At 40.7% G+C, this 71,786-nt stretch overlaps 3 protein-coding genes across 4 annotated transcripts; all 3 read right to left on the bottom strand.

Moving 5' to 3' along the window:
• Nucleotides 1-6,878: 6,878 nt before the first annotated feature.
• Nucleotides 6,879-16,859, bottom strand: LOC143120704 (uncharacterized). Its single transcript, XM_076281392.1, has 3 exons — nucleotides 16,703-16,859; nucleotides 14,997-15,251; nucleotides 6,879-8,603 (listed from the first exon to the last, which is right to left on the bottom strand). Exons 2-3 carry the CDS (start codon nucleotides 15,202-15,204, stop codon nucleotides 7,417-7,419), a joined length of 1,395 nt encoding a protein of 464 aa, XP_076137507.1. The 5' UTR covers nucleotides 15,205-15,251; nucleotides 16,703-16,859; the 3' UTR covers nucleotides 6,879-7,416.
• Nucleotides 16,860-27,844: 10,985 nt separating this feature from the next.
• On the bottom strand, nucleotides 27,845-33,814 carry LOC143120736 (uncharacterized). 2 transcript variants are annotated; one of them, XM_076281396.1, is made up of 3 exons: nucleotides 33,655-33,814; nucleotides 31,697-31,951; nucleotides 27,845-29,209 (listed from the first exon to the last, which is right to left on the bottom strand). In XM_076281396.1, the coding sequence occupies exons 2-3, from the start codon at nucleotides 31,902-31,904 to the stop codon at nucleotides 28,242-28,244; spliced, it is 1,176 nt and encodes a 391-aa protein (XP_076137511.1). In that variant the 5' UTR covers nucleotides 31,905-31,951; nucleotides 33,655-33,814; the 3' UTR covers nucleotides 27,845-28,241. The 2 variants fall into 2 exon arrangements, with proteins under 2 accessions (XP_076137511.1, XP_076137509.1); XM_076281394.1 differs by having other exon boundaries at nucleotides 33,650-33,814.
• Nucleotides 33,815-39,776: 5,962 nt separating this feature from the next.
• LOC143120412 (uncharacterized) lies at nucleotides 39,777-43,841 on the bottom strand. Its single transcript, XM_076281372.1, has 2 exons — nucleotides 43,515-43,841; nucleotides 39,777-42,528 (listed from the first exon to the last, which is right to left on the bottom strand). The coding sequence occupies exons 1-2, from the start codon at nucleotides 43,789-43,791 to the stop codon at nucleotides 40,730-40,732; spliced, it is 2,076 nt and encodes a 691-aa protein (XP_076137487.1). The 5' UTR covers nucleotides 43,792-43,841; the 3' UTR covers nucleotides 39,777-40,729.
• Nucleotides 43,842-71,786: the final 27,945 nt, after the last annotated feature.

Below are 71,786 nucleotides of genomic sequence, written 5' to 3' on the forward strand. Positions count from 1 at the left end.
GTTGGAGAAGCTTCCTCATGAGACAATGTGCTGTGTATTGGGGGGGGGGGGCAGTGTACTGCAAGTATGGTGAAGGGACTTACTATTGCAAGCAGAGTACTGTATGTATGATGTATGTGAGTGATGACAGTGAAGATGTGTGTGTGGGCAGGAGGGGAGTGGAGCAGTGACTGTGTGTGTGTGTGTGTGTAGTGTGTGTGTGGGTAGGTGGGGGCAGTGTGCAGAGGATGTGTGTTGGAGAAGATCCTGAAGACAATGTGCTGTGTATGTAGGGGGGGGGGCAGTGTGCAGCAAGTATGTGAGGTGATGACAGTGATGATGTACCGTAAAACTTCAAATAATCGTTTTTCCCTAAGAGACGCCTGTCTCTTTTAAACGCCTGGCGTGGCTACAGATTTGGGTTAAAGGCCGGTCTCCAGTAGAGGCCTGGTCTGTTTTTTAGTTTCGGGTTGTATTTAATCTTCTAAAACCCGTCAGATCGTCTGTTTAAAGATTCGCAATGACACGAAACCGTTAGGCTAAAGGAGGTTACAGCCGTGTGAATTAGATGTTGCACGTCGTTGCAAGCCGTCGCAAAGCATTCACCATGTCTGGTCACAGTTGCAAGGTTTTAGAATGTTGCATCAAGTTGCTGCTCATCTCGTCGCGAATCTTGGGTGTGATTTGGGGCTTAAGTATGGCGCAGACTGCGCACGTTATGATTAGATGGCATTAAAAGACTGCTGTGGGGAAAAGCTAGAGTTCCAAATTGTATAACTTTTTTTTCAATATGAACTATGCCTATATGTACGACTTCGTCATCGTTCAATTCATCCCTTGTGTTTAAAATTTGCGGATAGGCCGATGGTAAGCTTGTTTTTATGCTGGCAACAAAACCAGAACGGTTCGCGAACGTTATTCTTTATTCTAAATGCCATGCCGATAAAGAGAAAGAAGTCAGAAAAGGAATTTACCTTAGACTAGGCTATATCAGAGCCCGTCTACGGACATTCTCTGGCTATATACTGAAATAGGTTAATGATGTAAAGTCAAGTGCGCTTCTATGGGACTGGTGTGTGCGCGCACAGTTTTTATTGATGAGTCGGAGTGGCAAGTGCTGCGCATAGTTGCAGTGGAATGTGGCTGCCCAGGGCATTATAAAACTTCTCACTCTTAGACCTACTCATACACGGCGCTGAAATGGCGTATTTAGCTGTCTAAATTCGAATCATATGCTGGGGGAGAAATCGTCGGACATCCATGATTATTTTGTTATGCAGCACCCCTGGTCAAAAATATGTTCCTGCGCGCCTGGAAGTAGGCTATGATTTGAATGTAGACTGTTGACTGTCAAATTTTGCAAATACAAAACAGGAGAAACAATATGGTTCATGCTCTCTCATGCTGTTTCATTCGTGCGGAAAAGGAGGGAGAATGAAACATTAAGCACATTCCGCTTTTGCATAAATAATTCCTGAACAGTTTTGGTCAGGGCTGATAAAGCAACTGTATTTGACAAAGGACCGATATAGGCTATTTGCTAGTGACAAAATGTGAGCTTTCAGTGTGATCTCTTTGTAAATTAGGCTACGTTTAATTAAAACGTGTTTTATCTGTTCTGGCTATCCCCGCTATTTGGATCTTACTGTAGCCTACTGTATCTCACTCAATGAACAACATCTCAACACTAAATGAATGATAATCCGTAATTGTCATCAGATAGCCTAGTCATATAGGTAGACATTCAGTGTGTTTGAAATAATTAATTCGATAATATTTTCCATCTTTGCAGAGGAAAAGTTTTGTGTAAAGGGATTTAAAGGCCTGTCTCATATAGACACCTGTCTCTAATACTAGCCGGTGCGGTTTGGCGATTTGGGAAAATAAAAGCCCGGGCTATTATTTGGAGTTTTACGGTAAGTGTGTGTGTTTTTTTGTGTGTGTGTTGGGGATGGGGGTTGGGTGGGGGGTGGGCAGAAAGGCTAGGCAATCAAGGACATGGGTAGATAGATGGAGGAGAAATCAAAAATAATAAATAAAAAGTTCTATGGAGATGTGCAAAAGTTGGAGAAAGTCAGATATGTGTGTCTGTGTGTGTGTGTGTTTTGACGTGTGATGAAATAAGAAAATAAATAAAAGGTCTGTAGCATAGGGAGAGGGATGTAAAAGTGCTAAAAATCATGTAGGTGTGTGTGTGTGTGGGGGGGTCATGAGTGCTGAGGAGTGAATGAGTGCAAAGTCAGTATAGTGTGAGTTCAGAGTTGGGAAATGTTTGAGAGTGCTGAGGAGTGAATGTGTGCAAAGTCAGTATAGTGTGAGTTCAGAGTTTGGATGGCCTGGGGATAAAAACTTCTCCTGAGTCTCTCAATTCTGGCTTTGTGACTACATAGGCAAAATGGAATGCAATTCAATTCATGTTTATTCTATTTTTTAACCAAAATTATTCAAATTGATTTTAGGATTGCATTGTCACTTTGCAGATTAAAATACAATTTGTTGGAAATTATTGCAAATTGCAATATTAAATTACATAATGAATTGTCTTTTTGAATTGCATTTTGCATTCTCATTTGAATTAAGCCAGTGTTTTTCAACCACTGTGCCGGGGCACACTAGTGTGCCGTGAGATCATCAGGTGTGCCGCAGAAAATTACCCAAATGTCACTCACTTGTCCAGAAAAGCAACTGTTGCATCAAATAATTTATAACCACATGCTCTCATTGATTGTATGATTGCAATATTTGTGGTATGCAGGCATTGTACAACGGGGGCCCCATATCCAGTATTCACAGAATCATCACATATCCAGTTCATAACAACAATTAAATTAGATATAGTCACCTACAAATGAACCCGAGGGCGCTTGTTTTATTGAGCAGGTCTTGCATAGAAGCCATAATATGGCCATGTATTATTTGAAATTTTAGGCTATGTTATGTTCTTCACACAGGATGTGTGCCATGGGACATTTTAAGTGTCAAAAGTGTGCTGTGGCACAAAAAGGGGTTGAAAAACACTGAATTAAGCTACACATATGCTTCCATAATGTTGTCTCTGTGAGGACTTTTAAAATATCAGTGTCGCTATATGCTTCATTAAACTACACTCAGCAGCGCGAACCATTCGAGTGGGATTTTATCTTACGAACGGAACATGCAAAAATGCTAATCGAACGCATACGACATGAGTGTCTACCACCCTCCATTGGCTCTCACTCATAACTGTCTGTAGACTCTGCTGATTCTTTATAAAGGTTTGAATACTAAGTTGTGTTGAGATCAGCGCAGAGGTCACTCCCGTAAGTTACCTGGGATGTTTGGCTCGCGGATAGGTTACTGTTTGTTTCAAAACACATAGCCTACTTTCCTCCAACAACTTCGTTGCTCCGTCTATTCAGGTCTGCTGATTTCCTTTTTGTGGCTGATTAGAAGGAAACCCGTGTTTGTCTCCGCAAAATGTCTTAGGCCAACATTTACAAATGTTCTCCCTTGGTGGACTGGACTGCGTGTGAATTTTCCTGCTCGAGATCTGAGCTACGCGCGTGAGGAATGATCCACAACAATAGGCGCGTTCGACGTGATGCAGATCTGCGCAGATCTAACTTGATGTGATGCATGCTGGGATGGACGCAATGCATGCTGGTTAGAAATACTGTCCCGACTTCCATTTTTATTATTATTACATACCAAAATAGATTTTAACAAAACGGGTAGGCCTACAAAAATATCAACACAAAGAGGACATAATATCAAACATTTAGGCTACATAATAGTTCTGTCAGCATTTCATCTCTTGAGTCCAATAACAGTGAACAAGTAGAATGACTTCATTTTTGAAAGCTGCAAAACAAGTCTGCATTTTTATTTAAAAAAATAACTTTCTTTTTTTGAAAAGTGACATTGCACAACCACACAGCTCTACACATATTTTTTAGTTCTACCCAAAAAAACCTTGAGTAGATACATTCATGACAGACAGTTTCAAGGGCACAACCACAAAAACACACACGTCAGATGTATCGCCTCTGTATCTTTTGAGCAGAGAGTTAGTGATATTTAGTAGCCTACATAGTTATTGTAATAAGACCAAATCATATCCCAGTGCATATTGTCAAAGATGCCACCCAAATAACTTTTACAACGAGGTGTGACAGGGTGAAGCCCTATCTGTCTTAACCATTTATTGTTACATTTTCTATGTTTTATGCACCATTCAGTAAAATATCTGTCTGTAGAGTTGATTACTCATGAGTTCTAGAACCTAGCAATCTAAAAAAAAGTCCATCAGGTAGTGCAGCAAAGACTACTGTATTCTCAGAGATGTCTTGAGAGAGCAAATTTGTTTAAAAATTCATTGTAAGTCAGATATTGGCCTTCTACATTGATTACTTGAGAAATAAAAACAATGTTGTTTAGCCACTTTTCATTAAATATTGATATTTTTATATATTATTCAATATTTTTTTTTGATATCTGACAGGTTTGTTGTTCCATATTAAGTGTTTGTGATGAGAAGTTCTGCTTGTAGGTGAGAAGCCACAAGAGCTGGCTGAGTAATGGGATAAGCAACCACTTACATCTGGAGATAGTTAGCCTATTTATAATTCTTGTAGAGTTCACCAAAATCATAGAAATTATCATTACAATACACTTGTTTCCTATAATCCAAGATAGATTTTCTTCGAGTTGTTAGGCTTTTGAGCACTTATTTTTACAAATGACATGGAAAACAAATCATTTCATCCACATATCCTTACGCAAAATGCACAACAACGCTACTAAGTTCGCTTAAAACCGTGAGACTCAAGCAAGCCTCACGGGCCGTTACGGCCTTAAAGTGACAGCTAAAGTTAGCTTCCTACGATTAACAGCACCGCTGCTGGAAACATTTCTAGGAGAAACACTGTTATTGTTTGGATAAGAAGCTAAGTCCAGCCAGCACAGAAAACTCAGGGGTAAAACCAATGGAAAAGATGTATCCTATATAAGACCATTGTATGTTAAAGCGTAACTCTCCAAAATGCAACCTAGGGTGTTTTTGTAAATGTACCGGAGTCAAACTTCTGTATATCTGCATATTGATAGTGAGTGGATCTTGTGAATGTACCCGAGTCAAACTTTCGTTTATCTGCATACTGATAGTGAGTGGATCTTGTGAATGTACCCGAGTCAAACTTTTGTTTATCTGCATACTGATAGTGAGTGGATCTTGTGAATGTACCCGAGTCAAACTTTTGTTTATCTGCATACTGATAGTGAGTGGATCTTGTGAATGTACCCGAGTCAAACTTTCGTTTATCTGCATACTGATAGTGAGTGGATCTTGGGGCAGCCTGATGTTTCCTGCAGTTCTCTTGCAGTCAACTTCTCGGGGCAGCCATGGCCTACTGGTTAGGGCTTCAGGCTTGTAACCGAAGGGTTGCTGGTTCGATCCCAGACCCAGTAGGAAAAATGTGCACTGCTCTTCAATCCCCACAGCCACGGCTGAAGCACCCTCGAGCAAGCACCTAACCCCTAACTGCTCCCCGAGCGCTGCTGTTGTTGCAGGCAGCTCACTGCGCCGGGATTAGTGTGTGCTTCACCTCACTGTGTGTTGAATGTGTTTTACTAATTCACGCATTTGGACCAAATTTCCCTCATGGGATCAAGAGTATATATACTTATATACTCTGAGTTAGTGTGTGCTTCACCTCACTGTGTGTTGTGTATGTTTCACTAATTCACGGATTGGGATAAAAGCAGAGACCAAATTTCCCTCACGGGATCAAAAGAGTATATATACTTATACTTACTTATTTTTACAACTAGTTTCCCCCCAAATTAGGTGTCTTTCAGATCTAGCAGTGACCACGCAGTGGGTATTCTACAAGGCCTTTGCCAACTCTGAGGAACAAAGAGTATGCCTGCTCCAAAAAGGACGCAGACACCACCCCCCCCTCCACCCAGATAGACTTACAGTGCCTATAAAAAGTATTCAGCCCCATGCTAAAGTTGACTAAAAAGAGGAATAAAGAAAGAATCATCTTTTGTAGATGGATCTTAATGCCTTAAAGGAACCGTATGTAAGAAATGTAATTCAATTAATCATAAAATGGCCCTGATTTGTCACTAGACATTAGGAAATCATGCTAATTTCAAATACTTATATCACTGACAAAAGTAGTCCGGCCAGGATATCGTCATTTAAAAAAATGAAGTTGCAGCCCTCAACTGATGTTGATGTTTACATATTTGTGTTTTAGCCTGATCCGCCACCCTCCACCTATCTAGTAATCACAAAGTCAGTAGTGTTTCGGCATCTGGGTTGCCAGCTCTGCTCTAATTACAATATCTGCGGTGTACACCGCTCTACAGTATTTTGAAAGTGATTGTAGTACCAGTTTTGGCCAAAATCCTACATACGGTTCCTTTAACTAAAACAAAGAGGAAAAATCCAACCATTAATGACACCAATTTTCTTTGTTAATGAATAATGTATCGTAAATAAATAAATGTTCTTCATTAAAATACAGGGTGCATAAGTATTCATACCCCTATGTTAAACCTATGTTGAATTCCCATAGAGGCAGGCAGATTTTTTTTTTTTAAAGGCCAGTTATTTCATGGATCCAGGATACTATGCATCCTGATAAAGTTCCCTTGGCCTTTGGAATTAAAATAGCCCCACATCATCACATACTCTTCCCCATACCTAGAGGTTGGCATGGTGTGTAGTTCAGTTAGCCTATTAGCTGGTTTGATTTGCATTGAGCTCAATGAGCATCAAACCAGCTAATAGGCTAACTGAAACGCCTTCAACGAAAACAGTATCCTTGAAAAATTCCAATCAGGTTTTAGATCGAATCACTTATTTTAAAAGAGCTGAGATAATAGGTGACAGCAAAAATTAACTGCAACGATAGTTTATATTTAATTTACTTACTTTTTTATTATGTCAATGTTTGTTTGTTTTGTCAATATGTTCAATGTAAGAATGTCTCCTTGACAACAACAGTTTGTTATATCCATGTTGAACTGATATAATGATAAAGAAAATAATAATATAAACAAAATGAACTGCAACGGACATTGTTTTATTGCATTTTAAACGGCTACTCTAGTATTAGAGTAATCTGAACATAAACTAATACATACTCAATACATCTCTGCATGTGAACGAGTCAAGCTCTATTTACACGCGGCTTCTCTCGCACCTGCCCCAGGAATCATCAAAAGCTCGGCGCCATCGTCTCATTTGTCTACTTACAACCAGAGGAAGAGAACAATGGGAGAGGGAGGCGAGGGACGATAAGCAAGGAGACAAAACCTTTTCCACACATTTACGGCGGCTTCTATGCATAAGCATATTACAATGAAGATCTGTGATTGTTCTAAATGATTTTCCATGCTGAGAACATTTATGATACTTCTCCAGTGATGCCGCCTCTCCAGTGTGTATTAGTTTCTTTTCAGGCTTTTCGTCCCTTTGTGATCACGCATGTGGCGTGAAAGACTTGACATGTGTGAAAAACCTTTTCCACACCGGGAACATTCATGAGGCTTCCCTACAGTCTGTGTAGCCATCATTGTTTTATAAGACTCCTCTCCTTTGTGATCACGCATGTGGCGTGAAAGACTTGACATGTGAGAAAAACCTTTTCCACAAAGGGAACATTTATGAGGCTTCTCTACAGTTGGTGTACGCATTAATGTTTCACTAGGGATCTCTCCTTTGTGTTCAAGCATGTGACGTGAAAGACTTGACTTGTGTGAAAAACCTTTTCGACAGCAGGGACATTCATGAGTCTTCTCTTTTGTATGTAATTCCATATGGTATCTAAGCGCTAAGAGTTCTGAAAAACGTTTTCCACATTGGGAACATTTATGAGGCTTCCCTACAGTCTTTGTTTCTAGCACTTGTGTTTTGCGACTGGGCTCCTCTCCATCGTGTTCATGCATGTGGCGTGAAAGACTTGACTTGTGAGCAAAACATTTTCGACAGCGGGTACATTCATGACCCTTCTCTTTTGCATGTAATTCCTTATGGTATCTAAGCGCTAGGAATTCTGAAAAACCTTTCCCACACTGGTAACATTTATAAGGCTCGTCTTCAGTCTGTGTTTGAAGCACTTGTGTTACACGACTCTGCTCCTCTCCATCGTGTTCATGCATGTGGCGTGAAAGACTTGACATGTGTGAAAAACTTTTTCGACAGCGGAAACATTTATGAGGCTTTCCTGTAGTCTGTGTAAACATTAATGTTTCACGAGGCTTCTCCGTTTTGTGTTCATGCATGTGGCGTGAAAGACTTGACAAGTGTGAAAAACCTTTTCCACACTGGGAACATTTATGAGGCTTCCCTACAGTCTCTTCTTCAAGCACTTGTGTTTCACGACTCAGCTCCTCTCCTTTGTGATCACGCATGTGGCGTGAAAGACTTGACGCGTGTGAGAAACCTCTTCCACAATGGAAACAGTTATGAGGCTTCCCTACAGTGTGTGCATAGCGTGTCTGGGCTTTCTCAAGTTCAGTAAGGGATCTGAAACTCTTCCTGCCAACTGTGCGTTGGTGCAGTCTTCCTTCGAGTTGCAGGTTGAGTTCATCATTCTGTCCTTGGATCCTCTGTTGCGAGTGGTCTGATGCACCTGGAAGAGTTACCATAGAGACTTAGAATGATACAGATGTTCTAGAAGAGATACCGCATCCATTTAGAATGACAGATAGATATTCCACATGAAACAATTAAATATTAATGAGGAAATATTTCACTTGAAATAGAAACACTTCTGCATTTGAATTCTATGTAAACCAATCACTACTTATGACTAACACATTACAAAGGGCTTAAAATGAATTTTCAAAAATGGGGGTCCCCCCCTTCAGTGCTTCACATAGGGGGGATTAATACAGTTGGGGGGAGATATACATAATATATATATATATATATATAAACTGACCAATACTTAACATCGTCTTTACTTAGGTTGATTTTGACATTTTCTAATAGGTGTAAGTGTTTGTGACAACACGTCATGATAAATTTGATAATGTTTGTTCACTGTTTTGGCGTGAAGCATCTTTCATGTAATGACATGGCACACTACAAAGTGAAAGTAGCCTAGGCCTACTGTGCGCGCTGTGTCTGTAGCTGTCTGTGCACGTCCACAACCAATTACGCTCCTCAAATGGAGAATACATCCATGTTCCCTCGCGTCTCTATGTAATCCTTCTGTGTTTGCAAAATTCCTGATTGCTAAACTTTTGTTTTCCTTTCCTGTTGGTTAGCAGTTGATGTAAAAGCACCTATAGCATAATTTGACTTCAGCGGTCACAAGTTCTGCTGCGAGATATATAGAAAGTGCACCTGCAAAGTGGTTCTGTGCGCATCAGGGATGGAAATTAAATATTTTTTCTACCTGCCACTGTGGCTGGTGGATTCCAAAATCTACCAGCCACTCAACTTTTTTACCAGCCACTAGAGAAACGGCATGAAAATGTGATATCATGATTATAGTAGGCTACGCAAAATGATCACGGTAATCGGCATTATTGCAATATGACTAAAATGTGCTGAGTTTTCCTCCAAGCACAGTAGCAACAAAACTAAAGGTCAACAGAACCACATTCATATGCTATAGTGTCTTGTCATAAAAGTGGTGTGGCTCCTTTAAGACTCCGTTTGTGTGAGTTCTGGAGCATCCTATAATCCAGGGATTCCCAAACTGTGGTACGCGTACCCCCGGTGGTACGCGAGCTGCTTCTAGGGGGTACGCGAGATGAAAAGGGCTATGGCGGACAGGTGTAAAATGAAAATCTTTTGTAATTAATTCATGAATAAATACATAATTTCGAATCAGGTCATAATGATATGGAAACATGAAATTAAAGGATATCATTTATAAACTCTGTATGTGTTCATCAAAAAAAGGGCAGCTTATTAAACATGACGCCTGGAATAGCTAATAGAATGCGTTACTTTTGAATGCGTTGGATGGTCCGTGGTCCGTGGGGGGAAAGTTTCGCGGATATAACAGGTTTTTGAAAACAACAAAAACAGAAAGGAGGGAAGGAGCAAAGCTAGGAGTTATTTCAGATGGGCAAGAAAGGTAACATTAAGCTAGGCTTTACATTTAACAAACTGAAGGTAGCCTAAGTTTAGCCTTTCTAGGCTGTATAGCCTAATGTTGTCCAAACGAATACATCCTTGTCAGGCGTTCAGGGATTAAACTGAAAAAAAATCGTTTGACTGAACTTTTTTCAGGCCATAAGTCATACGTTGTTCATATCTACCTATAGAGATAGCACCCCTTTTGCGGTCGCGACCTATTGGTTTTTAATGTACAAAAAGATGCAAACAGCAAAGTAAAGGGAGTATTCGCCTTATTCACACGCCGGCCATTGTTTAAACCAAAACGAGGCTACAGGGTACACTTACTATATAATTAATGCCACCTACAGGTGAATGCATAGAACATAACAATCCTATGGTTTGTGTACCCTGTAGCCATAGCTGTCTATTATTCTATTATGCACTAAAAAATGTTAGGCCTACATTAGACCTGGGAGATCTAAACAAAAACTAAACAAATTAACAAAACAAACCTGAGGGAGATATCCTATGACGCTAGCTTTATGATACGACAATATGCCATATTAAGTAGCTGAATATTACCGTGTTTCCCAAGGAGCTGAACACGGGCCGCCTCAATCTTCAGCTTAAAATTATGCATAGTGTTATCGGGAAGTCTCGGTGCACCACGGTGAAAGGTGGCATGGATATTGAGTAAGCTCCATCCACAAACAAGAGCTCTCTTCAGCGAGGTAGATGAACTTATTCATCTGTGTCTTTGCGTGCCTGTTTCAGTGGCCTCCTCAGAGCGTTCTTTCTCTTCTTTTTGAAAGTGTAGGTTAAAGGCTACACTGTGCGTTTATGATGTTAGCATTTGTTGTAGGCTATATTTGTGATATGTGGATCAATTTAATGTAGGCTAGCCTATGAATATTGCGTTGTGTAGGCCTATGTTATGCATATGTTTTGAGTCAATGAATGTGTTCTGTCTAATATGCTGTGCGACAGGGTCTTTAGCCTGTTTTGACACCCATGTCAGAAGCGTCAATAATTATTACGTTTTATTAATGTTGGTGTTCAACAGTTTTATATTTCACGTGTTCACCGTCGATTTCGGTGCAAGGTTACAGCAACTTTGTTACCTTACTAGTGTAGCGTCAGATAGCAGACGGTTACTTTGTTTGCGTTAGTATCAATCTGTGGTTTGCGACATTTTGTCGCATTTTTTCTGTAGTGTAGCCATAATGTTCTTGACAGTGATGTATGCCTGTGCTGTGTGTCATCATGCAATGCCAGTATGCTGTTGTCCATTAACAGAGAAAAGCGTTTAAATAAAATACAATAACTTTTTTACCATTTCAATAAAGCCTATTTTTCCTGGCAAACTACCCCCCCCCCCCCCCCGACTACAGCACCCCCAACCAAAACTCACTTCCCACGGCCCTGCCTGTAGCCTCGTTTTAGCCGCCAAGTGAATAAGGCGAATTGAGTGTTCTTGATTGAGATTGAGTTTTCCTGATGAACAAAAATATATTTTAGTACCATCCCTGACCATTGCTGATTAGCCATTGCTGTTCTTTTCTACTGCAGCAATATTGTAGAAAGGCTTTAACACACTCTTATTTAATTACTTCAGGCCAAAAGTGTTTAAAGGGGAGATTTTTTTTTCTTGTTAATATGCAATTCAACACCAAGTAAAATCTATAAAATCAAGTTTGCAAGACTTCCCATTTCCTCATCAAAGTAACGAATCAGAACATTCTAGATATTGTTCATATTTCCATTTGTTGCCTCATCCGCATTTAATGAAAACATGGTAATTTTGAGTTTTACTGACAACTCAGTTTTCCAATGAGCAGCAATACTGTGTGTGCTCATGCAGGAGGTCTGCGCATTTGATAACGACAATTTGGCGCTTTTGTCTCACTTCAGCAACAGATTGGTTGACAAGAGGTTGCGATATGGTGAAGGACAGGTCGTGTTGCGCTATGAAAGAACATGCATAGCCTACTTTCTAAACGTAAAAACGGTCAGCCATAGATAAACGTAGCCTACCTCTTCCGTGGTGGCTAGTTGCACCAGGTAGGGAAGATGTCCTGAAGTGCACGAACGTTAACCTTATGGCGGTCTTCTGATTGGTGGCGTGCTAAAACGTTTTCCTATTGCATCCATAAACAATTTTCTTGCAGCGAACCGCGCAAAAGCAAACCCCTGGCACTTTAATTTCTTTACACCATGGCTTGTTAGTTCTCCCCCGTTTCCAACAGCTGCCCATCTCCATTTATTTTTTAACTTTTGACACCTGCCTTCCTTTAGCAACAACGCATCCATGACAGCTAGTGGCCTTGCCGAATAGACGCACACAAATCATGACGCTAATATGCGAGGTTCTGGTAGCCTACTGGTCATGGTTTTGTGCTATAAATTAATAATATTTTATAGCAAAGTTTTAAGTTGACTATTTTAATTGTATGGTTATTTTTTGTCAACATACACTCACAACCTACTGTCTTTAAAAGTGAGGCCTAAGCAAAATAGGCTACAAGGCTGTCTGCGTCACAAACACGACTGACCCCCTTACTCGACACGCTCAGTAACCTTCCGTCGCAAATTGTGAAAAACATTGTTGTACATGTCATAACAGACGGGATAATAAATTGCATAGGCTACGGTTTATATTGCGTCGCTTTACACATAATGTTAGTTGCATTGATTAAAAACTGTAACAATAATAGTAGCCTACATCGGGTGGCATAGCAGGCTATCTGTTCAAGTCATAGGTGACACCCAAAATGAATGACCTCCCCTGACAAGAGTTCGCGATAGTAAGAAATTGTCTACATTGATGCACGGAAAGAACACAGCCTCTTCTTCTCCGAATTCGCACATAGAGCTCACAATAGCATATCCAAAAAAGTTAAACGGATTGGCCAACCTCATCAGCGGTCTCGATTGTGTCACTATAATCCAACTTTTAGACCGTTATAGTCCTCCATACGTGTTCTTTTTTTTAAGCAAACGCCCGAGACAAGTGTGTAGCTACAACATAAACAAAGCGAAACTCATGGCTGACGTAGGCTAGGCTATCTTCTTGAGCGGTCACTGATTGAGACACAGAAAGTTCTCAAGAACACTATTAGGTCTTTAAACATTTACCTAATATTTGTAGTTGGAACAAATAAAAAGCAACGGTGACAGTCCCCCCCCCCCCCCTCCTATTTTTTTTCTCATCGGATCTGCATCGATCTCAAATATGACATTTCTAAAATCAAATTGACGGAAATCCGTCCTATGACGGAGAACTTTAATCCTTGGGCGTTGTTGTAGGCCTATTATAAGATATTGTATGTGGATGTAGTTAGGCTACTATGCAGGCTACTTTTCATAACTTTTTAACTGACCAAATGCACGCACCTAAAACCGGGTAACGGACAACTATTGTCAATGCTGGAGACCGTGTAGACATTTGCTTCAATTTCAAAACCGGATTACTCGGGAACGGCTATAACTTGTAATGCTTTACACCTTTGCGTTCGGTAAGTTCTGCTGTTTATTCTGATACAGTTCGTAATTTCTTTGAATGAAAAGTTTGTGAGATATTCCACCACGATGATGGGTGTGGAGATGTCCGTCTGTCTGCCTCATAGGTCTAAATAGCAGCATGTCGCGGGCCGGATTAAAATACCTAGGCCTACGGGCCAATTCAAAAAAGAACTACGTGAGAATATTAGCCTGTAAAGATATAACGCAGATCCACAGATCTCACTAGATTTATGTCTATGCAGTCATCCTGAAATAATCTAGCAGTGGCACATGAAAGCATAGTGACAGTTTCTTAATGGTAGTGAAGTGAAAGTGAAGCGCTGCACCAGTGCCTATAGGCTATGCTGCAGTGGCGGCTCACTACGAGTTGTAGAACTTCAAATCAGCGCGATTTACCCATATAGGCTGGTAACGTTAGGCTACATGATCCCTACAGACACTTTCTTAATTTTAACACTTTTATTATCACTTTTTTTTTTTTTTTTTATGCTAACACGCTCAGTCAAAACCTTCCGTCGCAAATTGTGAAAAGCATTGTTGTACATGTAACAGACGGGATAATAAATTGCATAGGCTACGGTTTATATTGCGTCGCTTTACACATAATGTTAGTTGCATTGATTGAAAACTGTAACAATAATAGTAGCCTACATCGGGTGGCATAGCAGGCTATCTGTTCAAGTCATAGGTGACACCCAAAATGAATGACCTCCCCTGACAAGAGTTCGCGATAGTAAGAAATTGTCTACATTGATGCACGGAAAGAACACAGCCTACGCTTCTTCTCCGAATTCGCACATAGCGTTCACAATATCATATCCAAAAAAGTTAAACCGATTGGCCAACCTCATCAGTTGTCTCTAATGTGTCACTATAATCCAACTTTTAGACCGTTATAGTCCTCCATACGTGTTCCTTTTTTTTAAGCAAACGCCTGAGACAAGTGTGTAGCTACAACATAAACAAAGCGAAACTCATGGCTGACGTAGGCTATCTTCTTGAGCGGTCACTGATTGAGACACAGAAAGTTCTCAAGAACACTATTAGTTGTGTTTAGTAGTTGTGTTTTTTATATTATATACTTTTAATTACTTTCTGCTGTTAGTGAATGTGTATGCTACTGTGACCTTGAATTTTCCCTGGGGATCAATAAAGTATCTATCTATCTATGCGGACTGAAAGCCTGAAAGCAGCTAATGCCTGAAAGCAGCTAATGTAATACAACACACTGCTGCCACAGACCAGTGCCATCTAGAGTCACAAAATTGTACCACACACCAGTCTATGTATCTCTATGTGCCACACACCAGTCTATGTATCTCTATGTGCCACACACCAGTCTATGTATCTCTATGTACCACACACCAGTCTGTGTATCTCTATGTGCCACACACCAGTCTATGTATCTCTATGTGAGAGGACTTACTTTCCAGCTGGTCGAGCTGCTGCTCCTCCTCTTCAGTCTTCACTGTTGTCCGTAGCGTTTCATTGTAAGTAGACCTCGGTGTCTCATCTGGAGATGAAATCATATGATCATATTCCTCCTCTTTGATGTTTTCTTTTTTCAATATAAAACTCAGATCAACCTGGTGTGTTTCAGCACAGCCAGAACTTGAGGGAAGTCCGAGATCCATGTTGCTAGCAGAACAAAGATGATCCCCCTCCAAAGCAGATCAATTGCCTGTAGTCAGAGAAAGAAAATAGAAAGATCAAAGTCAGTTTCCTTCTCTTAAAAAAAACACAAAAAAACAACAGAAAGCAACTCTGTAAATAATTATTTGCAAATCAATGAATGAACGAGTTCTTATGTCCTTTTCATTTTTTTACAGCCTGGGTCGTTGTTACCCACAACACGCAAGCATTGTGCTAATGAATGATGTCACTGACAAGTTTGAAGGGCTTTTTAGAATAATTACGTAACTTTAGAACAATATTGACTTTAAAAAGTAAAAATTGGTCATCAGTGTGTATTTTCTTTGCCCCACCTGCGAGCGCCCTCACGTGGAACAAGAGGAACTGCAACCAGTCCAGAAACCGGAAGTAACCAGACAGTGCTCAGCCTATGGTCACGACCAAACGTTAACGATTGGTTATGGCAAATCCAGAGTGGCTCTGGGCAGCCAATAGTTTTAAACTTCAGAGTACCGCTTTCAAGACAGTTAACGCGTGGCAATGGAAAGTGGCCAGACTGTGTACATGCTATCGCCGACATTCAAAAAACGGATATGCGTTCATATTTCACAACTGAGAAAGGCTGGCAAGCAAGCTGCAGACATATCTTCAGACACTTCCCTGTTAGGTAACGTTAACGTTAGGCAATGCCAGCTAAACACGCAGGAGAGACGCAATCAGATCAACGTGCATTTCCTCCTGGTTACGAAAACGTTTGTTTTATTTTTCGGTCGGTCTGTCGTTCCTTCATAAATTAATTGGGCAACACATTATCAGACGAGTGACAGAAGCACCGGACCTAGAGATGCGCGGATGGGCTATTATTTCAACCGTAACCGCATAGCAAAACTTATCATCCAGCCGCACCAACGTTTTTTGACCAATTTTCAAAACAGCACCCGTACCAAAACAGCACCTGGTTGTTTTAATGTATATGGGTGATGCGTTTGATTGGTTCAACCGCCACCCGCCCGAATTTAATTAAAATGTTATATTCATGGGTTTCATCAGGTCCCTTTCCACAGGTGTATAAAATCTTGCACCTTAATTGTCAATGCAGACTGCATGGTGCTTGATTAATACACCTGTGGAAAGGGACCTGATGAAACCCATGGATTTCTTCACGTCATCCGCCCGATCCGCGGTTTTACTTACGCGGTAGCTTGTGAAATGGTAAGCTGCATCCAAGCAAAGATTCTAGAGGCCCAGCGCAACTCCAAAAGTCTTTCAAAAGCATCCCCCCTTGTTTTTTTTTTCTCACAAATCGCACCCTGGGTGTATGCGAGGTTATTGGCTCACCCAAGTAGGCTATGTTTCGGGAGAAAATACTGATCTGTAAAAAACGTTTGAATATATTGCTTCTTAGCAGGTAAGTTGTGTTGAGATCAGCAGTCGAAGTTACTTGCGAAGTTTGGCTAACTAACCTAGCTCCCGCCAAGTGTTTATGACAAAAACACATACCTTCCTCCGACAAGTTCGCTGCTCCGTCGACTCCGATCTGCTGATTTGGTGTTTGTTGACACAAAATGTATTGAACCAACATCTACGTACAAATGTTATCACAGGGTGGACTGCGTGTTCTTGCGCTGCGTGGATCCACCAACAACTGTCACTACTACCGGACGTTAACCGAAGTGAGCATAGACAGGAAGTGAGTAGTGCATGCGTCACTTTGCGACTTTCTTCTTCTTTAGTTTCGATTGCATCGTTATTTCGCCACCTACTGTACAGGAGTGTGTAAAGTAGGCCTAAACCTCAATGTGTGTTGTTGCTAGTGGTTTAATAGACAATGGACAGGCCTGTAAATGGTTGTAGATTACTGTAAGGTGGACTTGAAATCAGAGTTTTGTGGTGTTCATTCACAGCATATACCCAAGTTGCAGTCTGTAACATACATTGTGTTTATTTTCTTTTTCTTTTTCTTCCTCAACCACAGCTTGGTTGCATTCATAGACAAGGACAGGACCGTGCGTTACCGGGGCAACCTATATCAGAATGCAGAAAGCTACTTTGTAGATGATGGCCTCATGGTGGCAGCCGTCCTACGCCTGGCAGATTGCACAAGCACGGGCGAGTTATTAAAAACCATTATATTATAGACAGGAGCATACTTCAACAGTCGTTTATCCCTGGATGCTGCAAGTACTGTGTTGACTTGTTTTCTTTTTATGATTCTGATACCTGCAATGTCCAGGCTGTACCACTTGAAAAAATATATAATGTCCGCAACACAGCTTTTGGCTGTACCACTTCCCACGAACGAGGGCTTCAACAAAGAGCAGCCTCTCTTCCTTATCCACCAGATGGGGATCCATCTGGAGGTAAAGGGTTGAGGGAACGACAAAGTCCCTTCATGATCTCAACTAAGCCACTGCTGTGGGAGAAGATGGCTGGGAAGCTGGGCAGACCGTTCAGGGATCAGTTCCAGCAGGAGAAGGTGGCAGCAAGTGGTTGACGCTGGTGGATGAATACAAAAAATGTAAATGAAAATGTAAAGACAATAACACGTCGAATGGAAGGGGGCCTGTCCGCTTCCAAGTTCTACGGGGAGATGGACGAGCTGATCGGGGGGCAATCACGACGTGGACCCACCTGTTGTGGGGAGCGATTGTGGTGGTGTCGTTGTACGCTGGCCAGATGCTCGTGGACCCACCTGTTGTGGGGAGCGATTGTGGTGGTGTCGTTGTACGCAGGCCAGACCAGATGCTCTGAGGCAGTCCAGCGCACCAGCCTTTGCAGACTGGGATCCCTCATCATTTCCCTGCAACGCAGCCCACCAGCTCCTCTTACCCGTTTCCAGCTTCTTCCTCAGCCAGTCGAACTCCAGCTCGTGCCCCCACCTCTGGCACCCCGAGGTCGCGGAAGTGAGTCGTGCTTGCGTCACTTTGCGACTTTCTTCTTTAGTTTCGATTGCATCGTTATTTCGCCACCTACTGTACAGGAGTGTGTAAGGTAGGCCTAAACCTCAATGTGTGTTGTTGCTAGTAGTTTAATAGACAATGGACAGGCCTACAGCTACTCAGAGGACAATAGAAATGGTAAATGGTTGTAGATTGCTGTAAGGTGGACTTCAAATCAGAGTTTTGTGGTGTTCATTCACAGCATATACCCAAGTTGCAGTCTGTAACATACATTGTGTTTATTTTCTTTTTAGTCTTCCTCAACAAGAGCTTGGTTGTGGCAGAGGCTGGAGGATGACCTTTTGGCCTACCTCGAGAGGTCTGATGCTGCTTCCATGGCTGCTGCCCAGAGATGAGGCTGGAGTTGAGGTCGGTGAGGGAAGATCGAAGTGCATCATCAGGATGGTGGACAAGCAGTGAGGCAGGCACAATGACAAACTACACAAAGCTTTAAAGAATTATTTATCTCTGTTGTATTTGACTTGTACTCAATATTTGTTTTAATGTTTTTTATACAATTGTACTATTTCAACTTTCTATTTTTTTGACTGTTAAAGTATAATTCTAATTTTATTACACAAACCTCCCAATGATAACAGTATTTTTTCACAAAAAAAATCAAAATGCACTGAGAGATAACAGAGTTTCAAGACATTTTATAGGTTGTAATGAACTAAAAATGGTAATTTGTTGAATTTGCAGCATTAGGAGGTCATATAAATAATATCAAAAAAATCTTAACAGGCCAAGTTACATATTAACATAGGACCCCTTCATTGATATCACCTTCACAATTCTTGCATCCAAACTGTGAGGGTTTCTGCTTTAATGTCTTTGCAGAATAGCCTCACAGAGGTGCCAGGATGTCAGAATAGCATCCCAGAGCTGCTGCTTGGATGTGAATTGCCTCCCACCCTCTAGATATTTTGCTTGATGATGCTCCAAAGGTTCTCAACAGGGTTGAGGTCAGGGGAAGATGGGGGCCACACTATGAGTGTCTCTCCCTTTATGACACTATTTTTTTTTATATCTTCTTTTATTCTTGAGCCCACTGCAACCATTTCTGCTTGTGAGCATTATTTAGGGGTGGCCAAATAGTAGGTTTATGCACACTTGCAAACTTCTTGAGGATCCTACACCTTGAAGTTCATGGGACTCCAGAGGGACCAGCAGCTTCAAATACCTGTTTGCTGTTTTGCAATGACATTTTAGCAGCTGCGCTCTTAATCCTATGAATTTGTTCTGAATCAGCGACAAATTTCTTCACAGTACGATGATCACGCATACGTTTTTGGGAAATATCCAACGCTTTCATACCTTGTCCAAGGCAGTACACAATTTCACGCGTTTCAGCAGCAGAGAGATCCTTTTTCTTTCCCATATTGCTTGAAACCTGTGGCATGCTTAATAATGTGGAACATCCTTCTTAAGTAGTTTTCCTTTGATTGGGTTCAACTGGCAAACTAATTATCACAAGTGTCTGAGATTGATTTCCATGATCCAAAGAGCCCTGAGACACAATACCATCCATGAGTTTAATTGAAAAACAAAAAAACAAATGTTTATGACACTTAAATCCAATTTGCATAATAATTTGCAACACAGTGTAAATTAACCTTTTGAGTTGTAATCTTATTTTGCACTTTTGTTATTGTTTGAACTTTTTGTCTTACAATAAACACATTTATATTGTTTAACTCATCCAAGCCTGAGTGTGTTTATTTGGCACCCAAGTATGTTTAGTTACAAAGGCACCACAGTCACGCAAAGGATGCCTTGCATTGTTATCACACCCTTAAATAATATGAGCCATCACACCCGCAAATAGTATGAACCATGTCAGTGCAAAGTTCTGGCCAAGGATTCCAGAATGGAAGGCATCTACATAAGAGTGACATGACACCACCACTGTATGGCCCATTGAGTCAGGAATGTGACATTTCCATTTCCCTCCATTACATAGACTGGTTTATAACGACAGAAACATTAATTGTAAGTAGGTGTGATGAAGCTGGAACATGAAGTGTGAACTGTATATTGCCCATTCTGGAATGTGACCTTTTCTGATGCACACACAGACTTACGTGCTTATGCCTCTAAGCAATTACAAGTGCAAATGGCTGAAATGGCCCATTTTGAGTCTGGAATGTGACATTTTCAGGCACACATTCATTTAAATGGCTTTATATGGTTCTACAATGTGATTACTGTGTGATACAAGCCTTTCCATTTTCCCCTTATTATATACTGGTTTATAAATAAAGAAACATCAAATGTAAGGTTTAACACTTTTATTACAAAACACAGGAATTGTGTCCACACGACACATCATATATGTAATACAAGCAAAACAATGTTGATAGAAGTAGATAGCAGCATCTATTTAACTTGGAATCTTTGGTTTTGCCAAAACTTTGCTAGGACACCACTCCCTAGTCGTTGCCATCTTCCTCTCTTGGACATCCAAGACGGTGTTCCTCACTCCCTATTAAGGCACCGTGTGAAGGTAACATGCAGCCAAAATGATCTTCACCACAGTACAGGTAATCCCCAACAATGTAACTGTAATCTGATTACACATTTTTGTATTGTAATCTGGGCTGATTATAGTTACTTGATTTTTGTAATCTGATTTCGTAATCCAGATTACATGTAATCCGTTACTACCCAACCCTGCTGACGGGGTGAAAGTGTATATGTCAGGTTAAAAAACATTTTTGACAAATGAAGGGACATGAAGCATTGTAGTGAGTAGTGATTTTTCTTGAAAAATCAACTTTAAATACAATAGAACAATATTTACAGTTATTTTTATAACTGAATTTACGAACATTCCAGACACAGTGATGACCTCATAAGAGGGAGTCCAGCAAAGTTGAGCATAGGGGAGAATGGGTTTTAACTGCATTTTCTTTTACACAGGCCAAAAATGTCCTCTATGACATACCAGTGGTTTAGCATGAGCCTGACTGGCAGGGACAAAGTAAAGACGAATAGGCTACACATTTTAAGTAAATCATGGCCATCAGTGAGAAATTGATTAGGGATTGATTAGAGAAATTGTGAGTAGGATTGGATCACTATTATGTATCATGGCTTCAAAATGTTGTGTCATTTTCCATCACATAGGCTTTCATATACAACAAGTTAAGTAGAATCAGTAATAGTCTGTCTATAGCTAACATTAGTTGATAAGCAGATGGATATATAAAGAGCAAATGTGTGGTAGCCAATATACACTGATGGTTTTATAGTCAGGTCTCTAAAGAAGGAAGCATATATGCCCATGGTTGGCTGAACACAGACTAATGAGTTGCTTACTGATTATATTTAGTTTAGGCTATATAATGGCCTATATGTGATGACAAGTGACACAACTGGCATTTTCAAGCATTGCTACTTACTCATATCCTCTTCATCACATTTTAAGATCAATAATGGTTGCCAGTAAAGAAAAAAGGTATCAGGATATTTTTATGTCAGGCAGTAGACTCCAGCATGACATACTGGAATGAATTCATGTTTTTAGCCTCATCAGTGTAAAAAAAAACCATATGATCCCTTATCCCATGTGTTTTAATTTACTGGACTCCCTCTTATGAGGTCATCATTGTGTTTGGAATGTTTCCTGGAATGTTCATAAATTCGGTTATAAAAATAACTGTAAATATTGTTCTATTGTATTTAAAGTTGATTTTTCAAGAAAAATCACTACTCACTACTATCTTGCTTCATGTCCCTTCATTTGTCAATTTTTTTTTTTAACCTAACATATACACGTTTGTGATGAGAAGTTATGCTTGTAAGTGAGAAGCCAACATACAGTAGCCTATTTATAATTCCTATTTAGCCTATTTATAATTCCTGTAGAGCTCACCAAAATCATAGAAATTATCATTACAATACACTTGTTTCCTATAATCCAAGATAGATTTTCTTCGAGTTGTTAGGCTTTTGAGCACTTATTTTTACAAATGACATGGAAAACAAATCATTTCATCCACATATCCTTACGCAAAATGCACAACAATGCTACTAAGTTAGCTTAAAACCGTGAAACTCAAGCAAGCCTCACGGGCCGTTACGGCCTTAAAGTGACAGCTAAAGTTATCTTATACAATTAACAGCACCGCTGCTGGAAACATTTCAAGGAGAAACACTGTTATTGTTTGGATCAGAAGCTAAGTCCAGCCAGCACAGAAAACTCAGGGGTAAAACCAATGGAAAAGATGTATCCTATATAACAGGTGTTCCCAAAGTGGGGGTCGACGGCGAGGGGTGGGTCGCGAAATGATTTCCATAAATCAAATAAATTTGGAAAAAATAAAATTCTGAAAAATTATGACTGGATAAGATCACCATTCACTGTAACCACCGCAAGTCATCTGTCAGCCGGCATGGAGGACGCACTGGTTGAGCTGTCATGTGACTGCACTTTAAAGACAGATTTTAATTCCAAGACGCTTGCTGAGTTCTGGATTTCAGTCGAGAGGGAATATCCACAGCTATCCAAGGCCGCGATGGACGTACTGACGCCGTTCTTTGCACTGAAATATATTAAAAACAAATACAGATCGCGTCTAAATGTGGAGGATGATCTCCGTGTGGCCGTCTCCACAATTAAACCAAGAATGGACTTGCTGTGTTCCGCGCATAGCGCGCATCCATCTCATTAGATGACATTAACGCTGAAACGTAGTTGCCAAAATGTAAATTTGCGCATCAACAATGTAGGCTACATATGTTTACAACAGTTTGTGGATATTACCCTGACTGAGATATTCTTCTGTTAAAGCAACACCAAAGAATTTTTTGTACATTAAAATATTGTTTCCAAAATCATCAACTCGTAACAGGGAGAACGGCACTTCTGCATTCTCTTCGCGACCCTCTATCGACCGCAAGTTTGCCAGATCGGGTAGCGGATCTGTAGTTCGATGGAATGAGACATAAGAAACTACAAATTTGACTTGCTTCTGATGTCGCAATACATTATACTTTAATAAAATCATGCAACGTACTCTACCTTGTCTGTAGACATCGTTATTTCCAAAGCCAGCGCTGGATAAACAAGCGTGCGTGCGACAGGAAAAGTGCTTTGGTGTTGCTTTAAAATGGAAATTAAAGTAGGCTAATGTTTCAAAGTTACGTTTGCACATGACAGCAATAATGTGCACTCATGGATATTATTTTTTGACTAAGGTATTCTGCTTTTATCATATAGTAAAGTTCTATATGTAAAATCATAACAGGCTGCTCTGTTCTTTTGTGTTGTCGTTAAGCCCGTGTTTGGATAAGCCTAGTGCGTATGGCCGGTGCGCACATTTTATTTTATTTTTTGAGTCACATCCAGGGATAGTGGGGGTCGCCAGTCTCTGGCACGGTTATTTTGGGGGTCGCGGGTTGAAAAGTTTGGGAACCCCTGCTATATAAGACCATTGTATGTTAAACGTAACTCTCCAAAATGCAACCTAGGGTGTTTTTGTGAATGTACCGGAGTCAAACTTCCGTTTATCTGCATACTGATAGTGAGTGGATTTTGTGAATGTACCGGAGTCAAACTTCCGTTTATCTGCATACTGATAGTGAGTGGATCTTGTGAATGTACCTGAGTCAAACTTTCGTTTATCTGCATACTGATAGTGAGTGGATCTTGGGGCAGCCTGATGTTTCCTGCAGTTCTCTTGCAGTCAACTTCTCGGGGCAGCCATGGCCTACTGGTTAGGGCTTCAGGCTTGTAACCGAAGGGTTGCTGGTTCGATCCCAGACCCAGTAGGAAAAATGTGCACTGCTCTTCAATCCCCACAGCCACGGCTGAAGCACCCTCGAGCAAGCACCTAACCCCTAACTGCTCCCCGAGCGCTGCTGTTGTTGCAGGCAGCTCACTGCGCCGGGATTAGTGTGTGCTTCACCTCACTGTGTGTTGAATGTGTTTTACTAATTCACGCATTGGGACCAAATTTCCCTCATGGGATCAAGAGTATATATACTTATATACTCTGAGTTAGTGTGTGCTTCACCTCACTGTGTGTTGTGTATGTTTCACTAATTCACGGATTGGGATAAAAGCAGAGACCAAATTTCCCTCACGGGATCAAAAGAGTATATATACTTATACTTACTTATTTTTACAACTAGTTTCCCCCCAAATTAGGTGTCTTTCAGATCTAGCAGTGACCACCGTCCCAGCTGGGTATTCTACAAGGCCTTTGCCAACTCTGAGGAACAAAGAGTATGCCTGCTCCAAAAAGGAGGCACCACCAATCCAGATAGACTTACAGTGCCTATAAAAAGTATTCAGCCCCATGCTAAAGTTGACTAAAAAGAGGAATAAAGAAAGAATCATCTTTTGTAGATGGATCTTAATGCCTTAACTAAAACAAAGAGGAAAAATCCAACCATTAATGACACCAATTTTCTTTGTGAATGAATAATGTATCGTAAATAAATAAATGTCCTTCATTAAAATACAGGGTGCATAAGTATTCATACCCCTATGTTAAAGGAACACGCCACCCAAAATCAGTAGTAATATATGTTCTTACCTTAACTTTCACGAGTTGAGTCATACCTCTCCCGCGCCGGTAGGTGCACTCAAACGCTCTGTCGCGCGGCGCGAATGTGTTAGCATGTTGCTATGCTAGCGGGCTCTGCCGTGGCCGTAGAGAGAGGAACATAGCAGTAATCAAACACCTCCATTTTCTCCCTACTTAAGTACAGTTGCACGAGTAGTTGATAAAAATGTGTACGTCACACAACATGAAACGTGGCGATTTTCCAAGCGAATAAACAGGAGAACTACAATGTGTGGCGCAATAGCACTTGGGAGTACTTCGACCTAGCGTGGTAATATTATTAACACCTAATTGTAGATCCTATCCACCGCAGAGTTTAGAATCCATGCTGGATCGACCCTCAGCCTCTCCCTCCCCTCTGAGCGAGAGAGAGGCACACACACTATAGATGCGCTGATGGGCTATTATTTCAACCATAACTGCATAGCAAAACTTATCATCCATCCATCAGCACCAAAGTTTGTTGACCAATTTTCAAAACGGCACCCGCCCACCATCCGTTGGTTGTTTTAATGTAGGCTATATGGGTGATGCAGCGCTGCTGACGTGAGGCTAGAAAGCCCTTGCTTGTTCTAGAAAGACTGATCTAATGCAGCAAATATATTAAAAGGCTGAAGTCGTAGCCTACATTGGCTAGGCCTATCCCCAGAATATCAGCAGCAAACTCAGTCTCTGTCGCGCAAAACAGTCTCCAAATAAAACGCACATCAGCCTGTTGCCTGTTCTGCCATGCAGCTTGTGACAATATATCGTCCAAAATGCTTGATTGCATTGCATTCTCCACATTTTTAGCTAAATTTTCATGTACCACATCAGCATTTTTGTTCAGTGAATCTTTTGTAAATTGCTTTACAATTACCGTCGGGCCTATAGGCCTATTGCCTGGCTTGCCTCAGCTTCAGTCACGTCCTTTTACAATTTTATCATTGTAATAAAAAACGCAATTTGCCACATAATTTCAGCATGCTCCTGGCCTACTAATTAATGCCTATTGTACTTTATTTTTTGCAAAAAGAAAGAAATCCTTGATAAAATAACAAGTCATTCACATTATAGGCTACTTTACACATATGTCAGGTTGACTGACAAGCCGTTTCTGAAGACTCATTTTGACTGCACGAGCACGTCTTTTTCAGACAGACATCGCAATTCATTTTATAGCAGGCCATCGGACAAATATGACGCCTCGATATTAAAGAAACTCCGACTCCATTCATTCTGAAAGTCCACCGCACAACAGTGCAACGTGCATGTTCACATTTTTAGTAACAACCGCCAAACTTGCTTGCCTTACACATCTAAGTTTTCCGACTATTTTTCTTACCATCTTTTTCCGCTGTGGATGTTATTGAGTTTGTAGAAGTTTTAGCTCTTACGTTCTGAACATCTCGCACTGCCATCGCCCGATGTCATTTCTGAGTCATATCACTCTGTCTCTCTTTTAAATGCCTATTCCCTGAATGGTAGGCTACAATTATGTGTTTTATATAGGCTAATATCTAAACAAAATAACCCAGGCAGTCTCATCTAGGATATAACACAGGTTGAAGTCAACGTCAAGTTGGTTCTATTTAGGGAGGTGAATGTGTGTAAACATCTGTAGATGACTCAGAAATGACATCGGAAGACAAGGAGTGAATAGTGGCAAGAGGCAAGCCGAAGTCTGCTGACAAGGGCCCGACGGTAATTGTAATTACAAAAGATTCACTGAACAAAAATGCTGATGTGGTACATGAAAATTTAGCTAAAAATGTGGAGAATGCAATGCAATCAAGCATTTTGGACGATATATTGTCACAAGCTGCATGGCAGAATAGGCAACAGGCCGATGTGCGTTTTATTTGGAGACTGTTTTGCGCGACAGAGACTGAGTTTGCTGCTGATATTCTGGGGATAGGCCTAGCCAATGTACGACTTCAGCCTTTTAATATATTTGCTGCATTAGGTCAGTCTTTCTAGAACAGGCAAGGGCTTTCTAGCCTCACGTCAGCAGCGCTGCATCACCCATATAGCCTACATTAAAACAACCAACGGATGGTGGGCGGGTGCCGTTTTGAAAATTGGTCAACAAACTTTGGTGCTGATGGATGGCTGATGGATGATAAGTTTTGCTATGCAGTTATGGTTGAAATAATAGCCCATCAGCGCATCTATAGTGTGTGTGCCTCTCTCTCGCTCAGAGGGGAGGGAGAGGCTGAGGGTCGATCCAGCATGGATTCTAAACTCTGCGGTGGATAGGATCTACAATTAGGTGTTAATAATATTACCACGCTAGGTCGAAGTAGCGTGCTACTGCGCCACACATTGTAGTTCTCCTGTTTATTCGCTTGGAAAATCGCCACGTTTCATGTTGTGTGACGTACACATTTGTATCAACTACTCGTGCAACTGTACTTAAGTAGGAAAAAAATGGAGGTGTTTGATTACTGCTATGTTCCTCTCTCTACGGCCACGGCAGAGCCCGCTAGCATAGCAACATGCTAACACATTCGCGCCGCGCGACAGAGCGTTTGAGTGCACCTACCGGCGCGGGAGAGGTATGACTCAACTCGTGAAAGTTAAGGTAAGAACATATATTACTACTGATTTTGGGTGGCGTGTTCCTTTAAACTTCCCATAGAGGCAGGCAGATTTTTTTTTCTTTTAAAGGCCAGTTATTTCATGGATCCAGGATACTATGCATCCTGATAAAGTTCCCTTGGCCTTTGGAATTAAAATAGCCCCACATCATCACATACTCTTCACCATACCTAGAGGTTGGCATGGTGTGTAGTTCAGTTAGCCTATTAGCTGGTTTGATTTGCATTGAGCTCAATGAGCATCAAACCAGCTAATAGGCTAACTGAAACGCCTTCAACGAAAACAGTATCCTTGAAAAATTCCAATCAGGTTTTAGATCGAATCACTTATTTTAAAAGAGCTAAGATAATAAGTGACAGCAAAAATTAACTGCAACGATAGTTTATATTTAATTTACTTACTTTTTATTATGTCAATGTTTGTTTGTTTTGTCAATATGTTCAATGTAAGAATGTCTCCTTGAAGGTAAGAATGTCTCCTTGACAACAAGTTTGTTATATCCATGTTGAACTGATATAATGATAAAGAAAATAATAATATAAAGAAAATGAACTGCAACAGACATTGTTTTATTGCATTTTAAACGGCTACTCTACTATTAGAGTAATCTGAACATAAACTAATACATACTCCAATACATACTCAATACATCTCTGCATGTGAACGAGTCAAGCTCTATTTACACGTGACTTCTCTCGCACCTGCCCCAGGAATCATCCAAAGCTCGGCGCCATCGTCTCATTTGTCTACTTACAACCAGAGGAAGAGAACAATGGGAGGGGGAGGCGAGGGACGATAAGCAAGGAGACAAAACCTTTTCCACACATTTACGGCGGCTTCTATGCATAAGCATATTACAATGAAGATCTGTGATTGTTCTAAATGATTTTCCATGCTGAGAACATTTATGATACTTCTCCAGTGATGCCGCGTCTCCAGTGTGTATTAGTTTCTTTTTAGGCTTTTCGCCCCTTTGTGGTCACGCATGTGGCGTGAAAGACTTGACGTGTGTGAAAAACCTCTTCCACACTGGAAACATTTATGAGGCTTCTCTTCAGTTGGTGTACGCATTAATGTTTCACTAGGGATCTCTCCTTTGTGTTCAAGCATGTGACGTGAAAGACTCGACTTGTGTGAAAAACCTTTTCGACAGCAGGGACATTCATGAGTCTGTGTTTCTAGCACTTGTGTTTTGCGACTGGGCTCCTCTCCATCGTGTTCATGCATGTGGCGTGAAAGACTTGACCTGTGAGCAAAACCTTTTCGACAGCGTGTACATTCATGAGTCTTCTCTTTTGCATGTAATTCCTTATGGTATCTAAGCGCTAGGAATGCTGAAAAACCTTTCCCACACTGGTGACATTTATAAGGCTTGTCTTCAGTCTGTGTTTGAAGCACTTGTGTTACACGAATCTGCTCCTCTTCATCGTGTTCATGCATGTGGCGTGAAAGACTTGACATGTATGAAAAACATTTTCGACAGCGGGAACATTTATGAGGCTTCCCTGTAGTCTGTGTAAACATTAATGTTTCACGAGGCTTCTTCGTTTTGTGTTCACGCATGTGGCGTGAAAGACTTGGCAAGTGTGAAAAACCTTTTCCACACTGGGAACATTTATGAGGCTTCCCTACAGTCTCTTCTTCAAGCACTTGTGTTTCACGACTCAGCTCCTCTCCTTTGTGATCACGCATGTGGCGTGAAAGACTTGACGCGTGTGAGAAACCTCTTCCACAATGGAAACAGTTATGAGGCTTCCCTACACTGTGTGCATAGTGTGTCTGGGCTTTCTCAAGTTCAGTAAGGGCTCTGAAACTCTTCCTGCCAACTGTGCGTTGGTGCAGCCTTCCTTCGAGTTGCAGGTTGAGTTCATCATTCTGTCCTTGGATCCTCTGTTGCGAGTGGTCTGATGCACCTGGAAGAGTTACCATAGAGACTTAGAATGATACAGATGTTCTAGAAGAGATACCGTATCCATTTAGAATGACAGATAGATATTCCACATGAAACAATTAAATATTAATGAGGAAATATTCAACTTAAAATAGAAACACTTCTACATTTGAATTCTATGTAAACCAATCACTACTTATGACTAACACATTACAAAAGGGCTTAAAATTAATTTTCAAAAATGGGGGTCCCCCCCTTCAGTGCTTCACATAGGAGGGATTAATACAGTTGGGGGGAGATATACATAATATATATATATATATAAAAAAACTGAACAATACTTAACATCGTCTTTACTTAGGTTGATTTTTACATGTTCTAATAGGTGTAAGTGTTTGTGACAACACGTCATGATAAATTTGATAATGTTTGTTCACCGTTTTGGCGTGAAGCATCTTTCATGTAATGACATGGCACACTACAAAGTGAAAGTAGCCTAGGCCTACTGTGCGCGCTGTGTCTGTAGCTGTCTGTGCACGTCCACAACCAATTACGCTCCTCAAATGGAGAATACATCCATGTTCCCTCGCGTCTCATGGCCACTCTATTTAATCCTTCTGTGTTTTCAAAATTCCAGACAGTTCCTGATTGCTAAACTTTTGTTTTCCTTTCCTGTTGGTTAGCAGTTGACGTAGAAGCACCTATAGCATAATTTGACTTCAGCGGTCACAAGTTCTGCTGCGAAATATATAGAAAGTGCACCTGCAAAGTGGTTCTGTGCGCATGTATGTGTCTGCATGGGGTTACGTCTCGATTTGTTTCGATTCAAGTCAGAAGTTAGACAATTAGTACATATATTTGTTAAAATGTGATCCAATCTTATTTTTGGCCATCTGATTGGATCACAGTTTGAAAATGGGGTCGTTAAAGGGGGGCGGGGGATTAGATAAGGGTCCTGGCTGGTTAAAAGAAACTGAGAGGATGTTTCTAATGCATTAATGTTCTCTTTTCTTTTCATTATTGTTTTAAAAAAAATTTTAAATAACAAATACACCACCTTTTGTAACTGTTGTTCATTACATAGCGCTAAGCACAAACAATGAAGCTAGCAAACCCGGAGTTTATTACAGAAGACTGTTAAGAACACTTGCCAACTATTCCCCAGCTCCTCTCGAAGGAAAGTTCATATAAATCATTACCTTCCGGCAATAGACAACATGCTCCGTGTGAGATCTCAGTCTTTTGTGAGATTAACCGTCTGTTCTAATAGGCTCCGGGTCTGCAAACTACGTTGCTGGTGCTTCATTTTATGTCTAAGGACCCTGAGCAAGCCACTGACAAGGTTTGGTGCTGTTTTGACCAATATTACTGGTTAAAAAATGCTATTTGGGATGCGTTTAGCTCACTTCCCGGAGCTAATCAACTGTTTGCGTTTTGGGGCCAAAGCATATATCGGGCCAAGCTCTGTAGTGGTTGATCAACGAAAAATACTGTCTCCATGGCTTATGTGATGTGTTTTAATGCAGAAAAACACTCCGGGGTCAATTTTTGCTGGAATTACACTTTAACTCTGGGATAATACCAAGTAGAATTCGGGACAGTTTTTTCTACTGAGGAAAAAAAATATTTTCAAGCCCTGGTGGGAAGAAAAATCCATGGCTTCCTGGTCTGGCATCCTCAAATCAGCAGGCACATTCAATCAGCTGACTTGAAGACAATGCAATTGCAATTTTAAAAGACCAGAGATACAGCTAAAGTAACAAATGAACTGCAACGGATATTGTTTTGTCTAAACTTATACATCTAAAGGCGCAGCTTTGCTGACTGAATGAGCTTGTAACATACCTTCTGCATGTGAATATATATGTATAACTGTTTTCAGACATGTCCTCCACACTATATGCGGATTTTTAGCAAATGGATGTCCGACCCTACGAGTGATATGTGATATATCGAGGGATATGTTGTTCCGATATACGGCCCAAGCGCTTGATATAAGCAGAACAGCTCAGTCCCTGCCTCAGTCACTGCAAGCGCATCTTGATTGATTAATCACCCACTATGTGGATACTGTTTTTTAGAATTGATTTAGATTAAGTGTTATTTAGTATAATTTGTATTTTAGTATATTTAGCATTTAGTATATATTTATCTTCTACTGTCCTTATTGCTTAGTTGTGTTTTTTATATTATATACTTTTAATTACTTTCTGCTGTTAGTGAATGTGTATGCTACTGTGACCTTGAATTTCCCCTGGGGATCAAAAGTATCTATCTATCTATCTATCTATCTTAAACTTATGGCTGAAAGCAGCTAATGTAATACAACACACTGCTGCCACGGACCAGTACCATCTAGAGTCACAAAATTGTGCCACACACCAGTCTATTTATCTCTATGTACCACACACCAGTCTATTTATCTACGTATCTCTATGTACCAAACACCAGTCTGTGTATCTCTATGTGCCACACACCAGTCTATGTATCTCTATGTGAGAGGACTTACTTTCCAGCTGGTCAAGCTGCTGATCCTCCTCTTCAGTCTTCACTGTTGTCCGTAGCGTTTCATTGTAAGTAGACCTCGGTGTCTCATCTGGACATGAAATCATATGATCATATTCCTCCTCTTTGATGTTTTCTTTTTTCAATATAAAACTCAGATCAACCTGGTGTGTTTCGGCACAGCCAGAACTTGAGGGAAGTCCGAGATCCATGTTGCTAGCAGAACAAAGATGATCCCCCTCCAAAGCAGATCAATTGCCTGTAGTCAGAGAAAGAAAATAAAGATAAATAGAAAGATCAAAGTCAGTTTCCTTCTCTTTAATAAACACACAAAAAAACAACAGAAAGCAACTCTGTAAATAATTATTTGCAAATCAATGAATGAACGAGTACTTATGTCCTTTTAATTTCTTACAGCCTGGGTCGTTGTTGCCCACAACACGCAAGCATTGTGCTAATGAATGACATCATTGAAAGGCTTTTTAGAAAAATTACGTGACTTTAGAACAATAGTGACTTTAAAAAATAAAAATTGGTCATCACTGTGTATTTTCTTTGCCCCACCTGCGAGCGCCCTCACGTGGAACAAGAGGAACTGCAACCAGTCCAACCTAGCCATCCCTATTGAAGCCCATTCAATTTTGGCGCTAATTTGACATCAAATAACATTACAGCTGAAGTGTTTTAAGCCTTTATATGAACTTTTTCTATTTTCGGAGTAATACAACATTGTGTGATTGGCGTCATAACCTCGTAACTAACTTACCGGCTGAGTGATACACTTTTTTCCGAAATCAATGCTAAAGTGACATAATAAGCATACAACCAGAGCGGGTGAAAGCGTCGCACAGGAGCAAAATAACCGTATTCTCTGGATAAGAACGAAAGCATCGGAGCACAACATTTCAGCAAAGTTTTGATGGATTGACAGTAGCCTAGGCTATGAATGTAGCGAGTGCTGTTTATATTAAATCACGTTTATCTATGAACAACTAGGACATTTAGAACAGTAATGTAGACATGGTGGTAACGAACTAAGTGGCTACATACCCAATCTCTCGGTGCAGCTATCACAAGAGTTACACGAGTCAGACTACGTGCCTACGTTACATTTACGTCCCCTGAACCTGCGCAGAAAGCCTCGTCGACCAACAGGAAACGGTTGAAATTTGCTTCACCCGCCCCTATGCACCCGCCTCGATTGACGTCTACGTGATGACTCTGTTCATACTGTCTATGGTCACGACCAAACGTTAACGATTGGTTATGGCAAATCCAGAGTGGCTCTGGGCAGCCAATAGTTTTAAACTTCAGAGTACCGCTTTCAAGACAGTTAGCTGCTAACGCTTGGCAATGGAAAGTGGCCAGACTGTGTACATGCTATCGCCGACATTCAAAAAACGGATATGCGTTCATATTTCACAACTTTTAAATACTAAGAAAGGCTGGCAAACAAGCTGCAGACAGATCTTCAGACACTTCCCTGTTAAGTAGGCAATGCCAGCTAAACACGCTGGAGAGACGCAATCAGATCAACGTGCATTTCCTCCTCGTTACGAAAACGTTTGTTTTATTTTTCTGTCGGTCCATGGTTCCTTTATAAATTAATTGCGCAACACATTATCAGACGAGTGACCGACGCACCGGACCTGTGTTCACATCCATAGCTTGTGAAATGGTATGCTGCATCCAAGCAAAGATTCTAGAGGCCCAGCGCAATTTCAAAAAACATTCAAAAGCATCCCCCCCTGTTCTCTTTTTCACAAATCGCACCCTGGGTGTATGCGAGGTTATTGGCTCACCCAAGTAGGCTATGTTTCGGGAGAGAACACTGATCTGTAAAGAACGTTTGAATGTATTGCTTCTTAATTTGTGTGGAGATCAGCAGTCGAAGTTACTTGCGAAGTTTGGCTAACTAACCTAGCTCCCGCCAAGTGTTTATGACAAAAAAACATACCTTACTCCGACAAGTTCGCTGCTCCGTCGACTCCGATCTGCTGATTTGGTGTTTGTTGACACAAAATGTATTGAACCAACATCTACGTACAAATGTTATCACAGGGTGGACTGCTTATATGTTCCTTCTTGCGCTGCGTGGATCCAGCAACAACTGTCACTACTACCGGACGTTACCCGAAGTGAGCATAGACAGGAAGTGAGTCGTGCTTGCGTCACTTTTCGACTTTCTTCTTTAGTTTCGATTGCATCGTTATTTCGCCACCTACTGTACAGGAGTGTGTAAGGTAGGCCTAAACCTCAATGTGTGTTGTTGCTAGTAGTTTAATAGACAATGGACAGGCCTACAGCTACTCAGAGGACAATAGAAATGGTAAATGGTTGTAGATTGCTGTAAGGTGGACTTCAAATCAGAGTTTTGTGGTGTTCATTCACAGCATATACCCAAGTTGCAGTCTGTAACATACATTGTGTTTATTTTCTTTTTAGTCTTCCTCAACCACAGCTTGGTTGTGGCAGAGGCTGGAGGATGACCTTTTGGCCTACCTCGAGAGGTCTGATGCTGCTTCCATGGCTGCTGCCCAGAGATGAGGCTGGAGTTGAGGTAGGTGAGGGAAGATCGAAGTGCATCATCAGGATGGTGGACAAGCAGTGAGGCAGGCACAATGACAAACTACACAAAGCTTTAAAGAATTATTACTCTGTTGTATTTGACTTGTACTCAATATTTGTTTTAATGTTTTTTTATACAATTGTACTATTTCAACTTTCTATTTTACCGTTAAAGTATAATTCTTATTTTATTAACCCTTAGAACCAGATTGACGCAAAGTGCATCAAAAAAACACCCTTTCTTCTCTGTTACATTGCTCCGGAACTGTTCATCGCAGCGAGATGAAACCTTTATTGCATGCCAGAGTGGATAAATCAAAATGAAATCAATGATTGTACTAATACATAAAATGATAGTACTAATACATGAAATGATAGTGCTAATACATCAAAATTGGCAGATCTGGATAGCCTAGACTCTGCTGAAAAAAACATAATGTGTGTGTGGCACCTACAATGACCAGAATAAATCCTTAAGAATAAAGGTAGTGAAAACGCCCTAAACACAGCTCAGGGTTCTAAGGGTTAAACAAACCTCTCAATGATAACAGTATTTTCCCCCAAAAAAATAAACAACTCAAAAATCAACTAAAAAACTCCATCACTGGATCAACTAGGATTGCACAGCACTCATCCTATAACAAAACTGTTTGAAAATTAGTCTTCATGTATTCTTGAGCCCAATGCAACCGTTTTTGCTTGTGAGCATTATTTAGGGCTGGCCAAATAGGTTTATGCACACTTGCGAACTTCTTGAGGATCCTACACCTTGAAGTTCACAGGACTCCAGAGGCACCAGCAGCTTCAAATACCTGTTTGCTGCTCTGCTATGGCATTTTAGCAGCTGCTCTCTTAATCCTATGAATTTGTCTGGCAGACAGTGTTGGGAAGTAACTGAATACATGTATTCGGGATTACGTATTCAGAATACAAAATATGAGTAACTGTATTTAGTTACAGTTACATTTTCAATGAGTGGTATTCAGAATACAGTTACTTTGGCCATTTTAAGGGGTTACTTTTAGAATCCTTCTCATATGAATTTCTGGGCTTTTTGAACTGAAATTCTAATATTTCTGTGGGATGATCTTGTGCACCAACAAAATGTATAATGTTTCAGTTTTCTACAGTATTCTGTAACTGATTACATTTTAAAAGTATTCTTCCCAACACTGCTGGCAGAAACCTTCCTTATTAAGCCTTTGTCTGCACGAACCCACCTGTGCTCTGAATCAGCGACACATTTCCTCACAGTACGATGATCACGCATACATTTTCGGGAAATATCCAACGTTGTCATACCTTGTCCAAGGCAGTACACAATTTCACGCTTTTCAGCAGCAGAGAAATCCTTTTTCTTTCCCATATTGCTTGAAACCTGTGGCAAGCTTAATAATTAGTTATACTAATAGTTTTCCTTTGATTGGGTTCACCTGGCAAACTAATTATCACAGGTGTCTGAGATTGATTTCCATGATCCAAAGAGCCCTGAGACACAATACCATCCATGAGTTTAATTGAAAACAAATGTTTATGACACTTAAATCCAATTTGCCTAATAATTTGGAACAGTGTTAATTAAACCTTTTCAGTTGTAATCTTATTTTGCACTTTTGTTATTGTTTGAACTTTTTGTCTTACAATAAACACATTTATATTGTTTAACTCATCCAAGTGTGTTTATTTGTCACCCAAGTATGTTTAGTTACAAAGGCACCTCACTGCAGTCACGCAAAGGATGCCTTGCATTGTTATCACACCCGCAAATAATATGAACCATCACACCCGCAAATAGTATGAACCATGTCAGTGCAAAGTTCTGGCCAAGGATTCCAGAATGGAAGGCATCTACATAAGAGTGACATGACACCGCCACTGTATGGCCCATTGAGTCAGGAATGTGACCTTTCCATTTCCCTCCATTACATAGACTGGTTTATAACGACAGAAACATTAATTGTAAGTAGGTGTGATGAAGCTGGAACATGAATGCAAGTGTGAACTGTATATTGCCCATTGAGTCTGGAATGTGACCTTTTCTGATGCACACACAGACTTACGTGCTTATGCCTCTAAGCAATTACAAGTGCAAATGGCTGAAATGGCCCATTTTGAGTCTGGATTCTGGAATGTGACATTTTCAGGCACACATTCATTGAAATGGCTTTATATGGTTCTACAATGTGATTACTGTGTGATACAAGCCTTTCCATTTCCCCCCTATTATGTACTGGTTTATAAATAAAGAAACATCAAATGTAAGGTTTAACACTTTTATTACAGTGTCTGCACGACATGTGTAATACAAGCAAAACAATGTTGATAGAAGTAGATAGCAGCATCTATTTAACTTGGAATCTTTGGTTTTGCCAAAACTTTGCTAGGACACCACTTCCTAGTTGTTGCCATCTTCCTCTCTTGGACATCCAAGACGGTGTTCTTCACACCCTATCAAGGCACCTTGGGCAAAGTTGTGAAGGTAACATGCAGCCAAAATGATCTTCACCACAGTGACCGTGCATGTGTTTTGCAAGTCTCTCACGCTCCACTGGCACTTGCACTCACAGGTTACATTGGTGCCATGACCATGTTTACTTCACAAATGCAAATACAATATTTTTGGACACAAAACATGTGCATTGTAGCGTAGGCTACTTCATAAAAACTACAGTAGCCTAACTATATCTATACAAAAAGTGAAATGTAAGTGAAATGTTGCATTTTGCCAGTGAAATATCTATGACCCACACACGGCTATGTGCCCATCACATTGCAATGCTCTGCCCGGACTCTAAACCCGCGATCAGCAGCACCTCCACTCCCTCTCAATCCATACAGCTCCTTAACAGATCTGACTTGCACACAGTGGTTAAAGGAAAGTGGAATTTGGCAGGTGGGGGAACCCTAAAATCAAGTGTCGGTGCCACGGGGAAAAATGACTCACCGTTGGGACAACATATGAGTATCGTGGTGTATCCATAGCCGTGGGAAGTAGGGGTGCTGCCCTGCATGAAAGCACGCGTATTTATATGTCATACCACTCACGATCAGAAAAAAAGAAGCTCTCCGTCCCCCTGTCTATTATTCTATTATGCACTAAAAAATGTTAGGCCTACATTAGACCTGGAGATCTAAACAAAAACTAAACAAATTAACAAAACCTGAGGGAGATATCCTATGACTCTAGCTTTATGGTACGACAATATGCCATATTAGGTAGGCTAGCTGAATATTACCGTGAGTTTCCCAAGGAGCTGAACACGGGCCGCCTCAATCTTCAGTTTAAAATGATGCATAGTGTTATCGGGGAGTCTCGGTGCACCACGGTGAAAGGTGGCATGGATATTAAGTAAGCTCCATCCACAAACAAGAGCTCTCTTCAGCGAGGTAGATGAACTTATTCATCTGTGTCTTTGCGTGCCTGTTTCAGTGGCCTCCTCAGAGCGTTCTTTCTCTTCTTTTTGAAAGTGTAGGTTAAAGGCTACACTGTGCGTTTATGATGTCAGCATTTGTTGTAGGCTATATTTGTGATATGTGGATCAATTTAATGTAGGCTAGCCTATGAATATTGCGTTGTGTAGGCCTATCTTATGCATATGTTTTGAGTCAATGTGTTCTGTCTAATATGCTGTGCGATAGAGTCTTTAGCCTATTTTACACCCATGTCAGAAGCGTCAATAATTATTACGTTTTATTAATGTTGGTGTTCAACATTTTTATATTTCTCGTGTTCACCGTCGATTTCGGTGCGAGGCTACAGCAACTTTGTTACCTTACTAGTGTAGCGTCAGATTGCAGACGGTTACTTTGTTTGCGTTCAATCTGTGGTTTGCGACATTTTCTGTGTGTCATTCAATGCCAGAGGTGGGCGAAGTACTCAATTTCAGTACTTAAGTCAAAGTACAGATACTACTGGTCAAATGTTGCTCCGATACAAGTAAAAGTTGCATATTCAAAATTGTACTTAAGTGAAAGTACTGAAGTACTTGATTTTAAAAATACTTAAGTATTAAAGTACAATTTGAAATTACATGTGTAAGGTTTAACACTTAAATGCATGCCCCTGACTAGCTTGTATAAGCTGCAGAATAAGGGATTATAGAATGTTACAGAATGAAGAAACCAAACTGACAGAAAGAAAATGTTTATTTTATTTTAATTTTTGAATGCAGTGATGTGGTTTACTTTCGGCAAACAAAGCACGCATTTAAAACGATAGGAATCGTTCATCCGTTCAGTAAACGTAAACATTTTGTCGAGATACGGCCATGGGTGCGAGTACTCGACAGGGTATCCGCCTTCATCTCCGTCTCCGTCTACCTCCATCTTGCTGTCGATTTAGGAGTAGAGAACGGTTAGACGTTGAACTTGGTTTTATAGCCTAGCGCACAGATGTGACGCAACCCTGATTAGTGATAGGCTGTCACCTGCGAACAAACCATCACATTTTAGAAGAGAGGGGAGGGGGGGACAGTTTCGATATAGGCTAGACCTAGTTTATTGAAAGTTAAAAGTAACGAGAGCCTTAACAGAAATGTAGTGAAGTTAAAAGTACCCCCCCCCCCCCCCCCCCCCGACTACAGCACCCCCAACCAAAACTCACTTCCCACGGCCCTGGGTGTATCAATACTTTTTGGACAAGAATTGATTGCTAGCTTCTTGGTCACCTCTGTACACACTATTTATTTTAACAATATATTCACGCTATATTGTTGTAATGAAAGAATATATTTATTATTCATTTATTTGTTCCTCCACCCCCCCCCCTTTAACCCTTGCACACACAGTCTACAACAGATATACTACACTTCACCACAATTATGCCCATATCAGACATCACACACTGCCCTTCATTTGACGCTACACAGTGAGGTCCATAGACATTGCCCCACAGCATATCCCCATAAATAATGAGGCTTGAGCCTATTTGAGATATTTATAGTAGAACATTCAAACTATTTGGGGTACCCGTCCAATTGTTTCATTTTCTTATATGGAGGAACACACAGCACACAGGTGTGCGCTTTGTTGGTCTGTAGAACATTCCAAAGGCATATATGTCACAATTGAGTATTAATATTTTCCTTAGTAGGCGACTTTTTAAAAAGGGTTACCGTTCATTTTAACTATTGTATTGTTATATTTTGTAAGTCCCTTTGAACAAAATTACATCATAAATAATAAATGGCAAAACTATTCAGCCTGTAGCATAGTGACTTCAAGATAACCCTGCAAACGCTGAGCTGTTACCTGCATCATTGTGACTTGCCTGTAGAGAAGCCTGTAGAGCCTTCTAGGGCTCTGAGCCTGTACCATACACCCACTGAGCTGTTCTAGAGTCTGCATCATAGTGACTTTAAGAGAACCTTGCATACACTGAGTTGTTCTAGAACCTGCACTAAATGTTGGCTCTCCACCTCTCCATTCTCCACTAACTCTGCATGTATCATATGTTTATGTTATGTGTCTATCTCAAAACATAAGGTGAAATGATTGCTTAACTTCTTCCTGTGAAGTGGTGTCCATGGGACATTTATTAAACAGTAAACTATACACTTAAATGCGATCAATTTAATTACATGGAAAAGAAAAGTATATAGGCAGGTACACTAACACAAGTTAGATGCAAGTTCAACACAGTAACTCTACATACACACCGCCACCGACACAGGAAGTCATTCATTTTCAATTGAAGCCAACTTCTCTCAGCTGCAAGAAGCAGCAAATCGGGCATATTGAGCAACCAAAGCGTCAAGCAGAAAGTTGAAAGTTGGTCAACTTTATACTAATGAGCTATGACGTGGTTCAGCGGTAAACGACAAACAACATATAATGCTGCCACGTTAGATCTGCAAAAGCGCCAAAAGCTTTCCTGTACTTTTTGACAAGCGTCTTTGACAGGGCGGCCAGAGCTTATTTTGCAGCTCAAGTCGGCGGTGGTGTGTACTTACAGTAAACAGACAACAACATAAAGCAGATAAACCATGAGATAACCACTAACACAGATTAAGTTAGATGGCAGATACACCGCATAAAACAAGAATGCAATGAAATCAAATAAAGAGAGGGAAAAAGAAGAAGAGAGGGACCAAAAATCAGAGAGGCCTCCTGCTGGTAGTGTGTGGAATAGAAGAGGTAAGTGTGTGTGTGTGTGTGTGTGTAAAAGAAGAGAGGTGTGTGTGGAATAGAAACAAGGTGTATGCAGCTCTGTAGCCTAAATGCATTGATGCAATGAAATGAAAACAAACCTAAAGTAAGAAATAAAGACAGAGGAAGAGAAGAAGAGAGAGAGAGATGGAGAGAGACCAAAAATCAGAAAAGGCTCCTCCTGGTCGTGTGTGGAATAAAATACAGGAGAGAGAGAGTGTGTGTGTGTGTGTGGAATAGACAAGTAGAGTGTGCAGCTCTGTAGCTTAAATGTTATTCTATTGCGGTAGCTCTGTAGCTTAGATTTTAAAATGCTTAAATGTTAATAGCTTTTCTCGACCGTGTAATAGTACATGCTGTTTAAGAGATTATTTTTCTGAGAAACCTTTTCCACACTGGGCACATGAGGCTTCTCTCCAGTATGTGTGCGCATGTGAAGTTTAAGTTGTGTGGAGGTTATAAAAGCTTTTCCACACTGGGCACATTTATGAGGCTTCTCTCCAGTGTGTAATAGTATATGCCGTTTAAGAGATGATTTTTCTAAGAAACCTTTTCCACAGTGGCAACATGTATGAGGCTTCTCTCCAGCATGTGTGCGCATGTGCTGTTTAAGTTGTGTGGACGTTGTAAAAGCTTTTCCACACTGGGCACATTTATGAGGCTTCTGCCCAGTGTGTGTACACGTGTGGTGTTTAAGTTCTGGGGATGTCAAAAACACTTTTCCACACTGGGCACATTTATGAGGCTTCCTTCTAGTGTGTACTATACGCGTGTGGTTTCTAAGGGATGTGGATGATGGATATGCTTTTCCACACTGGGCACATTTATGAGGCTTCTGTCCAGTGTGCAATAGTGTATGCTGTTTAAGAGATGCTTTTTCTGAGAAACCTTTTCCACATTGGTCACACGTATACGGCTTCTCTCCAGTATGTGTGCGCATGTGGCGTTTCAAACATGAGGACCGTACAAATGTTTTCCCACACTGGGCACATTTATAAGGCCTCTCTCCCGAATGTTTAAACATGTGGCGTCTAAGATCTGTGGATCTTATAAATGCAATTCCACACTGGGCACATTTGTGAGGCTTCTCTCCAGTGTGAGTTAGCATATGTCTTTTAAGGTGCTGAATTTGTGGAAAAGCTTTTCCACACTGGAAACATACATGAGTTTTCTCTCCAGTATGTGATGTCATGTGCAGTTTAAGTTGTGTGGATGTTACGAATGCTTTCCCACATTGGGCACATTTATGAGGCTTCTGCCCAGTGTGTTTGAGCATGTGTTGTTTAAGGCATGTGGATGTTACGAATGCTTGTCCACACTGGGCACATTTATGAGGCTTCTCTCCAGTGTGTATACGCATGTGAATTCTAAGACACGTGGATGTTTTAAATGCTTTTCCACAGTGAGTACATTTATGAGGCTTCTGTCCAGTGTGGAATAGTGTATGCTGTTTAAGAGATGCTTTTTCTGAGAAACCTCTTCCACATTGGTCACACGTATACGGCTTCTCTTCAGTATGTGTAAGCGTGTGGCGTTTCAAACATGAGGACCGTACAAATGTTTTTCCACACTGGGCACATTTATAAGGCCTCTCTCCCGAATGTTTAAACATGTGGCGTCTCAGATCTGTGGATCTTATGAATGCGATTCCACACTGGGCACATTTGTGAGGCTTCTCTCCTCCGGTGTGATTCAACATATGGGATTTTAAACGTGACATTCGTGAAAAACCGTTTCCACACCGGACACACGTATAAGGCTTCACTCCAGTGTGTGTGTACATGTGGACTTTCAAAACGGTGGACCTTGCAAATGTTCTTCCACACTGGACACATTTATGAGGCCTCTCTCCAGTATGTGTGCGCATGTGGCGTTTCAGATCTGCAGACCTTAGAAATGCTTTTCCACACTGGACACACTTGTGTGGCTTTCTGCCACCAGAGTTCTGCTGTTCATTCACGCTAACAGAGTGTGTTTGCTGGTGTTTTTTGAGTTCAGGGAGGGCAGCAAAACTCTTCTTGCAGACTGTGCAGTGGTGCAGCCTTCCTTCGAGTTGCAGGTTGAGTTCATCACTCTGTCCATGGATCTCCTGTTGCGTTGCATGTGGATGTTCTGATGCACCTGAAAGAGTTACCATAGAGACTTAGCATTAGAATGAAGAGTTACTATAGAGCTTAAATCAAAATGCTCAGATATTTCTCTGCAGGTGGGCCATTCTGTGTAAAAACAGACAGACAGTATGTGGGGTAGCCAAAAGGAATCTATTTTCTACAGTAGCCTATATCTTAGGAATTGGAAAGTAATGTGGAAATAGCTCTTTATATTTAAAGCTGCAGTTGGCAAGATGTTTTTGATCATATTCACAGAAACCGACACTATGCTCCGACAGAACAACATAAATCAGCCGGTTTCATTTCTACCTCCATCTAGAGCCTGTTATTTGTCCAATCAGAGCAGGGCTGTGTGAGTTGTGACTGTCAATCACAAGTCTGGTGCAGCCTGGTGTGCACTGACGAGCACAATCTCGATGAGAGGGTGGTCAGTGGTAGTGGGGGAGGGGCATGAGAGTTGTAAACATTCAACATTTTGGCTAAGTCCCCTCAATCTGTCAGACATGCCAACTGCAGCTTTAATGTAGTTGATGAAAAGTGACAGTGTTGATCCACTGAATATCAAATGTCCAGTCAACCTCACTGCACTGCACCTGAAGGCTTATAGATCCCTTGTATTTTGTGAGCAATAAATTCCGATTAGACCCACTACTAAAATGTAGGCTACTACAATGTTTTCTGATAATCAAACCTGCAGCTCTGGAGGAATAGTTTGCCTTTAAAAAAACATTTAAGGCACTCAAAACACCATTGCTTATTACAGCTAACATAGGCATACTACTGCAAACGTTTACTTCACAAATGCAAATGCAATATTTTTGGACACAAACATGTTGCATTGTAGCTTAGGCTACTTCAGAAAAACAGTAGCCTAACTGATCTACAGAAAGTGAAATGTTGCATTTTACCACTGAAATGTCTATGACCCACACACTGGACATTTTCTCTCATATCTCTCAGTGTCATTTAGTGGGGTTCGTGATTGAAATGACTTACTTTCCCAAAGATAACCGTGCTCTTGCTCATCGTCTTCTTTCTTCACGTCAATCTCCGCTGTTGTCTGTAGGCATGTTTCATCGCAAGTTACGTTTGACTCTGAGACGGTTGTTTCAGTCTTATAGTCATTATCTGCAATGGGCTTTTCTTCGTCTAGACATCGAACTATATTACCATATTCCTCCTCTTTTATAAATTCTTCTTTCACCATCACTCTCAGGCCACCCGGGTGTGTTTCAGCAACGTTACTAGGGCTCAATGGCATTCCGTTATCCATGGTAATGGTAACGATAATCACGACTAAAGTTCCACCCACTCAGCCATCACTCGACTCGACTACATCAAATGTTTGTGTCGAATCACATTCACGTTGCCTAGGCCTACCTCAAGAAAGACTACTGCAGTAGGTCCCTACAGAAAGCAATCTGTTAGGCTATGTTTTAGATCTCGCTAGTAGGCCTAATAGTCAAACAGTAACTCGGAGAACACACTCCCTAGTAGGAATTCGTGGGAAGTGTTTGTTATTTAAATTCCTCGTGGTTCGCATTTCGCAAACAAAACAGACAGCTATCCAATACTGCCACTACCTGGAGTGGAGTTTAACTGCCGACAGTTGGAAGTGCAGAAGGCTATGCTACCCCATCACAATTAAATGAGGCTGATGATGAGGCTTCACTCCAGTGTGAAAATGTGAAATCTGTGTCACATATAATGCTTCTCTCTTTTGTGTAGCATATGGGCATTAAGATGTGAAATGAGTGAACATGATTTTCCACACTGGGTACATTTAGGCCTCTCTTGTGTGTATTAGGGACATAGCTGTCAACCCTCCCGTTTTTTCCGGGTTTCTCACGTATTTTAACTTTTTTCCCGTTGTCTTCCCGTTTTAATATTTTCCCGTAAATATCCCATATTTTAACAATCTCATAACATTAGCTCTACCATCTGACTTGTCAGTCTCTGTACTGTTGTCCTATTGCTACACCCTTGCCCTTCCAACGAAACAGATGTTTTCAAAGCATCGTTTTGCTTGCTTGAAGGCGACAGTGACTATTTAAGATGACAGCGTGGCACCTGCATAGTGTACGGCCGCACGCACTGTGTGTATCTGCCTGTATACGAGTAGAGTAAGAATTCCCCCTGTTTGTATATTCACTCCAAGTTGGCCTACCATAACTTCCCAACTCTGCACTGTAGCCCATAAACTGCATGACAGGCTATTTATATTTTCTCTCTAAAATCTCTAAAATAACCAAATGCATTTGTTCAACTTTATGAAGAATTACGCACTAAGCTACTTGGAACGCACACATTTTGTTTGCGCAGGAGAGAGAATGACAGCGCACAGGCAATCGATTAGGCTACAGAACTTCCTTGCTAGGGCTGTATAAAGTTGACCAAATTAATATAGGCTGTTAGGCGTAAATAAAGTAGGCTACTTTGTTGTATTGTTTAGCTGACGAATGCACGAGCTTGCAATTATGAAACGGACTAATACTGCAACCCTTTCAACGTTGGGGGACGAATGTTGACATTTTCCCGTATTCTGCGTGAGAAACCCGGGAAATCTCCCTTATTTTCAAAGCTCAATGTTGACAGCTATGATTAGGGACTGTTTGTTATTTATTGAAGGGGCCACCGGAGGGATTTTGAGTGCTTCAGTCAAAAGTTGCATGACCCTCCCTTGCCTGCTAGAAATTTTTCAATGACCCTCCGACAGAATTGTCAAAAAAAGACATGACCCTTCCCTGCCAATTGTCGCTGTCTTCCGCCCGCGCTGCTTTGCGCCATAAAGACACAGGGCCCTATCATGACATTCTAAAGTGCATCGTCACTCGTCAAAAGTCTATTCAAATTTAGTAGGATGTCCAGTTCACATTGGGAGGGGTTTCGTTCTCAAAAGTGGAGCGCATGGCGTAACAAGGTGTTCCTAGGTCTTTTAATCAGTCATATGGGTGTGTTTGGGGCGTAACATCATTTTAAACCAATGACAATGACATCTGTCATTCCCTTTAACGGCGCAATGCGCGATATGTCAAATAAATGCATCGGTATTTTGGCATTCAACGGCGCATTTGAAGGAGGCTGCTTGCGAGACCGTATGGAATAGTCATTCTTAAACCATGCTTTACTAAAACCTAGCATAGCCTTCACGCATTTGCACTCATCTATTATTTGAACTCATTGGCAAAGTGAAACTAACTTCACCAAGGAGTCAGTCAACGACAAGACAGTTATATGCAGTTACTTTTACTATTGACTGACAATGGGTTACCATCGAAAACATAGGCTGGAAAAAGCAACACTTACCCTAATGTTGCTCAAATGACTGAATAAAACAACATTTATCCTTCAGAGGAGTTGCTTATATCTCGTGACAGTGTGTCTTCAGCTGTGCTCCATACGTGTCTCTCGCCTCTCCCCTAATCACTTTTAACCGTCATTACCAATTTGCAAATTATGGTGAATAACTACTCATCATGAGATGTACAGTATTTCGTAATATCTTTATTCTAATTATGTTTACCATTGTAATCGTGCAATTTGTAATGCTTTGCATGGACGTGCGCTGGTGTGCGTTCATGAATGATAGAAGGATGGTGCTTGCACCTGCCAATATGACTGTTGACATTCGCTCTTAAAATAGCATATGAACAACTCGCCATTGACTTCTGACCAGGTTTAGGTGGTGTATGATAGCGATTTTTAGACAATGCGCCAGGTCCCACCCTAGGTTGTTAATTGCCACACCCCTGGGCGCAATGCTTAAAAAATAATCGTGCAAAATAACGAATTCAACTTCGCGCCGGTGAATAACGAACTTTACGCCATGCGCTGGTGACCCAAAATACAGCCCACACTGTGATAACGTTCTTAAATCAATCTCTCCCGGGAGCTTGCATGCTACCAGTCCTTCCTTTTCATATGTGTTGCACCTGTTTGCACAATTTCACAAATAATCATATGTGATTGATTAATAATGTGACAAATAATCCCTGCACACGGACCGAAACAATGCATGCCAACTTTTTCCGTGTTTATCACGTATTTTAACTTTCCCCCCCTGTCTTGCCGTTTCAATATTTTCTCGTAGAATAGGCTATCCCATATTTTAATACTCTCATAACATTAGCCCTGCCATCGGGCCTGTCTCTGTGTTGCCTTGTTGCTACCCCCTTTCCCTTCTAACGAAACAGATGTCTTCAAATCATCGTTTTCCTTGCTTGAAGGCAAACTTAGAGTGATGTTAACCTATTTAAGTTTAACGGCGTGATTGTCGTGAGAGCACGATTCATTGGCGCTTGCAAGTTTGGCCATATGTCTACGTGTGCACCTGCCTACCATCAGGCTACTCAGCTACTAGAGAAAGAATTTCCCCTGTTTGTATGTTCACTCCAAGTTGGCCTACCATAACTTAGATAGATAGATAGATAGATACTTTATTGATCCCCAGGGGAAATTCAAGGTATAATTCATATATATTCAAATATAACTTACCAACTCTGCACTGTAGACCAGTGTTTTTCAACCTTTTTTGTGCCACGGCACACTTTTGACACTTAAAATGTCCCACGGCACACTAACATCCTGTGTGAAGAAAAAATAAACATAGCATAGCCTAAAATTTCAAATAATACACAGATATGGCCGGCTTCTATGCAAGACCTGCTCAATAAAACAAGCTCCCTCTGTTTAATTTGTAGGTGACTATATCTAATTTAATTGTTGTTATGAACTGGATATGTGATGATTCTGTGAATACTGGATATGGGGCCCCCGTTGTACAATGCCTGCATACCACAAATAGTGCAATCTGGACCAGTGGGTGACATTTGGGTAATTTTCTGCGGCACACCTGATGATCTCTCACGGCACACTCGTGTGCCCCCGCACAGTGGTTGAAAAACACTGGTCTAAGACACATGTGGAAGAGCTGAGATTCTGAACCGTTTTTTCAAGTGTTTCATAGTCTATCTAGCTGAACTCTGACATCAAGTTTAGTTTCCCTCTGTTTGTTGCTGGAAGTTCAGGTTTTTGAATTTGTAATTGAGCAGATATGTTGAGTCTGATTTTGTCAATTTTACCTTTAAAAAAAGATGAAAACTCATTGCATTTATTAGTTGAGAGAAGTTCAGGCGCTAATTGTGAGGGGGGGTTGTTAACTTATCAACAGTTGAAAATAGAATACGAGTGTTATTTGAACTTCTATTGATAATGTTAGAAAAAAAGGACTGTCTTGCTTTGCATATTTCAGAGTTATATGTGCGGAGCATCTCTTTATGGATTTCATAGTGGATCTGAAGTTTGTATTTACGCCATTTTCTTTCAGTCTTCCACTCTCTTTTTAGAAGTTTAACTGCTGGATTTTGCCTCCATGGTGCTTTCTGTTTGTCCTTAACTTTCTTGAATTGTAATGGAGCAATGTCATCCATAATGTTTGCCATTTTTGCATTAAAGTGATCAAATAAGTCTTCTACAGAGTCTGACAGTTGACTTGACTTTAGTGAAAGTGCTTGCTCAAAGAGAGCACTTGTCTGATCATTTATGATTCTCCTTTTTTCAATCATAGCTGTGTTTTGAGTGTGTGGGAACAAACCTCCCAATGATAACAGTATTTTTTTTTCAAATATAAAAAAACTCAAAATGCACTGTTCCAAATTATTATGCACAACAAAGTTTTAAGACATTTTATAGGTTGTAAAGAACTAAAAATGCTCATTTGTTGAATTTGCAGCATTAGGAGGTGATATAAATTAAATAAAAAGTTATTTCAATCAAAAACATCTTAACAGGCCAAGTTACATGTTGTTACGGAGGTGTGATCCACCTGTCAGTTTTTTGACAGGTAGACCACACCTCCTGCTGTCAAAAAACTGACAGGTGGATCACACCTCCGTAACAACATCAGCTGATAAAAACGCGTCACACCACTCCACCGTGTGACCTTCTGATGAAGCCAGAAGTATACTTCGAAACATGTCAAGGTAAAGAAAAAAAAAAAACATCTACCAAAATATGTGTCTGTGATAAAAGAAAAACCAAACTTATTTATCTCAAGTGTAGACACAATGAATGCAATACAACTATGATGCTGATAATGGAACTCTCTTGAGTTCCACAGTTGACTTTTTAATTTTAAATCTTTTATTGTGAAAAACAAAACAACATCTTAACAAGATCAATGAATGTGCTGGAGAAGGGGATACCAAATCTCCTCGAATTTCTCCAGTCTGTTTGATCACAGTTGACTTTTTGTTGACCCCTAACTGCATGGCGTATGTTTAGGGGTGGGGCGCTAGGGACTAGTCCCGATTAATATTTTTAGATTACAAAATAGTCCCCACCATACTCATAGAAATGAACATTGCGAGACACTTACTTATCTCCTTCTATGATCTCATCCAAAAAAGATTTTCTTTGACTTTAATTTGAATTTGATCTAATTACATAGCAAACATGATGAATTGAATCCACATATCCTTGCACTATGCGGAACTATTTTCCACTAGCCTAAAACCGTGAGACTGAAAGCTAATTGTGTTAACGTTGTCCTTAAAGTGACAGGCACACAATTAGACTTACACACCACAAATGTTATGATATACAGGCAGCTAGGGGATCATGAGGAGATGTTAGCTGTATGTGACAAAAAATGTTTTAGCTTAGAAACCGCGTAACATGACTTAATACACCTTTCACATACAATAGCTGATCTACAGCTAAATGTCTGCAGCTACTATTCTGCGGAGTATGAATAAACAAAAGTAAGGTTTGTCGTCAATGTTTGCAGTCCCACTCTAATGTCAAGAAATTGAGTCTGACCTAAAAGCTGCATATGTGGCTGTTTTCGTTTTCGTGTGGAGACCTCCACAATTTCCTGTCATTTTCCAAATGGTTACCATCTTTTGAAATGAAGCCTAACAAAATGTTTTTTTAAATTCTAACCTTCCAAAAGAATTAGTACTTCCTCCAAATTCATATGTGGCACCAACCTGAAACAAAACATTAAAACCTTTTTCATTTTTAATCTTATACACGTTCACACTTAATATTGTCATTCTGTATCGTAATAGTTAATGATCATATTGAGGATATAAATCATGAGCCAGTTGGCCACACATTTAACAGTGAGGCATTGGAACTAAACAATTAACATAAAAACATTACAGTAATTTCCTGTGTATTACCCGTATTGTGTATAAGCCGCAGGACAGTATTTTATGCAAGTGAAAAAATAATTAAAACCATATTATTACCATATTAACTGCCCCCGTGTATTAACCCCATAGCTGAAGACATTTTGTGAAATAAATGTATAAACCGCGGCTAATAGTTGGGAAATTACGGTAGGTTTAAGTTATAAGAGTAGACTTCACACTTACTCTGAAACCGGCACGAACTCTGGCAACAAACTCTTTCTCTTTCTGTACAATCTCCCTTTGGGTCTTTTGGAAAGGTGCCAGTGCGTTGGAGAATTCATTGATGAGACGGTCCATCTGGATCTTTCTTTGGTGCTAGATGATGAGGATATACAGTACAGGCAAGTGATTTTGGGTTTGTTTTTGGGTTTGTTTTTGTTTTTGGTGTTTGTTTGCTGGGCTAATGTTTCAATTTCAATTTCAATTTCAATTTTATTAAGGATAGCCCCTTGAGATGAATCATCTCGTTTTCAAGGGGGTCCATCAATACATTACATGCCCTTTTTTGAAATAATAACAAAATACATACTAGACAGGACTCACAAACACATTAACACTCAACACAACAAACATTGTACCCCAAACCAGCCCCCAACCCCATTCCTCACCAACCACTAAGTTTCCAGCACATAGGCATGTAAACAGAAACATAGGGTACATTAGCCCGCCTGCGAACTATACATAGCACTTGAATAAAATAAAATAAAATAATCACAATTTATACCCTTCTCTTCACTCTAAGCATGAAAAAACAGAAGAGAGATAATATAATTAAGAAAATAAAAATAATAATAAAAACAAATAATAAAAAAAAATAAAATAATAATAATTTAAAAACATGAGCAGGGAGTTTCAATATGCATCATTATAGCTGATTTGAAAATTTGGAAAGATGTAATCGACCTTAGTGAGGAAGGAAGTGCATTCCAGTCTGCCGGTGCTCTAAATTTAAAGGCCCGACGCCCAATTTCCTTATTGAACCGTGGGGTAACTAGGAATAAGTGGTCTGTGTGCAGGAGACTGTATTGGGAACTGAAGGGAATTAATAGTTCTTTCAGGTATAGCGGGCACTTAAGGTAAATACATTTAAAAACAAAAGTTAACCAGTGGAGCTGCCTCCTGTTTTTGAGACTTGGCCAGTTCAAGGCCTCATACATTGTACAGTGGTGGGTTCTGTAGGGGCACCGGAGCACAAACCTACAGAGACTATGGTATAATACATTAAGAGGACGAAGATTTGTATCAAAGGTACTGCCATAGATAACATCACCATAGTCCAGTATCGGGAATAATAATTGCATCACAATTCTTTTCCTAACATCTTGTGAAAAACAATCAATGGAACGATAAAGAGATTTTAGGGAGCCAAGTATTTTTTTTGTTATATAATTAATATGTGATTTAAAGGATAGCCGTGAATCAAGCCAAATACCTAGATATTTAAATTCCTCAGTTTGTTCGAGTACTGAACCATCATTCAGGGTAATTGACCAGTTACTTGACATCATTGAGTCAGGTCGGGTGGAAAACAACATATTGTATGATTTAAGAGAAGCTTATTTGATGAGAACCATGACTGAATCCGGGAGAAATTAAATTGCAAAGTATCTCGTATTTGTGAGACATCGGCTCCAGACGCATACAGAACTGTATCGTCAGCATATAAGTGGATAAGACAATCAGAACAGACTTGCGGGAGATCATTAATGAATATTGAGAACAACAGAGGGCCCAGTGATGAGCCTTGTGGAACACCCTTATCAATAATCTTATACTCTGATTGACTTCCCTGAAAGGAGACACATTGAGTTCTATGGTGAACAAATGAATTAAAGAAAAATAAAGCATTAGTAGAAAGCCCTATAGTGTATAGTTTGTCTAGCAGAATGTATGGGTTGACCATATCAAAGGCTTTTGATAAGTCGATAAATATGGCACCTGTGGGCATGTTATTATCAGCTGCTGACAGAATGTCATTTGTAAATTTTAGGAGGGCAGAAGTAGTTGAGTGACCTGGTCGAAAACCTGATTGGTGTTGAGATAAAATGTTGTAAGATATGATGATAATTGATTAAATATAAGTTTTTCAAATATTTTTGCTATGCTATTAATAATCGATATTGGTCTATAGTTATTAACATCAGAGGTGTCCCCTCCTTTATGAAGAGGAGATACCCTCGCACTTTTCCAGGATGACGGTGTTTCACAGGTTATGAGTGACAGGTTAAACAAGTCTGCCAGAGGAAACGACAAAACGTGAGAGGCAAGTTTAAACATTTTTATATCTAGACCATCTGGACCTGCACTACATTCAGAACTAAGATTGTTAATGACCTGCTGTACATCAGTTGGAGAAATAGATTTAAAACAAAAGGAGGTACTCCTGTTCTGAGTAGGGAATGGACCCAAGTGAATGAAACTAGATTCAGAGCAGCCAATAGTGGAAAAGTGTTGACTAAAGATTTCAGCTATTATTGAAGGATTACGCACCGGCTCATTGTTGAGGTTAACATGAGTTGTTGTAGGACTTTTTGTTGATTTGTTTGTAATACTATTTAGTTTCTTCCAAAATTTTTCAACTGGACTAATGCTTCTGCTACAGAAAGACAAATCTGTGTGAATCTGAAATTTCTACAAATGTACAGTATGTGGCTATTTTTAAATAGGATGGTTGTTTTAGTTTTTAGTTTATGCTTTTAGTTTATGCTTTTCACTGCACATCCAATTGGACTATAACACCATCCCCACAGTCGTCTCTATGCAGCCCGCTGCTGGAAGCGCTGACTATCAAAATCTTTTCCTGCTCTTGTCGCCTGCCCACGAATTCCCAGTGACTCAGATTCCTGTCCGCTTGGCTCCTCGTCCCATCTCGGCCAAGACTGTTCTCCCCCGTGGGCAGATACCTGTGCGCGGATACCTAACATTTCATTCGTTGCCTACATCTTTTTTTTGTCTTATTTGAAACAATTCTTGTAGGTATCCATTACTCTGCTATCACCAGAAATAATCGTTAGTTATGCAAGCGATCTCCATCTCCTAGCAAAGAAATGCATATTTTTGTTGGAAGATCCTGCCTGATCCTTCGAGTTGGGGGGGGGGGGGGGGTGGCGTAATAATCCAGTCACTAACCAATTCGTCTGCTGCAGCTGTTTACAGAGATACACTGTAAGGTTGGCTGCAAAGATTATGCACACTGTTGCGACTGACTGACACACGCGAATGCACACACATTATCGAAAATGTACAATTGGTATCATCATAGGTTGTTGTTAGAGCAGAGTTTTCCTTTATACCAGCTTAATTGTGTCAACCATATTTTTCTCGATAGTATAAGTATATATACTCTTTTGATCCCGTGAGGGAAATTTGGTCTCTGCTTTTATCCCAATCCGTGAATTAATGAAACACACTCAGCACACACTAATCCCGAGGCAGTGAGCTGCCTGCAACAACAGCGGCGCTCGGGGAGCAGTGAGGGGTTAGGTGCCTTACTCAAGGGCACTTCAGCCGTGCCTACTGGTCGGGGTTCGAACCGTCCGGTTACGAGTCCGAAGCGCTAACCAGTAGGCCAGGCTGCCCCCTAAAATTGGACATAAGATTGGACATAGTTTCTCAGTTCAATAGCACACAAATGAATAATGTACAAATGTAAGTAAGCTGAATTGTCTGTTTCCTTCATGACTGACGTATGGAAACATAACTAAAACCTACCACATTCCACAGGAAATGAAACACAAATACTGACATTGTAAATATCACGATAAGGCAATTACTTTACCTGCTCTGTTGTTACCGGCAAGAAACCAAACTCTTTCATGAACTTATTTGTCTCTTTCATGAACTTATTTGTTTCTTTGGCAAGATTGTTGACATGTTGCTGTTTCCGTTGTCTACAATGCAAATGCAATGTAAAGTCAAAGTGTGAAACCACCCTCTTTGTTAATAAACCTAGACTTGCATCCAATGCCAATTCACAGGATTACCATCTGTCATATAAGTCAACAATAAAATCCCAGCAAAGCAAACTTTATTTAATATTCTTCTACATTTGCTTTGCTCAGACATACAATGAATTGAATCCTATAGTGCAGATGACAGAGGGACCTTGCACATTAGCCAACCCTTTTGAACATGGGGCTAACATGACATGAAGTACTCTACAGTTCCATATCACACAGGGTAGGTTTAAAGAAATCAGCCCAGAAACAAATCTAGTCAAGGGATTCAGTGGGAGTATGAACAGTAACATTAAGTTTTTAAAAAGTATTTTTTTGTGTCCATTTTACACTCACAGTGCTTGTCTCAGCTCAGTGGTGTCCTGTGGAGTCCCTAGCTGACTGACAATCCTCTGGATCTCAGATGCTAGTACAAACACAAGTACAAATGAAACACACACACACACCTAAAATGTGGCAATCTTAGGAGCCTTAACATGAAAAGCATTTTGTTAAGTTGCTAAATATAAAGAATCAAAACTCTATGCACTTACTTTGCTGTTTGATCTTTTGTATATTGGAACCGATAGTCTGTGCAAGCTGGTTTGGGTCTTTGGGCACACCACGCTGAGAATCCATGGCAGAGCATTGAGCTACTCTACGGACAAGCAAGAAATATAAATATTGTAGCGTCGGTGGATGTACATGTTTAACGTTGAATGAGTGTCTCCCAGAATGCAGTGCGAGTGAATGCTAGAATGTGTAATGTCGATTATAATAGTTGTAGTTACGTTTAGCATGTTGTGTATTTGTTAGCGTGTTAGTCTCTTTGGTTGTACCTCATGTGCTTATCCTCGTGGTGATGTGTGTAGTAAACCCTTATTGTGTGTAGCATGTGCGGCTGAGACTACCCCTGTGTTGCCCTATGTAGTTGTCTGTGTCCGTATGAGCCTTCCTGTTCCAATAAATGGCCGTCCTGGCCAAAGGTGAATCTTGTCTGAGGGTGAGATCGCTACATTGGTGTCAGAAGTGGGATGGGCCCCTCCCGGGGCGCGAAGATCTACGCCAGATCAAGACGGAGAAGAAGGCCGAAGACCAGACCAACAAGATGGCGGCGAACCTCAGCAGATGTTCCAATGGTCCTGTTAAGGACTAGCCAGCTCGCCGAGCTCGCCACTTCGGAGGATGGAGGACCTGTCGGCCCGGCGCGGGACCTGTGCAGGCGACCAGCGGGACCAGCCCTGCACAGCCGACGAGAGCTGCCAGCGCTGGAGGAAGCGGCCCCGGCTGAGGAGTTCCCGGCTCGACGCCGATGTCGATGCTGCCGTCATCCGAGGATCTCATCCATAGAGAGCGCGAACTCTCTGACGACCTTGGAACACGACCACAGCGGCCGGGTTTACACCGCCAGCTACGGAAGAACTTCCAGAGCGTCAGCTGCCGGTCGAGAGTGTGATGGAGTCATAGCTGCCAGTTCGGGAGCTTGCGGTGCTCCAGCTAGTGACCAAGAGGGTAACGTCGACCTGTAGAGCCTTGGGAGCTATCGTTTTGTGGACTGTTTGAGATTTTAAGTGCGCACGTTCCAGTTGACGCAAGTCTGCGCAATGTTTTTCATGTTTTGTGTGAGTTTCTGTGTGTCCCGAGCCTGCTGAGAGGGTCGGGGTCTCCATTTCCCGCCACAGTGGAGCATCGTTGTGCTCGAGAGACAGCCGACAAAAGTTCTACAAGAGGGCAGCGCGAGGAGGGACCTCGACGTGGACTGCTGACCGCCTGGAGATCGGCACACTGTGGACAGGTGGCAACGGCCACGAGCTGTCACAGTAGCCAGAGGGGGCTACCGAACGTCCAGGGGTTCCAGCGTATCCGGGGGTTCGGCTTGCAGTGGGACTGTTTGCTGCTGTTTGAGGTAGCGCAGCTGCACGGCGGGAAACCGAGGGCCCAAGCGACACCACGACCCACGTCTGGCCGGTTCTGGTGCTTGTTCGGGGGAGAACTGACGTGACAGAGGCAGCCGAGAGCCCTTCCAGTCGGGATGGGTTATCGTGCAGCCGGAGGCTTTCCGGTCACTTGGACTAAGCACTGGGATTGACACCGACGCAGCCGCGAGCGGTGAGCTGAGCTGTCATTGCCGGGGACGACAATGGCTCGGGAGGGGGTTATGTAGCGTCGGTGGATGTACATGTTTAACGTTGAATGAGTGTCTCCCAGAATGCAGTGCGAGTGAATGGTAGAATGTGTAATGTCGATTATAATAGTTGTAGTTACGTTTAGCATGTTGTGTATTTGTTAGCGTGTTAGTCTCTTTAGTTGTACCTAATGTGTTTATCCTCGTGTTGATGTGTGTGGTAAACCCTTATTGTGTGTAGCATGTGCGGCTGAGACTACCCCTGTGTTACCCTATGTAGTTGTCTGTGTCCGTATGAGCCTTCCTGTTCCAATAAATGGCCGTCCTGGCCAAAGGTGAATCTTGTCTGAGGGTGAGATCGCTACAATATTTTGACCCGTCACAGAAAAGGAAAGTTGTTTTCTGTACACATGGAAATGGAGATGCCTTTATACTAATATTTCTAAGGAGACACTGAGAACATTCCCAAAACTCAAAGATTAAAGATGGACACATCACCGTACCACCATGTTATGCACATAGAATGCTGTATCTATCTATCTATCTATCTATCTATCTATCTATCTATCTCATCACCGTACCACCATGTTATGCACATAGAATGCTGTATCTATCTATCTATCTATCTATCTATCTATCTATCTATGTATCTATCTATCTATCTATCTCATCACCGTACCACCATGTTATGCACATAGAATGCTGTACTGGCCCTTTAAAGGTGCACAAAAAGGTTCACACTTTAACTTAAACTTTTCTTCAAGTCTTTTGTTATTAAGTAAGGATTATTCTATTTTTGATATATTGTGTAACCTGTTGTACTTGTATGGATATAGAATTTGCATGCACAATTTACTTGCATTGACACTCTCTTGCACTATGATACCGTTGCGCCTTTCTGCATTTGTTTCACACCGCTCCTTTAACATGTTACAATCTAACTTTACTGTAAGGGCACACTATTGATATCTTCCTTAGTATTTTTGTAGTATGTATGTGTGTGTGGATGTCATATGAATGTCTATGATGCGTATAAGCTATTGGACACCTTCATTTCCTTCTGGATAAATAAAGTATCTCTATCTATCTATCTATCTATCTATCTATCTATCTATCTATCTATCTCATCACCGTACCACCGTGTTATGCACATAGAATGCTGTACTGGCCCGTTATGCCCACTATACTCACCGCACCTGACCAGTAGCGCGACAATGTGACATCAAAATGACGTAGATCTCTCTGGCGCGCCAGGGTTTTGGCCGGGTAGCACACGGTAGTGCACCACTCTATTTTCTTCAGCTGAGCGCGACAAACCGGAAACCGGAAGATGGACTAGTTTGAGGGCAAGCGAGAGTTGCAGTGTTTTGTTACAGTCGTGAATTTTTAATAGTTTGCTGGATAAGTTAACAAAGTTACCAGCGAGAGTTGCAACACTGTTATGCTGATCTGGAGTCAGCCCTCCTCTCCTCTGGTAATATTAGATAAACTCCCACAGACACACAGCACTGACCTCAGCACAGTATGAGTCACCATGCTGATCTGGAGTCAGCCCTCCTCTCCTCTGCTGCAACCAGGTAAACTCCCACAAACACACAGAATTGACCTCAGCACAGTATAAGTCACCATGCTGATATGGAGTCAGCCTCTCTCCACTGGTAATATTAGATGAACTCCCATGAACACACAGAATTGACCTCAGCACAGTATGAGTCACCATGCTGATCTGGAGTCAGCCCTCCTCTCCTCTGGTAATATTAGATGAACTCCCACAGAAACACAGCACTAACCTCAGCACAGAATGAGTCACCATGCTGATCTGGAGTCAGCCTCTCTCCACTGGTAATATAAGATCAACTCCCATGAACACACAGAACTGACCTCAGCACAGTATGCGCTCGGAGACCAGCCCTGTATTAGCCTTGGGAACTATCTTAATAATAAGGGTCACTGTAACTCCTGAATAAACCTTAACTCTTATGTCTATTTCTTTAATTTCTAACCAACAAGCTTGAGCCATGTTAACAACCCCAGGCACACAGTGCTGGCCCCATAAATCTACCTTGACAGTCTCACATTTTGTGAAGAGCATTTCTTTATATGGCTGACAATATTAATCATCTGATAAATATTTCTTCATATTTGTCTTTAAATGGGATGATATGGATGTTGCACAGATAGTTCTTCAGTATAATCCTGTTCAATCCCGGAACCACGTTACTCTGTTTTGACACTAATGATTTTTATTCACTATTTAGGTGAATGTTGGGGTCAGAGATGATGCTGTTGGCCAGCCTTACAGTAATATCTTACTCTGATATGCCAATTCCTGGCTGAGCGCTTCCTCCAGGTTAGGAACCTTTCTTTAGTGTTACAGTTTAGACTCTTACTAGTACTTTATAATATCATAAAACTACAGAAAAAAGAATGTATTTACACACTCCAAACAATATAAATTCCTATTCAAAGCAAACAAGTATACACACTTACCGTGATTATTTGAGCCTCCTTAGGTATGTTTCACCTGTAGCCTACTGTTTCAGAGTAAATGTTGTGCTCCTGTAACAAGGCGTTGTAAAAGGTTTTACAGCTTAGATAACTGGAGAACTTAAGACCACCCGTCATTCTTGAGATAATTTTCTTAAAGACACAGTAACATGGTATAGGTGTTGTTGGTGTTTGGGGCTGACCCTTTGGATATACGGATCATATTCCCTCTCACAGTAATAGCAACCCCAGCAATCCACGTAGGCACCACAGATCACTGTGTTCAAAGTGTATTAGAGGGGGAATGTCACCCAGGCTCAGTCTCTCACCTTCAGCCAGATCAGATGAACAGGCACACACTTGATACACATGGGTCTAAAGGCATGAAGTTTCCATTCACAATCTAAAATTAGCTTTTTTCTATAGATCCAGAACATATAGGCCGATCTTGTAAAAGGTGTATGTGCTCTTTAGTGCATAGCAAAGCCAAGGACTAACTTTGCTTTGCACACTTCCCATGTAAACTTCGCATGGAGAAGGTGTACATGCTCTTTAGTGCATTTTCAGCATTTACAAAGAGGCCTCATGGCTTTTACAAGGAAAACATGGGTTAATGCTTTCACTTGTACTTGGATTTTACCCAGATGATGAACATTTTGTCACATTTTACATGTAAGGCTGACACCATATTAGTCCAGATAGATGAAGGATGGAGAAAAATAGACAGATACACTGGCTTGAAAAAAACATTTTCCCCTATTAGCAAACGTTATTTATATGTTTTACTAAAAGATACAAATTTTTTTAACTTAGTATTTTTATTATGAACATTTATGCTCAAGTATATCTCCAAAGGCAATAGATATGATTTGCCTACTAACATTAAAAGGAAATTAATTAAAAACTGAAATATACTACTTGTACACATCCCCTGTGCTTTTGAGTTTCAGATGACAATTTACTTATGTCTTCTTGCCATACTTTTGTGATCTGTTTGTACAGTGTTTTGCAAAAATGTTTAATGTAATTAAAAACTAAAAACACAGCAGTAAATGTCCCTGTAATTTTGTAAACTTGAGGTACCATTTTGATGGTTGAAAATTGGCCTCATACTCAAAATAATGTAGAGGTAAAATGTTTACATTAAAAGTTAATTGGCAATGTATAATATTACACAGACATGCATATTCTAAGTCCTTCTAATGTCATTCTGAACACGTCTTCCAAAGGCTGCTTACACACATTTTCAGAAATAGGTCTTGATGAGTGAGAATGAAACTAAGCCACTATTTATCTTATCATGTATCTCTGGTTTGTTTTATGATGTATATAAATGATAATAGGGGGAGCCATGGCCTACTCGTTAGCACTTCGGACTTGTAACCGGAGGGTTGCCGGTTCAAACCCTGACCAGTAGGAACGGCTGAAGTGCCCTTGAGCAAGGCACCTAACCCCTCACTGCTCCCCGAGTGCCATTGTAGCAGTCAATGCATCAGGATTAGTGTGTGCTTCACCTTACTGTGTGTTCACTGTGTGCTGAGTGTGTTTCACTAATTCACGGATTGGGATAAATGCAGAGACTAAATTTCCCTCACAGGATCAAAGTTATATACTTACTAATACTTAAATTACTACACATGTTCTGACAATACACTCTTTGTCTCGTAATTTGCAATTTCAGTGTTAAAATTGACTTTTGTTACAGCAGGCAATAAGGTTTATGCATGTAAAAATGAGGGAATACACCAAAAAATTATGGTGGTGCTTTTGTGTGTGTCCCCACCTACCGCACGAGTATTAACCTACCTCACAATCATAAACAACTTAAACAAATAATATCATATCAAATAATGCCATATCAAATAATACTATATCTGGATATCCCTGACTGCCCTGATGCCTATTCTAAGTCATCGTAATATAATGCTGAACACTTAAAGTCTTAAAGATTGCATACCACACATTTTCAGAAATTATCTCTTCTGTAAAGTCCCTTTCTCATTATCACCTCTAACCTGTCCGCATACTGATATTTTGAACTTGGCTGGACAAGTCAGAACGAAACTAAGCCACTGTTTATCAGTTGTTTTTTTTAAATCTCTGGATTGTTTTATGATCAGCAATATGGCATGAGTGGTAAATTATTATTATTACCGTTTTATTGCTTTTGTCTTGCTTCATTGCCACATTCAAAATTGATACCGAAAATGCAACATCATAATGTGTTTGCTCAACTGGCCATCGGAGGGTCAGATGAATTTATGACATGTCATAAATTTTGGTCGCCCCTTGTGAGGGTATTGCACAGTTGAACAAGAGCCATGAACTAATTTGCTGAAATTCACTTGATTTTACCTGATTTTTTGATGCACCTGTGCAAATATACTGTGACCAGGGAGATAACACGATGACACATGTGTGGTTTTGACAGAACCTGAAAGCATTTATAGTACTGTGGATTTTAAAGTGTCATTAGTGATGAAAATAAATTAAAAAAGGGCCACATCCATTTTGAAAAAAACATGCCTGGTAACAGGCAGGCAGGCAGAAGTGGGCACAAATACTTCAAAAACTATTTTGTTACAAACTACAAATACTGGCTCATGAAATGTAACAAAATACAAAATACTGATGTGAAACATGTATTTAATTAAAATACAAGTAATTAGTAATTAGAAAATACAAAAATACACAAGTATCATGGTATTCCCACTTTTAATAGAAACTACAAGGCATATTATTGAAAACGTATCCCCAAGACAATACTATGTTCTGATTGGCTGACAAGGGGTTATACATTCTGTAAACTGGAGCACCTTTGAGGTAGATCTGGTAAAAAAGTGTATTCACCGTCCCATATCAATGTAAATTATGATTGAACTGACCATTTTGAAAACTGAACTGTTTGTGCTATAAATGCATGCCTATTGCCTAGATGCATGACTGGCAACATGGGGAATAATCAGAATAACATCCTGTAAGGTGTGCCAATACAGAGAACTAATTAACTTGGTGGAGAAAACTCCACTCTGTTTGGCATTGGGAAGGTCTTTTCTGATTGACTGGTGGGGTGGCTATTAATTCTGAATAATGGGACACCTATGAAGTACATCTGGTAATAAAAGTTTCCATAGCAATGCTTAATGAATGGTAACTATAACAATCATAGTAGGACAACGGTACGCTAAATACACTAAAGTAATTAAATATGTATTTCAAATACATCTAATTAAAATACTGCCCATGTCTGGTAACAGGTGATGCCCGATCCACAGCCAGCAGGAGCAGCTGACTGGTAAAGACCTCATCCCTTTAAGGCCCCCCAAATGATGAGACCAATAATTACAATCACCACAATGGCTATCAGAATGCCGATCTTCATCCTCGACTTGTGCTGGAAATATATAAAGGGCCATTTGTGAACTGACACATTCATATTAAAGTAATATAAATAATAAAGTAATACAAGGACACAAAATGATTTTGTGAATTTAAGGATATTGGTTGAGTATAGCATAATTCACACACAAATACTGTTACAGCATTACAGCAAGTTTTCAATCTTATTTGCCATAACATACATATTGCCGTTTTTTAACTTTTAAATGGATAATCAACAAATAAACCAGTGCTCGAATTACTTGGGAGCCAGAGGGAGCCGAGCTCCCATAGAGTGGCTCCCATGAAAACAACAAAGTCAAAAACATGAGGGGGTCTCTCATATCTGAAGGTGTCTGGCATTGTAATTTAATCTTAAACAAAACTCATTATCCATCCCTGTGGGATCTCTTAAAGGAACACGCCACCCAAAATCAGTAGTAATATATGTTCTTACCTTAACTTTCACGAGTTGAGTCATACCTCTCCCGCGTCGGTATGTGCACTCAAACGCTCTGGCGCGCGGCGCGAATGTGTTAGCATGTTGCTATGCTAGCGGGCTCTGCCGTAGCCGTAGAGGGAGTAAGATGGCATTAATCAAACACATCCACGTTTTCCCTACTTAAATACAGTTGCACAAGTAGTTGATAAAAATGTGAACGTCACACAACATGAAACGTGACGATTTTCCAAGGGAATAAACAGGAGAACTACAATGTGTGGCGCAATAGCACTTGGGAGTACTTCGACCTAGGTAGTAATATTAATTAACACCTAATTGTAGATCCTATCCACCACAGAGTTTAGAATCCATGCTTGATCGCCCCCTCAGCCTCCCCCTCCCCTCTGAGCGAGAGAGAGGCACACACACTAGAGATGCGCTGATGGGCTATTATTTCAACCATAACTGCATAGCAAAACTTAATCCATCCCATCAGCAAAGTTTTTTGACCAATTTTCAAAGCCGCACCCCCGCCATCCGCTGTGTTTTAGTGTATATGGGATGCGGCGCTGCTGACGTGAGGCTAGAAAGCTCTTGCCTGTTCTTTCTAGAAAGACTGATCCAATGCAGCAAATATATTAAAAGGCTAAAGTCCTACATTGGCTATGTTGTAGCCTATCCCCAGAATATCAGCAGCAAACTCAGTCTCTGTCTCGCAAAACAGTCTCCAAATAAAATGCACATCGGCCTGTTGCCTAGGCTATTCTGTGTGCCATATAGTCTATCGTCCAAAATGCTTGATTGCATTGCATTCTCCACATTTTTAGCTAAATCATGTACCACATCAGCATTTTTGTTCCGTGAATCTTTTGTAAATTGCTTTACAATAGCGTCGGGCCCTTGTCAGCAGCCTTCGGCTTGCCTCTTGCCATTCACTCCTTCATCTGTCATCTAGGCTACAAGATGTTTACACACACACACACACACACACACACACACACACATTCACAGGGCTCTCAAGTTTTGAGGACAGGCAAGAGTGACATTCCCCGTCGACAATCACCCGCCCGCCACGTCAACACACACTGGCATGGGAGTCGAGCGCTCTAACCACTGAGCTAAAAGCCCAGGCTTCCAACTCAGCGGCAGAAGCGTTCTTAAGGTTAGGGGTGTGAGGATTTACACACGCAACTAGCATCACCAGCTAGCATACACCAGCCACAGGTCAGTTACCAGTTGATCCAATATTAGTTGTGCAGAAATATAGCCCGTCTTATACACACCAATTGAATTGAAATAGAAATTGTAAAGATTTGTATTTTTTGTAATTATTCCATATTTAGTGTAGTCATATCAGAACCTGAAGTAGCCTACAATCCAAATGCAAGCATGAAACTTCAGAGTATTACCTTTCATTTGAGGCCAAGATTATGCTTATGTGGGGTTCATATATAACACATTATAATGTAGGGTCTGGGCACTCACCGTTCGCAGTGCTCAGTCCGAGGGTCGGGATAATCAGTTGTCTTTCAAATTCCCTCTGCACGCAATAGGACGCAATAGGATATTTGTTTTTAAGTAGCAGGGAATTCAAGCCAAACCGTTGCAACTCTGCCATCAATCATTATGTTAAGCCCAACAAACGACTCTATACACGATTTCAATGCCAGATTTAGTTTCGATTTCTAGAGCTCACAAGTCAACGGAGAGTTGCTAGACTAGCCCTGGCAGCAAATGTAATTTGCTGCCGCTAGTGGCGCGTCTAGATTTCTAGGCTAGGGTTCATATGCAGTAAGCATTTGATTGCCAGTATGCATTTTGGATAACCCAAAGTCCTATGGGGAGTTTTCATAGGGCATTTTACCAAATGCATGAGCATACCTTGGCAAATAATGGTCTAAAGTACTCATGTTGTCATTCTATATTGATCTACTGAAATGTGGTCAGTTCAAAGATGCTTGTTATCCGGTAGAAAAATAAAAGAATAATCTAGCCTTTGTAACTTTGTGACAGTACATCACAGTTGTTCCAACAGTGTCTCAGCTTTCCAAAAGAGAGCAGACGTTTGATTATTGGCTAAAGTATGTAGGAGCAATGCCCTCCTAAGTCAAAATGGGGCAAAAGTATAATTTATAATTGCTCAGATTTGCAAAAGAAATTATTTGACACATGGCACTGACAATTCAATAATGGGCCTTTTCACCACCTCTGAGCATCCACTAACCTGGACCTTTTAGGGGGCTTTCCTCTCAGGGTGAGTGAGAGGATGCTTAATTGCTTTTTACCCGACATTTTTGAATACAGATGCAATGATTAATGCATCCATGGCCAGGATATAATTATATAATATGACCTGATTTTAAAAGTGACCTATAAAAATAGGCTATGCAATACACTTTAATTTGTTTAGTGCTAACAAAATGATTAAGCCTATTTGGAGAGAGAGAGATGTTTAGAATGTGACAATATGTCAGTCATCGTGTGAACGAAAGACTCCTTGTTCTGAGCAAGTGTTGTCAATGAACAGGCTGTGAAACTGTTGGCTAAGTTACAGACAGTCATGAACAACTGATGCTAATTATCTGGGAAACATTCTCTATAGCAGCAGTCACGTTGTCATTGTGTCAAACAAGTTGTGGATTTGTTGTAACATTAAAAGATGACTTACTCTGTGCTGAAACCATGAACTGATGCTCGAAGCTCCAAGGTGAACGAAACTTCGAAGTAGGTAACAGGTTCACGTTCAATAATTCACGTTCAACAATTCCAGGATACGCGTTTTTCATTGGTTGTTGCGTTAAATCTTACCCAGATACAATACAGTTATTTTCTGATTGGCTATTGTGTAGCCCCTCTCATTATTTTTGATTGGCTGATAAGTGGCAGGCTCAACTCCAGGGGAGACGCGCTTGATTCCTGCCGGTTCCATAGTGAGAGCGGCGCGGCCAGAGACATTTTAGGCGCTGCCGTAGCATATTAAATATATAAATAGTTTTTCTGCGTGAGAAATACAATGTGTGGCGGGAGAGCGTGACAAAAGACTGAAATGATTGACTGTCACGCTCAATGCGTGACACTTAAGAGCCCTGCATTCACCTCCGTAAATAGAACCAACTTGACGTTGACTTCAACCTGTGCTAGGCCTATATCCTAGATGAGACTGCCTGGGTTATTTTGTTTCAATATCAAATATAGTAATTGTAGCCTTCAGGGAATAGGCATTTAAAAGAGAGACAGAGAGTGATATGACTTGTATGACTACAAGCTCAATAACATCCACAGCAAAGAAGGTAAGAAAAAAAAGTCGGAAAACTTAGAAGGCAAGCAAGCAAGTTTGGCGGTTGTTACTAAAAATGTGAACATGCACGTTGCACTGTTGTGCGGTGGACTTTCGGAATGAATGGAGTCTGCGTTTCTTTAATATCGAGGCGCTAGTTTGTCCGATCGGCTTGCTGGTATAAAATGAATTGCGCTGTCTGTCTGAAAAAGACGCGCTCTCTTCCCATGCAGTCAAAATGAATGGGAGTCTTCAGAACAGGCTTGTCATAGTGTCACCCTGACATGCCAGTGCGTAAAGTAAAATGTGAATGACTTGTTATTTTATCAAGGATTTCTTTCTTTTAGCAAAAAATAAAGTACAATAGGCATTAATTAGTAGGCCAGCAGCATGTTGAAATTATGTGCCAAATTGCGTTTTTTATTACAATGATAAAATTGTAAAAGGATGTGACCGAAGCTGAGGCAAGCCTGGCAATAGGCCTATAGGCCCGACGGTAATTGTAAAGCAATTTACAAAAGATTCACTGAACAAAAATGCTGATGTGGTACATGAAAATTTAGCTAAAAATTGGAGAATGCAATGCAATCAAGCATTTTGGACGCCGTGGAGAGACAAGCCGGCAGCAGATTAAATGCTCGAGAGAGAAAAAGATGCTGTTTTAAAAGGACGTGCAGACCGAAGCTGCAGCAAGCAGGTGATATTTAGACATTTATTTCACAAAATCCAAGACTAAGAACAGACAGACTATGTAACTGGACGCTATTGTAAAGCAATTTACAAAAGATTCACGGAACAAAAATGCTGATGTGGTACATGAAAATTTAGCTAAAAATGTGGAGAATGCAATGCAATCAAACATTTTGGACGATAGGCTATATGGCACACAGAATAGCCTAGGCAACAGGCCGATGTGCGTTTTATTTGGAGACTGTTTTGCGAGACGGAGACTGAGTTTGCTGCTGATATTCTGGGGATAGGCTACAACATAGCCAATGTAGGACTTTAGCCTTTTAATATATTTGCTGCATTGGATCAGTCTTTCTAGAAAGAACAGGCAAGAGCTTTCTAGCCTCACGTCAGCAGCGCCGCATCCCATATACACTAAAACACAGCGGATGGCGGGGGTGCGGTTTTGAAAATTGGTCAAAAAACTTTGCTGATGGGATGGATTAAGTTTTGCTATGCAGTTATGGTTGAAATAATAGCCCATCAGCGCATCTCTAGTGTGTGTGCCTCTCTCTCGCTCAGAGGGGAGGGGGAGGCTGAGGGGTCGATCAAGCATGGATTCTAAACTCTGTGGTGGATAGGATCTACAATTAGGTGTTAATTAATATTACTACCTAGGTCGAAGTACTCCCAAGTGCTATTGCGCCACACATTGTAGTTCTCCTGTTTATTCCCTTGGAAAATTGTCACGTTTCATGTTGTGTGACGTTCACATTTTTATCAACTACTTGTGCAACTGTATTTAAGTAGGGAAAACGTGGATGTGTTTGATTAATGCCATCTTACTCCCTCTACGGCTACGGCAGAGCCCGCTAGCATAGCCACATGCTAACACATTCGCGCCGCCCGCCAGATCGTTTGAGTGGTATGGCGGGAGAGGTATGACTCAACTCGTGAAAGTTAAGGTAAGAACATATATTACTACTGATTTTGGGTGGCGTGTTCCTTTAAGACTTTAAATGAAAATATAGGCAACTACAGGACGTAGACCTATATGCTTTTGAATGCAGCATGACTACACTTCACCACCATACTAGACTATATGAGCAAACCGCATATGATTGATTTGACATCACTTGCTAGTCCGAAGAAGTCACCCTGCTTTCATGTGAGTGTTTTGTTTATTTACATAAGAGTTTATTGGGCTAGCCTACATGGATTGATACGTGCTGAAAAAGTCCTGCTTGCTGTTGAACTTGCGCTTTGCCTCTTCTGCATTGATTGACAAATCCATAAATTATGGCCCATAATGCAGCCTGCTTCAATGATTGTGTGAACTGATCTGTAGCTATCCTCTGCCATTCAGAGCAGAGGATAGCTACAAAAGTTCCCAGATATTTTGAAACACCTGTTAGCAATCTCTGATGGCGGATTATTCAATAACTACCCGACAACATCTCAGTGCAAATTCCTAAATTGTTTGTCTATTTATTTCCACGGTTCAACATATGAGACGACTGAACACCCAGGTGTTGTTATCACTATGTGTACATTAGCCTATAATACTAGAACATAGTTTGGCTGCAATGGCTTTATTAATTTCTGCCAGTTAGTGCATTTTCCCTGTGTATAAGTTAAAGATTACATGCATTATTGTGTTTGACACTGAGGATAGCCTATCTGAGACGGTGGTCTGATTAAAATGAGTTACGTTGTGAAATTGAGAATGGCACTCACTCAGACTAAATTGTTTCGTTAATTTATTTGTATTGTAAAATTTTAATTAAATATGGACTACTACAACCAATAATATGTTGAAATTAATTAAAAGGAATCAATTTCTATGAAAAATCTCTGTCTTTTGTGTGCGTGTGTCAAGTTATAGCCTAGGCCTACCATGCGCATATTGCGCAAAAAGCGCCACTCGTGCCTAGGCTATTTATTTGTATCGCCTTGTTAGGCTATGCGCAGGGTGTCCCAACCTTTTATGAGATAGAGAGACCCCCTTAAAGACAAAAAGATCATTCGAGCACTGAAATAAACTTCACTAAACTCACCAAGTCATGATAATTCTAGAACGGTGCCCTGTGAGTACCCTATGCCCTTTACCTGATGTACCGCTTTTTCCTCTTGCCTCGGCTTAAAAGAGACTTGGTGGCCAGCGTTGAGGCTCTCTATGCGGTCTGGGAAACCACAAAGAAGGAAGTGGAAGAACCAGTGTGATTAGTCAGCCATTGTCTACAAGAATTGTACCTGTGACGTCGTGCCATGAGTCGCGAGGCCTCAGGGCTTCGGTCAGGCTGGTTTCAGCTGATAATTTCCTGTCATTATGTGATAGATAATAAGGCATACACTAGCTAAAGATATGCAGTTTTTTTAGAATCCCATTTACACCGTAAACTGATATTTATCTTTTCCATTTCCTGTGTAGGCCTGTAAGGACGGCATATTATTTTATTTCTATCAGTATTAGTATTATAGTTGGCCTTGGAATTGGCATAAACACAACACATTAAGCACTTACATCATGTTCTGACAGCATGTTTTGACAGACTATAATGTTCTGTCATCAACGGTACTCATTATCCATGTGAGCTCTTTAGTGATCTTTAATTGGTCTTTGAGGGGTGTCTACTTGACACCCAATAGTCAGTTTGCAACATGGGCGGACTGGCCATCTGGCATACCGGGCATTTTCCCGGTGGGCCGACGCACCTTTTGGGCCGATAGAATAGGCTATATATATAATTTAATTATTTTGGCCAACGATCGGCCCAAACAAAGGACAATCAGCGGCCCATTGGTTACATTTCAATATTGACACTGGACTGATCCAATAACAGCTCACGTCAGGCCCCACCCCTCCCATTTTGGCTCAGAGCCAGGATTCTGTGAGCGCATCAAAAGTTAATCGAAGTTGCCTACACGAAATTGCGGCGGGTAACAATTGTGCAAAATGAACACCAATGTAGAAGCTTCAATACAATATAGTAGGCTAGCATATGTCAGCAACATGTTGAAGTTCGTTGAGTTTGAACGAGGATATACAGAGCAAGGGACAGTGAGCAGGTGGCGGAGAGTGCGAGCCTAGTTGTGGAGGCTACATGATAAGAACTCAGTGGTGGAGCAGGTAGGCTGTGACATGCCATGCTGACTATGATGATTATGATGACTTATTAATTGCGATAATGTAATGATATGGTTGCCTAATGATAACATAGTAAACCCGTGCTGTGATTATGACAACAAATAGCGCAACTTAAATTTTCTAAATGAATGATTTGCAAACCCGGACAGCAAAATAGTGTCAAATCGACGTTAATTGTTGGTCAGATTGATCAGTTTCCGTCAGACGCCCAAAATTCAACATCGATGGCATGAGTGGTGGTTCTATCTTGGGAGGGTTATCATGGTAAAGAAGGGATAAAAGACTGTAGACTGACGGAAACGTAGGTTACAAAACGTCACGTCATGCACAAGCCAACTAAGCTACAGTATATATAGGCCTAGGCTACTGTCAGACACTAAAAACAATTAGTTCATGTAGCTGTACTGTTCCAAAATGTACCAGCAATGTAGGTAGGAAGTATAGCCTACAGGAATAAAATATTTCCAGCAACAGCCCTGTTTATTTTGTGTTGTTTCAGTTGTCCTACAGTGATAACTGGTATAAATTACATTAATGTCTAAGACAATCTGGGTAATTTAACTCTTTACACATAGGCTTCAGTAATTTTTGGTGCTGCTGTCAATTGTAGCCCATTGAATAATTTGAAATGATACTTTGAATTCAAGCAGAAACTCTTCTTTAATAATTGCTTGTTAGTCTACTTAACTTGAATATGGAGATCATATGCTCCATGCCTACCTCTGATCAGTCAGAGAGATAACCAATGAGGCCTATATCACTTTCAGTGCTCCATGACAGTTGAAAAGATATGCATATTTAAGGGTAATGCAAAGATTTTCTATTTAATTAGGTGTGCCCGACCGATCTGAGGGCCGCTTGGGCCAAATATGCCAGGGCCGATTTTTGGTGCCAGTCCGCCCCTGACGATGTATATGAAATATATTTTGGGGGAAACGTGTTGCTTCTGATAATTTGACGTTAGCAGTTGTGTTGTCATGCTGAAAGTGCAATATTTTTCAGAGACAGTATAGTTTTCTTTCCGGTACGGCGTACCCTCTCCAAATATTTTAGTGGTACTCCGTACCGGCCAGTACCGGCTTACTTTCACCCCTAGTCTTAACCCATAACACGCAGTAGTTTTGAACATGTTAGGCTACATGTCGGTGTTGAAGTGTTTAGATTCCCAGCGCTAGCCTAGTAGGCATTTTAAAAGCAACTATGGCTGCGCTAACACCAGTCAGCTGAGTTTAATCAGCGATAACGTAGCCTACGGAGATGGTTTCGTAGCCTCTTTGACAGCTCAGTGACATCAGGTATTAGTCCGGTGGACAGCCCATAGAGCCCCATTGTGGACCCGGAAATGTTGAGTACACCAAAGTTTTATGATGGAAATATATAGTATGGGTTCCCAGCATGCAGAAACTGCCGGATGCTAATTTGCATATGTTGGGCAATTTGTGTAATTTAGCTAATTAGCATAAATTAGCATAATCACCTATATTGATCATATTATAAGAGCTGCTTGGCCAAAATGGTCAATGATAGTATGTTTTTAGGGGTTACTGGAGATGCTGAGTCCATATCTGACATTTTCAAGATTCAAAATCACTATTTTAACTTGGTTTGGTCACGTTTTTACTCTCATTAACCTGGATTTTTGGAGGATAGGGCTGTAGAGATATACAGTAGGGCTGTTACGATACACCAACCTAACAATTCGATTCGTATCACAATTTTTGACCCACGGTTTGATACGAACCTCGATTTTTTTGGAGGGGTCGGGCTAGACATTTCAATAGCCTACCTTAGAACACCAGAGGATTACAATATAATATATATGTATTATTTTATATCCTGATATTAAAAGAGAGAATACTGAATGTCTGATATTTATGACAGCACACATCGGGCTGTATTTTGGGTCACCAGCGCATGGCGTAAAGTTATTCACCGGCGCAAATTATTTTGCACCTTTATCTTTTAAGCATTGCGCCCAGGGGTGTGGCAATTAACAACCTAGGGAGGGACCTGGCGCGTTGTCTAAAAATCGCTATCATACACCACCTAAACCTGGTCAGAAGTCAATGGCGAGTTGTTCATATGCTATTTTAAGAGCGCATGTCAACAGTCATATTGGCAGGTGCACGCACCATCCTTCTATCATTCATGAACGCACACCAGCGCACGTCCATGCAAAGCATTACAAATTGCACGATTACAATGGGAAACATAATTAGAATAAAGATATTACGAAATACTGTACATCTCATGATGAGTAGTTATTCACCATCATTTTCAAATTGGTAATGACGGTTAAAAGTGATTAGGGGAGAGGCGAGACACACGTATGGAGCACAGCTGAAGACGCACTGTCACGAGATATAAGCAACTCCTCTTCAGGATAAATGTTGTTTTATTCAGTCATTTGAGCAACATTAGGGTAAGTGTTGCTTTTTCCAGCCTATGTTTTCGATGGTAACCCATTGTCAGTCAATAGTGAAAGTAACTGCATATAACTGTCTTGTCGTTGACTGACTCCTTGGTGAAGTTAGTTTCACTTTGCCAATGAGTTCAAATAATAGACGAGTGCAAATGCGTGAAGGCTATGCTAGGTTTTAGTAAAGCATGG

This window comes from Alosa pseudoharengus, unplaced genomic scaffold (assembly GCF_046254945.1).
Source record: "Alosa pseudoharengus isolate Yale_2024_CS ecotype anadromous, Long Island Sound unplaced genomic scaffold, YU_APseudo_1.1 YU_APseudo_1.1_scf_1, whole genome shotgun sequence".
NCBI classification, from domain to species: domain Eukaryota; kingdom Metazoa; phylum Chordata; class Actinopteri; order Clupeiformes; family Clupeidae; genus Alosa; species Alosa pseudoharengus.

Coding starts and splice junctions, on each gene's coding strand:
- LOC143120704 (XM_076281392.1), bottom strand. CDS start 15,204: ATGGATCTCGGACTTCCCTCAAGTTCTGGCTGTGCTGAAACACACCAG. Junction 8,604..14,996: donor GCAGCTCGACCAGCTGGAAA/GTAAGTCCTCTC, acceptor TAACTCTTCCAG/GTGCATCAGACCACTCGCAA.
- LOC143120736 (XM_076281396.1), bottom strand. CDS start 31,904: ATGGATCTCGGACTTCCCTCAAGTTCTGGCTGTGCCGAAACACACCAG. Junction 29,210..31,696: donor GCAGCTTGACCAGCTGGAAA/GTAAGTCCTCTC, acceptor TAACTCTTCCAG/GTGCATCAGACCACTCGCAA.
- LOC143120412 (XM_076281372.1), bottom strand. CDS start 43,791: ATGGATAACGGAATGCCATTGAGCCCTAGTAACGTTGCTGAAACACAC. Junction 42,529..43,514: donor GCACGGTTATCTTTGGGAAA/GTAAGTCATTTC, acceptor TAACTCTTTCAG/GTGCATCAGAACATCCACAT.